The sequence below is a fragment of the Leuciscus leuciscus genome (assembly GCF_965113295.1).
Source record: "Leuciscus leuciscus genome assembly, chromosome: 11".
NCBI lineage: Eukaryota > Metazoa > Chordata > Actinopteri > Cypriniformes > Leuciscidae > Leuciscus > Leuciscus leuciscus.
Window position 1 is genome coordinate 17141510 of NC_138735.1, and position 72089 is coordinate 17213598.

The 72089-nt window shown below is 36.9% G+C and overlaps 1 protein-coding gene across 2 annotated transcripts; it reads left to right on the forward strand.

The window, feature by feature from the left end:
• The first annotated feature begins 31758 nt into the window (after positions 1 to 31758).
• crispld1a (cysteine-rich secretory protein LCCL domain containing 1a) lies at positions 31759 to 52645 on the forward strand. 2 transcript variants are annotated; one of them, XM_082183543.1, is made up of 15 exons: positions 31759 to 32212; positions 33528 to 33851; positions 41209 to 41327; positions 42004 to 42136; positions 44498 to 44613; positions 44730 to 44830; positions 45138 to 45284; positions 45820 to 45880; positions 46040 to 46106; positions 46188 to 46318; positions 46393 to 46436; positions 48928 to 49000; positions 49531 to 49606; positions 49979 to 50112; positions 51935 to 52645. In XM_082183543.1, the coding sequence occupies exons 2-15, from the start codon at positions 33588 to 33590 to the stop codon at positions 51957 to 51959; spliced, it is 1491 nt and encodes a 496-aa protein (XP_082039669.1). In that variant the 5' UTR covers positions 31759 to 32212; positions 33528 to 33587; the 3' UTR covers positions 51960 to 52645. The 2 variants fall into 2 exon arrangements, with proteins under 2 accessions (XP_082039669.1, XP_082039668.1); XM_082183542.1 differs by having other exon boundaries at positions 31761 to 32212; positions 50531 to 52645.
• Positions 52646 to 72089: the final 19444 nt, after the last annotated feature.

A 72089-nucleotide genomic window follows, 5' to 3' on the forward strand; every position in this document is an offset into this window, starting at 1 on the left:
GGCCTGTGTCCCACCCACCACCTTACAGTACACAGCCTAGTCCTAACTCCAAGTGTTTACTTGGGGTGAACTGCCAGCTTTAACGAAGTTTCCAAATTGCCACGGTATGCAATGGGCACATAACTGGTCAGTCCCACCCAGAGTGCTGCACCAGAGCTAGGAACCATTATGACAAAAAGGTCAATTAACCATAGATTTTGTATTTTAAAATAATTATATCTGGGAATAAGTTGTGCTTTGTCATTTGAAAATGTGTTTGACTTTGTTTCATTACAAACTTAACTATATTTCGGATTTTATTTGACCTTTTTTTTAATATAGTTGTTTGTCATTTTTTGGCAATCTAGGGTGTGGCCTGTGTCCCACCCACCACCTTACAGTACACACCCTAGTCCTAACTCCAAGTGTTTACCTGGGGTGAACTGCCAGCTTTAACGAAGTTTCCAAATTGCCAAGGTATGCAATGGGCACATAACTGGTCAGTCCCACCCAGAGTGCTGCACCAGAGCTAGGAACCATTATGACAAAAATGTCAATTAACCATAGATTTTGTATTTTAAAATAATTATATCTGGGAATAAGTTGTGCTTTGTCATTTGAAAATGTGTTTGACTTTGTTTCATTACAAACTTAACTATATTTCGGATTTTATTTGACCTTTTTTTTTATTTAGTAGTTTGTCGTTTTTTGGCAATCTAGGGTGTGGCCTGTGTCCCACCCACCACCTTACAGTACACACCCTAGTCCTAACTCCAAGTGTTTACTTGGGGTGAACTGCCAGCTTTAACGAAGTTTCCAAATTGCCACGGTATGCAATGGGCACATAACTGGTCAGTCCCACCCAGAGTACTGCACCAGAGCTAGGAACCAAAAAAGGCCAATTAACCATAGATTTTGTATTTTAAAATAATTATATCTGGGAATAAGTTGTGCTTTGTCATTTGAAAATGTGTTTGACTTTGTTTCATTACAAACTTAACTATATTTCGGATTTTATTTGACTTTTTTTTTTTTAATATAGTTGTTTGTCATTTTTTGGCAATCTAGGGTGTGGCCTGTGTCCCACCCACCACCTTACAGTACACACCCTAGTCCTAACTCCAAGTGTTTACCTGGGGTGAACTGCCAGCTTTAACGAAGTTTCCAAATTGCCAAGGTATGCAATGGGCACATAACTGGTCAGTCCCACCCAGAGTGCTGCACCAGAGCTAGGAACCATTATGACAAAAATGGCAATTGACCATAGATTTTGTATTTTAAAATAATTATATCTGGGAATAAGTTGTGCTTTGTCATTTGAAAATGTGTTTGACTTTGTTTCATTACAAACTTAACTATATTTCGGATTTTATTTGACCTTTTTTTTTTATATAGTTGTTTGTCATTTTTTGGCAATCTAGGGTGTGGCCTGTGTCCCACCCACCACCTTACAGTACACACCCTAGTCCTAACTCCAAGTGTTTAGGGGTGAACTGCCAGCTTTAACGAAGTTTCCAAATTGCCAAGGTATGCACTGGGCACATAACTGGTCAGTCCCACCCAGAGTGCTGCACCAGAGCTAGGAACCAAAAAAGGCCAATTAACCATAAATTTTGTATTTTAAAATAATTATATCTGGGTATAAGTTGTGCTTTGTCATTTGAAAATGTGTTAGACTTTGTTTCATTACAAACTTAACTATACTTCGGTTTTTTTTTTTATATAGTTGTTTGTCATTTTTTGGCAATCTAGGGTGTGGCCTGTGTCCCACCCACCACCTTACAGTACACACCCTAGTCCTAACTCCAAGTGTTTACTTGGGGTGAACTGCCAGCTTTAACGAAGTTTCCAAATTGCCACGGTATGCAATGGGCACATAACTGGTCAGTCCCACCCAGAGTTCTGCACCAGAGCTAGGAACCAAAAAAGGCCAATTAACCATAGATGTTGTATTTTAAAATAATTATATCTGGGAATAAGTTGTGCTTTGTCATTTGAAAATGTGTTTGACTTTGTTTCATTACAAACTTAACTATATTTCGGATTTTATTTGACCTTTTTTTTTATTTAGTAGTTTGTCGTTTTTTGGCAATCTAGGGTGTGGCCTGTGTCCCACCCACCACCTTACAGTACACACCCTAGTCCTAACTCCAAGTGTTTACCTGGGGTGAACTGCCAGCTTTAACGAAGTTTCCAAATTGCCAAGGTATGCAATGGGCACATAACTGGTCAGTCCCACCCAGAGTGCTGCACCAGAGCTAGGAACCATTATGACAAAAATGTCAATTAACCATAGATTTTGTATTTTAAAATAATTATATCTGGGAATAAGTTGTGCTTTGTCATTTGAAAATGTGTTTGACTTTGTTTCATTACAAACTTAACTATATTTCGGATTTTATTTGACCTTTTTTTTTATATAGTTGTTTGTCATTTTTTGGCAATCTAGGGTGTGGCCTGTGTCCCACCCACCACCTTACAGTACACACCCTAGTCCTAACTCCAAGTGTTTACTTGGGGTGAACTGCCAGCTTTAACGAAGTTTCCAAATTGCCACGGTATGCAATGGGCACATAACTGGTCAGTCCCACCCAGAGTTCTGCACCAGAGCTAGGAACCAAAAAAGGCCAATTAACCATAGATTTTGTATTTAAAAAAAATTATATCTGGGAATAAGTTGTGCTTTGTCATTTGAAAATGTGTTTGACTTTGTTTCATTACAAACTTAACTATATTTCAGATTTTATTTGACCTTTTTTTTTATTTAGTAGTTTGTCGTTTTTTGGCAATCTAGGGTGTGGCCTGTGTCCCACCCACCACCTTACAGTACACACCCTAGTCCTAACTCCAAGTGTTTACCTGGGGTGAACTGCCAGCTTTAACGAAGTTTCCAAATTGCCAAGGTATGCAATGGGCACATAACTGGTCAGTCCCACCCAGAGTGCTGCACCAGAGCTAGGAACCATTATGAAAAAAATGTCAATTAACCATAGATTTTGTATTTTAAAATAATTATATCTGGGAATAAGTTGTGCTTTGTCATTTGAAAATGTGTTTGACTTTGTTTCATTACAAACTTAACTATATTTCGGATTTTATTTGACCTTTTTTTTTTATATAGTTGTTTGTCATTTTTTGGCAATCTAGGGTGTGGCCTGTGTCCCACCCACCACCTTACAGTACACACCCTAGTCCTAACTCCAAGTGTTTACTTGGGGTGAACTGCCAGCTTTAACGAAGTTTCCAAATTGCCACGGTATGCAATGGGCACATAACTGGTCAGTCCCACCCAGAGTGCTGCACCAGAGCTAGGAACCAAAAAAGGCCAATTAACCATAGATTTTGTATTTTAAAATGATTATATCTGGGAATAAGTTGTGCTTTGTCATTTGAAAATGTGTTTGACTTTGTTTCATTACAAACTTAACTATATTTCGGATTTTATTTGACCTTTTTTTTTTATATAGTTGTTTGTCATTTTTTGGCAATCTAGGGTGTGGCCTGTGTCCCACCCACCACCTTACAGTACACACCCTAGTCCTAACTCCAAGTGTTTACTTGGGGTGAACTGCCAGCTTTAACGAAGTTTCCAAATTGCCACGGTATGCAATGGGCACATAACTGGTCAGTCCCACCGAGAGTGCTGCACCAGAGCTAGGAACCAAAAAAGGCCAATTAACCATAGATTTTGTATTTTAAAATAATTATATCTGGGAATAAGTTGTGCTTTGTCATTTGAAAATGTGTTTGACTTTGTTTCATTACAAACTTAACTATATTTCGGATTTTATTTGACCTTTTTTTTTTATATAGTTGTTTGTCATTTTTTGGCAATCTAGGGTGTGGCCTGTGTCCCACCCACCACCTTACAGTACACACCCTAGTCCTAACTCCCAGTGTTTACTTGGGGTGAACTGCCAGCTTTAACGAAGTTTCAAAATTGCCACGGTATGCAATGGGCACATAACTGGTCAGTCCCACCCAGAGTACTGCACCAGAGCTAGGAACCAAAAAAGGCCAATTAACCATAGATTTTGTATTTTAAAATAATTATATCTGGGAATAAGTTGTGCTTTGTCATTTGAAAATGTGTTTGACTTTGTTTCATTACAAACTTAACTATATTTCGGATTTTATTTGACCTTTTTTTTTTATATAGTTGTTTGTCATTTTTGGCAATCTAGGGTGTGGCCTGTGTCCCACCCACCACCTTACAGTACACACCCTAGTCCGAACTCCAAGTGTTTACTTGGGGTGAACTGCCAGCTTTAACGAAGTTTCCAAATTGCCACGGTATGCAATGGGCACATAACTGGTCAGTCCCACCCAGAGTGCTGCACCAGAGCTAGGAACCAAAAAAGGCCAATTAACCATAGATTTTGTATTTTAAAATAATTATATCTGGGAATAAGTTGTGCTTTGTCATTTGAAAATGTGTTTGACTTTGTTTCATTACAAACTTAACTATATTTCGGATTTTATTTGACCTTTTTTTTTTATATAGTTGTTTGTCATTTTTGGCAATCTAGGGTGTGGCCTGTGTCCCACCCACCACCTTACAGTACACACCCTAGTCCTAACTCCAAGTGTTTACTTGGGGTGAACTGCCAGCTTTAACGAAGTTTCCAAATTGCCACGGTATGCAATGGGCACATAACTGGTCAGTCCCACCCAGAGTGCTGCACCAGAGCTAGGAACCAAAAAAGGCCAATTAACCATAGATTTTGTATTTTAAAATAATTATATCTGGGAATAAGTTGTGCTTTGTCATTTGAAAATGTGTTTGCCTTTGTTTCATTACAAACGTAACTATATTTCGGATTTTATTTGACCTTTTTTTTTATTTAGTAGTTTGTCGTTTTTTGGCAATCTAGGGTGTGGCCTGTGTCCCACCCACCACCTTACAGTACACACCCTAGTCCCAACTCCAAGTGTTTACCTGGGGTGAACTGCCAGCTTTAACGAAGTTTCCAAATTGCCAAGGTATGCAATGGGCACATAACTGGTCAGTCCATATGCGATATGCGAAGAGGCGTGATCATCTCATGAATATGTAAGCCTTCAACACCTGAGAAAGACAAAAACACTCCCCTAACTGCCCTATTAGGAGCGATCAGGCCCTGTCATTCAGAGCAACCTTGCACAAAGAATGAGGAGATTTAAAAAAGAATGGCTTTTAGATTGTTTGGATTTATTTACAACACAACACAATCCAAAAATACACAACAAATGACAACAGACAGAGACCTTTGTGCCATTCCTAAAAACATTGTACATACCTTTCATTTCCAAGGTGTTTGATTTTCACTTTATCATGTTCATATACAGAGACTCATGTAAATGTTGAAGTCAGCAGGACTCAGTTGCATCTGGTCCCTGAAAGAAAAAAGAAAAAGAAAAAACTGTGAACATACTGATATCAAGAGAAACTATAGGGCTGCACGATTTTGGGAATAGATTTTAGATTTTTCTGGTTAAAATGTCTTTTTAAAATTCACAGAATACACACACACACACGTTTCCAACAATATATAATGAACACCAGGTTTGTTGTGCCTTGTAGGCATAGGCTACGCAGTGCTGCATAAAATAATAATAACAATAAATTAAATCTTCCAAAAGATTTCAAGAACAACTACGCTAGAGAAAAATATATTGATTATCATATGTTACTTCAAATGTTTCCATTCGTTATGATGATATGAAATGAGATAATAGTAAAAACATAAAGCCTAATGTTTGGTGCATTTTTCCTTTCAAACGCAATCGCGCTCCAAAATATGATACATTCAAACGCACAGCGCGCTCCAAAATGTGATACATTCAAACGCACAGCGCGCTCCAAAATATGATACATTCAAACCCACAGCGCGCTCCAAAATATGATACATTCAAACGCCATCGCGCTCCAAAATATTAAACATTATGGTTATACATATCTATGTTTGAGCAGATATCCACAAACAGTATTTAACAGTAAACACGGGTCTAAATAGTATAATATTCACCATATATCTAGCAACAGTTCAACTGCAATGTGAAGTTTATGCAACAATACCATAAACTAATAAGTAAGAATTTCTTACCTTACATCTTTCTTGTCTTCAAATCGCGTTCTTCTTCTTCTTAGGTAAATCCAATGTAAGCTCAGACGTGTCTTCCAAACTCGACGAAAAGCAGAGACTTGTGAAGTTTTTTGGTGTTTTGTGTTTGAGGTAACGAGGGCGTTCGCGTCCCATGTGGAGATTTGCATGTGAATCTCTTTTGCGCGAGTGGGCATGTCGAATTAAAAAGTAATTAGCAAGCGTTTGAGATACTGGACATCCTGTTGGTTTTATACAAATTACTTAAACAGAGAATATTTGTTTTCAGTTTGAATCCGATCATTTAAAAGTACAGACTTAAATGTGTATAAAGATATATGGCTCATAAATGTGTGAGAAGTATTCGCTGAGTTTTGTTTCAGTTTATAGACGTGCTCAAGAAAAAAAAAGTTCACCGCGACGGAGAGGCAGAACGCACACCGTGATTATTTTCTTTATTTTACAAAAGCACAATGTTTTGATTTGATTGTAAGTGGACACATACAAAAGTAGAAATATCACAGATTATTTTTTTATATTTATTTTTTCTGTATAACCATAAATGACGGACTAATTTAAGTTTATGTTGCTGCTATGTGAAAAAATCCAGCAAAACGCGTCGGCGCGTTTCTCGACCTCAGAGGGTTAACCATAGATTTTGTATTTTAAAATAATTATATCTGGGAATAAGTTGTGCTTTGTCATTTGAAAATGTGTTTGACTTTGTTTCATTACAAACTTAACTATATTTCGGATTTTATTTGACCTTTTTTTTTATTTAGTAGTTTGTCGTTTTTAGGCAATCTAGGGTGTGGCCTGTGTCCCACCCACCACCTTACAGTACACACCCTAGTCCTAACTCCAAGTGTTTACCTGGGGTGAACTGCCAGCTTTAACGAAGTTTCCAAATTGCCAAGGTATGCAATGGGCACATAACTGGTCAGTCCCACCCAGAGTGCTGCACCAGAGCTAGGAACCATTATGACAAAAAGGCCAATTAACCATAGATTTTGTATTTTAAAATAATTATATCTGGGAATAAGTTGTGCTTTGTCATTTGAAAATGTGTTTGACTTTGTTTCATTACAAACTTAACTATATTTAGGATTTTATTTGACCTTTTTTTTTTTTATATAGTTGTTTGTCATTTTTTGGCAATCTAGGGTGTGGCCTGTGTCCCACCCACCACCTTACAGTACACACCCTAGTCCTAACTCCAAGTGTTTACTTGGGGTGAACTGCCAGCTTTAACGAAGTTTCCAAATTGCCACGGTATGCAATGGGCACATAACTGGTCAGTCCCACCCAGAGTGCTGCACCAGAGCTAGGAACCAAAAAAGGCCAATTAACCATAGATTTTGTATTTTAAAATAATTATATCTGGGAATAAGTTGTGCTTTGTCATTTGAAAATGTGTTTGACTTTGTTTCATTACAAACTTAACTATATTTCGGATTTTATTTGACCTTTTTTTTTTATATAGTTGTTTGTCATTTTTTGGCAATCTAGGGTGTGGCCTGTGTCCCACCCACCACCTTACAGTACACACCCTAGTCCTAACTCCAAGTGTTTACTTGGGGTGAACTGCCAGCTTTAACGAAGTTTCCAAATTGCCACGGTATGCAATGGGCACATAACTGGTCAGTCCCACCCAGAGTACTGCACCAGAGCTAGGAACCAAAAAAGGCCAATTAACCATAGATTTTGTATTTTAAAATAATTATATCTGGGAATAAGTTGTGCTTTGTCATTTGAAAATGTGTTTGACTTTGTTTCATTACAAACTTAACTATATTTCGGATTTTATTTGACCTTTTTTTTTTATATAGTTGTTTGTCATTTTTTGGCAATCTAGGGTGTGGCCTGTGTCCCACCCACCACCTTACAGTACACACCCTAGTCCTAACTCCAAGTGTTTACTTGGGGTGAACTGCCAGCTTTAACGAAGTTTCCAAATTGCCACGGTATGCAATGGGCACATAACTGGTCAGTCCCACCCAGAGTACTGCACCAGAGCTAGGAACCAAAAAAGGCCAATTAACCATAGATTTTGTATTTTAAAATAATTATATCTGGGAATAAGTTGTGCTTTGTCATTTGAAAATGTGTTTGACTTTGTTTCATTACAAACTTAACTATATTTCGGATTTTATTTGACCTTTTTTTTTTTATATAGTTGTTTGTCATTTTTTGGCAATCTAGGGTGTGGCCTGTGTCCCACCCACCACCTTACAGTACACACCCTAGTCCTAACTCCAAGTGTTTACCTGGGGTGAACTGCCAGCTTTAACGAAGTTTCCAAATTGCCACGGTATGCAATGGGCACATAACTGGTCAGTCCCACCCAGAGTACTGCACCAGAGCTAGGAACCAAAAAAGGCCAATTAACCATAGATTTTGTATTTTAAAATAATTATATCTGGGAATAAGTTGTGCTTTGTCATTTGAAAATGTGTTTGACTTTGTTTCATTACAAACTTAACTATATTTCGGATTTTATTTGACCTTTTTTTTTTATATAGTTGTTTGTCATTTTTTGGCAATCTAGGGTGTGGCCTGTGTCCCACCCACCACCTTACAGTACACACCCTAGTCCTAACTCCAAGTGTTTACTTGGGATGAACTGCCAGCTTTAACGAAGTTTCCAAATTGCCACGGTATGCAATGGGCACATAACTGGTCAGTCCCACCCAGAGTACTGCACCAGAGCTAGGAACCAAAAAAGGCCAATTAACCATAGATTTTGTATTTTAAAATAATTATATCTGGGAATAAGTTGTGCTTTGTCATTTGAAAATGTGTTTGACTTTGTTTCATTACAAACGTAACTATATTTCGGATTTTATTTGACCTTTTTTTTTATTTAGTAGTTTGTCGTTTTTTGGCAATCTAGGGTGTGGCCTGTGTCCCACCCACCACCTTACAGTACACACCCTAGTCCTAACTCCAAGTGTTTACCTGGGGTGAACTGCCAGCTTTAACGAAGTTTCCAAATTGCCAAGGTATGCAATGGGCACATAACTGGTCAGTCCCACCCAGAGTGCTGCACCAGAGCTAGGAACCATTATAACAAAAAGGTCAATTAACCATAGATTTTGTATTTAAAAATAATTATATCTGGGAATAAGTTGTGCTTTGTCATTTGAAAATGTGTTTGACTTTGTTTCATTACAAACTTAACTATATTTCGGATTTTATTTGACCTTTTTTTTTTATATAGTTGTTTGTCATTTTTTGGCAATCTAGGGTGTGGCCTGTGTCCCACCCACCACCTTACAGTACACACCCTAGTCCTAACTCCAAGTGTTTACTTGGGGTGAACTGCCAGCTTTAACGAAGTTTCCAAATTGCCATGGTATGCAATGGGCACATAACTGGTCAGTCCCACCCAGAGTACTGCACCAGAGCTAGGAACCAAAAAAGGCCAATTAACCATAGATTTTGTATTTTAAAATAATTATATCTGGGAATAAGTTGTGCTTTGTCATTTGAAAATGTGTTTGAATTTGTTTCATTACAAACTTAACTATATTTCGGATTTTATTTGACCTTTTTTTTTTATATAGTTGTTTGTCATTTTTTGGCAATCTAGGGTGTGGCCTGTGTCCCACCCACCACCTTACAGTACACACCCTAGTCCTAACTCCAAGTGTTTACTTGGGGTGAACTGCCAGCTTTAACGAAGTTTCCAAATTGCCACGGTATGCAATGGGCACATAACTGGTCAGTCCCACCCAGAGTGCTGCACCAGAGCTAGGAACCAAAAAAGGCCAATTAACCATAGATTTTGTATTTTAAAATAATTATATCTGGGAATAAGTTGTGCTTTGTCATTTGAAAATGTGTTAGACTTTGTTTCATTACAAACTTAACTATATTTCGGATTTTATTTGTCCTTTTTTTTTATATAGTTGTTTGTCATTTTTTGGCAATCTAGGGTGTGGCCTGTGTCCCACCCACCACCTTACAGTACACACCCTAGTCCTAACTCCAAGTGTTTACTTGGGGTGAACTGCCAGCTTTAACGAAGTTTCCAAATTGCCACGGTATGCAATGGGCACATAACTGGTCAGTCCCACCCAGAGTGCTGCACCAGAGCTAGGAACCAAAAAAGGCCAATTAACCATAGATTTTGTATTTTAAAATAATTATATCTGGGAATAAGTTGTGCTTTGTCATTTGAAAATGTGTTTGACTTTGTTTCATTACAAACGTAACTATATTTCGGATTTTATTTGACCTTTTTTTTTATTTAGTAGTTTGTCGTTTTTTGGCAATCTAGGGTGTGGCCTGTGTCCCACCCACCACCTTACAGTACACACCCTAGTCCTAACTCCAAGTGTTTACCTGGGGTGAACTGCCAGCTTTAACGAAGTTTCCAAATTGCCAAGGTATGCAATGGGCACATAACTGGTCAGTCCCACCCAGAGTGCTGCACCAGAGCTAGGAACCATTATGACAAAAAGGTCAATTAACCATAGATTTTGTATTTTAAAATAATTATATCTGGGTATAAGTTGTGCTTTGTCATTTGAAAATGTGTTAGACTTTGTTTCATTACAAACTTAACTATATTTCGGATTTGATTTGACCTTTTTTTTTTATATAGTTGTTTGTCATCTTTTGGCAATCTAGGGTGTGGCCTGTGTCCCACCCACCACCTTACAGTACACACCCTAGTCCTAACTCCAAGTGTTTACTTGGGGTGAACTGCCAGCTTTAACGAAGTTTCCAAATTGCAGAGGTGGACGAAGTACACAACTTCCTTACTTGAGTGAAAGTACAGATACTACTGGTCAAATATTACTCCGTTACAAGTAAAAGTTGTAAAGACCTATTTTTACTTAAGTAAAAGTACAGAAGTACTCGTTTTTAAAAGTACTTAAGTATCAAAAGTAAAAAGTAAATGTCAATGCATTGTTTTATTATTATTGTTGCATTGTTGTATGTAATACTTAAAGTACCGTATGCCTGCATACCTACCCTCATATCAATATCACATTTATTTCTAGAACACAGTTCCAGTAGTGGGATTGAATGTGAGATTGAATAAGTCACTCAATAACGTCCACAATGGTTTCGGACACCCAAATGGCTGTTCCCTCAAATATTGCCCTATTTAAAGTTTTTTGGCTTTTAGTATGAATATGTTAGCCTTACTGTTATCTATAAGCTAGTGTGCAAAAAAGTGACAAAATTCGCATTTAGAAAACCAAACCCAACGTTGAAAATGAAAATCAGGTTTATGTCAGAATCCAACGTCAGATTGACATTGATCTCCAACGTTGGACAGACGTTGTATTGTGGTTGAAAATGAAAATCGGGTTGACGTCAGAAACCAACATCAGTCGGATTCTGACGTCAACCCAACTTTTATTATCAATATCCAACGTCAATCTGACGTCGGGTTCTGATGTCAATTAGATGCAGGGTTCTGACGTAAACCCGACTTTCATTTCCAACCAAAATGCAACCCCTGCAACCAAAATCATCCACTGACTGATGTTACTTTCTACTCAAGGACCTTGACAGAATTGTAGTGGAGTAAAAAGTACGATATTTGTCTTTCAAATGTAGTGAAGTTAAAGTAAAAAGTTTCCAGAAAAAATAATACTCAAGTAAAGTACAGATACTCAAAAAGTGTACTTAAGTACAGTACTCAAGTAAATGTACTTTGTTACTGTCCACCTCTGCCAAATTGCCACGGTATGCAATGGGCACATAACTGCTCAGTCCCACCCAGAGTACCGCACCAGAGCTAGCAACCAAAAAAGGCCAATTAACCATAGATTTTGTATTTTAAAATAATTATATCTGGGAATAAGTTGTGCTTTGTCATTTGAAAATGTGTTTGACTTTGTTTCATTACAAACTTAACTATATTTCGGATTTTATTTGACCTTTTTTTTTTATATAGTTGTTTGTCATTTTTTGGCAATCTAGGGTGTGGCCTGTGTCCCACCCACCACCTTACAGTACACACCCTAGTCCTAACTCCAAGTGTTTACTTGGGGTGAACTGCCAGCTTTAACGAAGTTTCCAAATTGCCACGGTATGCAATGGGCACATAACTGGTCAGTCCCACCCAGAGTGCTGCACCAGAGCTAGGAACCATTATGACAAAAAGGTCAATTAACCATAGATTTTGTATTTTAAAATAATTATATCTGGGAATAAGTTGTGCTTTGTCATTTGAAAATGTGTTTGACTTTGTTTCATTACAAACTTAACTATATTTCGGATTTTATTTGACCTTTTTTTTTATTTAGTAGTTTGTCGTTTTTTGGCAATCTAGGGTGTGGCCTGTGTCCCACCCACCACCTTACAGTACACACCCTAGTCCTAACTCCAAGTGTTTACCTGGGGTGAACTGCCAGCTTTAAAAAAACATGTATGTCCTTTAATGTTTGATTATAATTTTACTGTCTTCACATACGGATGGGAATTGATAAGATTTTATCAATAATAATGCCACTGACGATTCTGATGATCGATCCGATTCTTTAACGATTCTCTTATCGATTCTTGATAGCACTGTGTGGAAAAATGTAGTCATATGCTTTTCAAAAAAACAAGTGGTTTTATTTTTTTATTATTATTTTTTTTTTTTACTTTTTATGTAATTTATGTAATAAATAGAACCTTATTGTAAAGTGTTACTGATTAGTTATACACCGATTCAGACGTCTCCTGAGTTCACTGTTGGAAAGATCAGTTGTTTTAACCATTCATTAAAATTAATCGGTTCAAAGGAGTCATTAGTTCGCGAATTGGACGTGTCATGCGCGTTATGATTATCCGAGCAGTTAGGACATGGACATGTGTCAACACAGAAAACATTTTATCACTGGATAGTTTTTTTCGTTTAATTAAAGTGTTGTTTTATGTCAGCTGAATGTCCGGAGCGCTTTTCAGAGAAGATAAGGCAACTTATTTAGCACAATTCACACCCAGCGGTAATTCAGGAAAAAAAAAAAATCTCTGAATGCTCCACATGAAACTTTGGTCTTCCGACCTTTTACCACTGTGTCGATTTATTTTGATTAATATGTGCGAGGGAGAGAGAGCAAGACAGCGCTTAGTTTGGAGACGGTGAGGTCTTGTTTACACTTTCGCCTGGCTCCGAAGAGAGAGAGTGCCCCTCTCTCTCTCTCTCTCTCTGTTAAAGTCCGTGTGAACCGGAAGTTGCAAATTACTTTTCTCCAGTGTTGTGACGTATTTCCAAGTGAAACGGAATATTGAACAGAGGGCAGAGTTTTACTTTAGTGCTCCTCCTCTCCATCTCTGCTCATAGCAGACTAACGGTTTGAGGGGAGTGGTTAAGCGTTTTTCAAGTCAAGCCGTCAAGCCTACGTCATCAGAAAAGGAACGCCATTTCAGACCGGAAGTAACTTTTCAGACTTTGATTAAAGATTACCACGGCAAACAAATTTTTTCTGTGTATTAACTTGCACGGATTAATTGTTCACCACAAGACTAGTAATATGCGCTAACAAAGTAAATAGGGTCAATTTTGATTTCATGTCGATTTTAAACATGCGCCCTGTCACGCGCAGCAGTTTATCTACATTACTCACCGATCAAATAAGACTTTGGCGGGACAAAAATTCACTTTGGCGGGCGCTAAAACAAGTTCAATGCAGGAAAATTCATGCGTGAATTTAACGACCATGCACTCGCACAAATGCGACCACATAAAATTTTAACTCGCACATTCTCAAAAAATGGTCGCAGTCTGGAACCCTGCACACACGAAATTGCTGATCGTGTGGATTCTTATTGAAATGACTGGAATTCACCAGTGAACATTCACAGAACAACAGCTAATTTTACTGCACCTTAACTCTGTTAAAATGGAAAATGTTTTCTGCTTGTTGTGACATAAGGAATACTGTTTCCGGGTCGAAGGCTCTACTTCTGCTTCCTCTATCTTGTTTCTAGTGAGAATACTCAACATCCATTTAATAGCACTGTTGATTCAAGTCACACATTTATGCTTTTCAAAAGCCATAGTGTACATTACAGTCTCCAGTCTCACGGCATCCCAGACATTAACATTTTATGATTCAAAATAGCTGAATAACTAACCATCTGAGATTTCAGAATAGAGATAAAGGTTAGGATCATAATTTTCAGGAATATTACAGCACAATGAGTGTATATTAGCACTGTTTGTTGTTTGTTTTTGGCATCTGATAGAGCTTTTGGACATGAAAACAGGGACGTCAGACTTAACAAGCGGACTGAAACACAAATGTTTTAAAGTTAAGGCGAGACACTACAGGTGAATAGGGTAAAATTGTTAACTTACAGATATCACCATCAAACTTTACCAGTTGATTACTCACATGAATAGGAGAAAAAAATGCATTGCAAGTTTTCTGTAATTTTATTTTTAAATATGCTAATGAGGCTATATCTAATTAAATATGCATTAATTTGCATATATTTTGAAGTGACAAATCTGACTATTAAAAAAAACAAGGTACAAAATTATTTTTGCATTTTGTTGATATATTCAATGAAAAGACATTATCAGAGGGGATAATGAATATCTCCTTTTGTTACCCTGTAAATCAGAAAATACTGCCAAAAGCCTTAAAAAAAGATTTCCGCCCTATTTTTAGGCATAAAATGTCATATAAATCAGGCCAACAATGATATCAACAAATCCCTCTGGACAAACCTTCACAATATAGTTTGGAATACGACTGTAAAGTTTGGTGTAAGTAGGTGCTACAGAAGTGGAAAATCATCACTAGGAGTGTGAGAAAAAACTCATTTTGAGAAAACGGCCTTTAAAGATTTTTATGGCAAAATTCCACTAATTCCTATTGAAAGCCATGAATTACAGACAAAATATGCTTTAGGTCCAAGTAAAATCCATGTATCACACTGTTTAACATCCAAAACTCATTATTGCTTCATCCATCACTGATCATAACATCCAAAAGAACACATCAACAGTCCATCACACAGGTGGAATGGAAAAACTAAATACCGGTATATCACAGTCCCTCAGGCAGATTCAACTTTGGGAAGTGTTATTCTTTTGGCTATTTGTCCAAAGTGTAAATCACTTAGTGTAGATATTTTTTCCCAGTGGAGGAGGAAGTGCATCTCTGTCTGACCCAGTTGGTGGTCACTGAGCCTGTATTTAGTCAGGATCCGTCTCTTGTTCTCTGACAGTGTGCAGATATTCTGTCAAATAACAATTTAGTCTACTTTGTTTGCTTTCTCCAATGTTCTAAATATTGATATTTTGAATGATTCATAATTAGTTTTGTTCTGTTGAGTTGTTTTGAACCAGTGCTGAAGGGAGCCTGGTTGGTTAGCTTAACCATCAGCTGACTGAGGGGACTGTTTTCAGGATTTGGCTTGTGGGTTTCAAGTGCTTTGAAATGTGATGTGTCTTTTTGACTTACATTTAGATGTGTTCAAAATGTTACAGCTTGTTCGTAACGCATCGACGCACTATGTCGGGGTTACTCATTGCGCGGCTCGCAAGCCTCATGCGGCCCACCAAGCTTTAATTTACTACAGATATTTTATAACATAACCCATTACAAACTCAAAGTGTCAGCTCTATTACAAATAATTTCGATCGGATTGAAAGTGGTGGTTTATCGAGAGAACATGTAAACACTTGGTCGATTGAGAACCGGAAATGTCAGAGCGCGTCACGTGACGATTCTGAACGAATCACGTTGTCAGAAATTGGCATCAGCCAATGAGATTGCGCATTTCGAGTTAAATCACCTGTTTTACTTTCATGATTTGTTGCTGATAGACAGGAAATTACCATATTTGGATCCGACAGCTTTGAAAAGGAGAGAGAGAGCTTTCTAACGGTGTGTGATGACGGTGCACCAGACACAGCGATCGCAGAGCAGCGGGATGATTTAGAACGCCAACTTTTGATGAATTTAGGTGAAATCTGAACACTCAAACAGACAAAGTGTAGTAAAATAAAGACCTAAATGTGTATTTTGGTTTCAGCACAAGTCTGAAAGAACACGTTATTGAAGACAAATAACCCAAAATCTCAAAATTGACCTGTGAAAAAAACACAGGTCTTTGCCTGCCGTGTCTCGCCTTAAGTGAAGATGGACATTTTTTATTTAAAAATTTACATGGATTTATTACATGGAACATGTGTTTCCATGCATTTTGTTGAGATGTCTTTTCTTGTGTAGCCTATTTATACTAGTGTTGCACGATGTACCGGTACTAGGAAGGTATCGCGATACCCTGCTATTAAAAACGATTCGATATTAACTTTATTAGTACCGGTACTTTAAGGGTGACAGTACATAATAAGAGCAGTATTTCTTAATTTGCGTAGCTGTGTGACAGCAGGAGTCAGGACGTGTACATTCACTACCAAACAACGGAAGCAGAACAGTAAAATATATACGCGCAGCACTTGACAAAGAAACGTGCATGCATGAGAAAATAAAGCGCGGGACGTGTTCGCGCTGCCGGGCTCACTCCTGAAGCGCGCGCACACGCCGTTCAGACAGCATACGATCGCGACTTCAGTTCTCTTTCGCGGACTATTAGGTTTGAATAGTCAAAATGATAAGTAAAAATGCACGTCCTGGCGAGTATTCACGTAAACACAGTCGGGTATGTCTTTAGTGAACGTAAACCGTCTGTAAAAAGAAATCGTATATGTTCCAATGTATTGGATACGTGCAGGTCTTAAAGGGCCGGACCGGCAGCGTAATATTCTGTGTGATTAATGTTAATCCAACAACAAAAGAAAATAGACAGTCAGTCACCCAATGCTTGACTGAATAAATTTAATCTATTTATAAAGAATCAGTCTATAGTTAATTTATAGAGTGAAGACCTTATTGTTTCAGCTACAGAAGGTCTATAGCTTTCAAAAAAGAAATTAAGCACTGTTTATTTTATTTGTCTCTTATAGTATTTGTCATATTGTTTGTAATTTGCTTTTTTGCTTATTTTTAATTACAAAGATACAATTAAATTAAATATCTGTATTATAATTATAAAATTACATTTAAAAAATATTAAATGACTCGTATCATGAAATAAGATTTTGGTCATCCCAACCTGTTCAGAGTTGTGAAAGGTTTGCAAATGTTAGCATGATTGATAATAATGTGATTGTTGCAAACATCTCGGTAAGGACGTTCACACTGACATAATTATTATTATTATTATTTTTAATAAAGGGGAGGGAATGGTCATAAAGCAGGGCAGGAACATGCTGGTCATGTGAGTTTTTAGCTTTTTTTAATTAATTTATAAAACAATGATTAAGTTCTGTCATATTTTTCAATTACTTTTACCGTTTTAGGTTTTTTGCTGTGGTATCGATTCAGTATCGGTATCGAGGTATTTTGGTCTGGTATCGTATCGAAGTCAAAATTTTGGTATCGTGACAACACTAATTTATACATGGTTGATTATTCATGTTTCTTATGTATTATAAAAAAAAATTGTGTATTCATTGATAATAATCTATTACTACCTTTTTTCCCAAGTGCATGGAAGTGTATATATTAAAATGGATCTAAAATATGTAATAAACAATTCTTATTTTGTATTTGGTTCAGTTTGTTTATTATAATAGAAGTCAATGGTAACCATAGTAACAACATGAAATTAAAGTAAAAAAAAAAATGGTTTGGTTCCTGGAGGCACCCAAAGTGGTTCCGTTCCACACAGTGCCTAATATAAGAGTTCCTCAGGAAACCTGTGTGGTTCCTCAGAGAACCGTCCCTTTTTAAAGGGTGCCTAGAGGATCTACAGACGGGGTTCCGCCGGTGTGGCAAAGTGAAGAACCCCAAAAGGTTCCTCCAGGCACCTTTTATTTTTACAGTGTATAAACTTTTATTCATGTACACTCACAATAGGCTAATGACAAAAGTTTATCTGTCGTCTCTGTCTCCGGGAACTGCGCGTCACAAAAATGAACTGAAAGCCACTTGCCTCAGCTCATTCACAATAAGAAATAGGCTATGTCTATAAAGCTTTAAAGCTTCAAATGTCAAAATATTTAAAGAATGTTATCTGATTATGTAATCCATATGAAACCGAGAGGCACAGAGGATCTGCTCAAACATGTTTATCATGTGTAGCCTATGAGCGCGTCCCAATGAGTAAAAGGACAAGGCAAGAGTGAAAATCTCAAGAGTGAAAAAATTTAAAGTAAATCGCCCTGAATTAATGTAAAAATAGATCAAATAATTTCTTTGTCGAAATGTTGCGATATTGTTTAATTTAAGTTCATAATTATTCTATAGGCCTAAATGTTATTTAGTTTAACAGCAGCACGAAATACCCACTGTGTTTTGAGATTTATTTGAAAAAATAAAAATAACCGCCCTCTGCTTAATTCACAAATCGCATCCTGGTTTTAAGGATCCAAAGATCCAGTCCAACTGAAAGATCCCTGTGGAATTTAATATTGAGTAGAATTTTTTTTTCATGACAACAAATGAACATGAGTTTGATGTTTGTGTTTCGTTTTGCTTGGAAAAAGCTGGCCTAAACCGAAGTAGTGTTTTAATTCTTCAATTAGCCTATTGAAATAATGAAATATTTAGTTAATAAACTTTTTTATGACAGAAATATTACTACATGTAGTTTAAATGATTTAATTCCTTCATTATCAACATTTAAATAATGCTAATGTCTGCGACTTCTCTTTGTCTCAGACTCCTCTCAGAGCCTGTGGAGGGTTTGGTCAGTTCAGTTATCGTGGGGGTGCAGGACAATAGCAAGGTGTTAATGTTCCGTCTTTCATATGGAGAGTGTCAGATAGCCAGCCTTATGATACAGAACAGGCAAAGGCAAAATTCCTTTCAGGATAAATCTCTCGATGTGTCCAAATAGGTTTTCCATAAATAAATTGAAGGGTTCAATCCAGTTGTTTCAACTGGTTTTGTAGAGTTTTAGAATGTTTGAGCAGTGTGAATGACTGTCAACAATCTGGCCTTGTCTAAACACGACCTGTTGACGAAACTAGTTCATGCCAACTAAACGAATGCAAGTGAGCAGCAGACACAGAGCTCTTTAATTCGCGATCAACCTCGTTTTATTGTAGGGTGAATTCAAAAAAGCATTATTTTTCTTTGAAGCAACAAAGGCTAAATAATTTTTTACAGTTATTGTTTGTAATTGGTGTGGATGACACACAGCGAAATACAGTATTATCAGCTGTATGATGTGTTTCTACCCTGAAACATTTAATATCGAGAGACACCCGGCACGCGCAGTGAGGGAGACAAAAGAAACTTGCTAAAAAGAGATCCAGCGAGAGAGGCAGAGAAAAACGCCCATTCTTAAATGTTGCTTTGTAGGCTACTATTTTCATTTTGTACTGTTTTAATTGTACACAACAAAGCTGCAATTTCTTTGTCAATAGACCCTTTTACAGGCCACGTGATCAAATAGTTGCGCGCGCATTTTGGCAACGGAAGTGGTGTTTTTCCCCACTGGCTCTAACGTGTTAGCAACTCCGAAAGTTTCGTTTACGGTTGCACTAATCGATATTCCACCAAGGGGCTTAAGTTTTATATTATTCCGACAGGATCACGGCCGTTTCAGAAGAGTGGCTGCAGGCGATTAAACGTGTTGATTGGAGCGAGGACATAATAAAAAATGCTTGCGTCTGTTGTTTAATCCGCTCGCGTAGCTTGACACGCTGGTGATTCTCGCCATACTTCCGTTGCCAATATGCGTGCGCATACGTCATCATTGTGTACAAACAGTAAAAGGGTCTATACAAATTTAAAATGTCACAAATCTGTTTTGAAAATTTTCTTCCGTTGCTATGGCCTGGTATCACTGTCAATCGTCTCAATTTCGTGAATGATTCACAAAACTATAATTTAGCAGATTAAAGACGAGCCTCGTCATCTTCATCTTCTAGTGCGATCGGCTGATAGCCTAATCTCCTTCAACAGCACCTTCAGGTTTTGTCCTCTGTAGGCTACAGCGCAACAGAGGCTCAACTGAATGTAGCAAATTTATGTTGTAATGTGCCATTATTAATTAAACAAAATGCTTGACTTCTGTTCTGTTCTATTTCTACTGAATCTGTTCTATTTAAGCATCAAGAACGGTAAAACATAAATGCTGTCGGCTAACATCAGTTAGGCCTATAGTATGTAGGCTACAATGTCTAAACGCCTATAAATAAAAAGGACAGACAATGAATAGGCTAACAATGCTCCGAAAAGTGTTTTGAATCAATAAATTAACATTTCAGAAGTTTTTTATTTTTGACAAATAGCACATTAAACAAAAAACTAAATTATGAATATGATAGAGCTGAGATTCAAACTCAGAACGCTTGAAGCACCGCAAGGCATTTGTTGAAGCGTTGACCACACAGCTATCGTCTGAACGCTGTCTCGTGAGCATGAGCTTAACGTCTTATCCTTACGCAAAGCCTCATTGATGTGACATTTTTCTATTGCAATGTTTATGTTGAAATGTTTTCATTATTTATTAAAGAAAATTATGCAAATAATAACAACCTACTGTAAGCCTATTTAATTCTTAATTAATCCAAAAACACAAATGCTGCCGACTAACATCGGTTAGAAAGTCCTGACAATGTTTTAATTTTACGATCATTTATTTTAATTTATTTCACTGTTATGTTTCAGTTATTAAATCTACTAACAAATTAAAATAACACGAAGTAAAAGACAAGTAACCTATTGACATGCATAGCCTTTCTAAATGACAGAAAAACTGGACACACAATGTTAACGTGTGCCTAGGCCTGCTTTGCTTAAATTTGATGCAATAATAGAAGCCTATTTTTTTTTTCAGTTCTAAATTTGTACTTCTTTTCAGTACTGTGATTATGAATTAGTTTAACTACAATGTTTAACTTGAATTTATCTGCGACCTCAGCTCTCAATGAGCCGCAGCAGATTACGTCATAGAGAGAATAAACTGACTCAAAAATAAACTTGTTCAAAGAAGGTTCAAATGTCCGTCTCAATGCAGCTTCAAAGTCTCTACACGATCCTAGTCGAGAAATAAGGGTCTTATCTAGCGTAACGATCAGTCATTTTCTAAAAAAAATTATAAAATTAAATAAATAAATATATATATACTTTTTAACCACAAATGCCCGTCTTGTACCATCTCTGAGATGCACCACGTATTACGTCATCACGTTGGAAAGGTCAAGAAAAATAAAGAAAAATAATAATAATAATAAATCCTGGAATGTTTTCCTCAAAAACCTTAATTTCTTTTCGACTGAAGAAAGAAAGACTTGGATATCTTGGATGACATGGGTAATTTTGAGTAAATTATCAGCAATTTTTTTTACTAATCCTTTAATGTTCAATAAACAACATATTTTTGTTCAACAAGCATACACTATGGGAGTGATAAAAAGCACACTTAGCCCCGTTTTACCCAATTATGTACAGAAAAGTATAATTTTATATTTTCTACACTTAAAATGTTACATTTAAAACACTAATTTCATAACATTATTCCAGCTGCAACTGTAATCTAAATAAGAGAAGTACAATAATAGTAATAATAAATAGCCATTTATTTCTGTCAGTAATGCGCAACATTGCTTGTGCTCATTTACCAATTTCAAGGACATACTTATTCCTTTATTTATTTATATAAATAAATATGAAAGTAATTTAAACGTACAGTATGGAATTTTTTCGCCACTAGGGGTCGCTAACCTATTTACAATAACAAAGGCGTAGTTTGATGACGCAACATTTGCTAAGAATTATGGATCTTGTCGTCAACGTCAAGCCGACCGATCTAATCTATGGATCTAATAATGTTTATGGATGACTGAATACATCGATGCTTTTATCATGACTGTGATATGAAGCAGTTCGGGATTGCTAAGAGACAGCTATCAGCTATCATATAAGGAATATGGACATTTCATTCTACTGAACTAACGTTACACGCGAGTGCAGAATTACTACTCACAGTCACAGGTCAGTTTATTAGACAAATTAAACTTGTGAGGTAACACAGCGTTGTTTCACTTGGTCTAACATTACACTATCACACTAAACTGCATTTGAATGTGTTGAAATGTATGTGTTAGTTTGTCTGTATGAGACTAGCAGTAAGCTAGATCAACATTAGAATAACATACAGATCATATTCTAACATTTCATCATGTTGAGCTATATAACATTGATTATTTTTATGTAAATATGCTCACCTGTTTAATAAAGTACATGTAGAAGAGGTCGAAGTCTCGGACGTGGAGCTCTCGTTTATATACTGTCTATGGGAGCTCTAGGCATCTCGAAAACACCGCGCTGATATTGATTCTCGTTTTAGTTCTCCTTTTGTATCCAAAGTCTGCTTGCCATGGTCCATAATGTTTGAACGAAACAACAACAGCGTGCAAATAGACATTGCGAACTACCGTCAGTCGCTTTGGTTACAATCAGAGGGCTCTAGTTCATAGCTCTGGTTGCTATGGCAGTACGAGCGGAAACCAGGGACAACGCGGATATGACGCCATTGTCGGCGACAAAACGGAAATAAAGAAACGGGACGTTTCTCGAATTAAATTACAAATTTCTCCTGGTTTGAAAGTTGTTGGAAACAGTCAGGATAATGTAAGTACACAACTAAAAAATATATATATAACATAGATATAGTGATTTTTGCTATTTTTAAAGCAAAAAAGGTACATATTGTGGCTTTAAAGGTGTTCTACAATATGTAAAAACTTAATTTTCATGTATTTTATACATTACGTTACCGGTAATTAAGTAATTATAAGAGGGGTGGCATTTTTTTCCACCTGAGCATGTACCTGTGTCCAACAAAATGTCTGTGCACGGCCTTACTTATTATAGGTGTATCACAGTAATTCAGGATAAGACAAAAACATGATTTGGAAGATGGATTCATGATGTACTTGCTCATTATCATCATTTTGCAAATTCCGGAGAAAAAAAACTTTACATAGTGTACCTTTAACAAACCTTTAACTAGCCTATAACTTAATAAATAGTTTGTCACATCTTAACGTTACTTGTTGGTGACTTCTTGGCATCTGTTGTAGACTCATGCCTGCTTGTCTTGTTGCTGTGACTCTTCTGGCATCTGTCTCATGGCTCATCATTTCGCATTTTCCTGTTGCCTGCCCTGAAGTCCTCATTGTGCCAATCTGTGTGGCCAAGAAATCAAAATTTGTACAAAAATGTGCATAAAACGCAAGTTTTGAACACTTGTGAATGTGATTCATTTACGCTGTATCAAGAGACCATCTCGACAGTGAAGAGAGAGACATTGTTATGTTTAATTTTGCATCCGATGACCCCTTTATAGTATTTTGAGAGTTTTTGACTGCATCAAAAATAATTTAGCACAAATTTGGCTATATTCCTCAACATCAGCTCTCACTGCTGATCACAGGCAAGATATTTCGTCCAGGAATCGTAAAATCAAAAATTAAGAGGTTCTTACCGCAAACCGCAGTTCTTGCGCTTCCAACTTCCACTCCGTTTGTGTGTTTGTGTGTGTGCGCGTGCGCGCGTGTTGCCTAGTAACGAACGTGCTTGCAGCGGGAACACGTAATTTACCCAGAAACAACTCATTCTAATTTCTGATTGGCAGATAGGTGGCATTTAATTCTGTATAACTCGAGACCATAGACATACTGTGGAACGTTGCTGCGATAGGTCAACGCGTCCGCCATTGTGCGGAGAGCAAGACTGCGCTGCGCCTTTAATCAAATGCAAGTAAACAGGTGAGCTGCGGTTTTTCTGGATAAAAACTTAAAAAAAACAATGGCGCCACCAGGGGGTGACCGACTCCTGGCCACCCCGCTGGCCAGTATAAATTTTAGTAGCATCAGTTATGCATTTCATCCCTAATGCACAGCCAGGCAGGCAAGCCGCCGCTCTAGACCTTCGATCGCACACAGTAGCCAGTAACGTTACTCCCCGCCCTTCCGTCCATGCCGCTGTTGCGCGCTCAGACAGCAACAGCTCAGCGCGTGCCCGTCGGTCAACAATTTCAAAAGAAGCTAAGAAAGAAGACGAAGAAGACTACCGCGTCAGTTTGGGTGACAAACTGACAAAGTCATCTGAAGTGATTCCATAGCTTAATGTGAGGGACAGAAGTCTATTTACATAATTAAAGTTTACGGAAACTCGTTTTCCCTCCTCTGTGGCTGTCAATCATTCTCCATTTAGTATTCAAACAGCGCGCGCGCCTCTTCCGGTTGGATGCACGGTAAAACTCTCTCCAATATGATATATTCACAGACATTATAATGCATGATCTGTAGATATAAGGCTGTGGCTTTGCATAAAATGACTTTATTTTGTTGGGAGTTTGTTGCTGTTTTTAAACGACTCATACCGTGTGCTTGTTAGATCACACATCACAAGGACTATGAATTGGCATCAAACGCAGAATAACTGGAATTTAAAACTGTGAAACAAATGATCAATAAACTGTTGGACAGATATACACTAGGATTTGTGCGCTCGACATTTCTTCGCCTTGTGCCGTTAACTTTTAAATGCGCACTTGTGCAGCGATGCTGTGACTCCATGTTGCTTTGAGCACATCATTCTGCACCCGCGATGCGCATACGCGCTTTGTGTGCTCTTTTTTGAAGCGTTTCATATTATCATGGTTTTGCGCACTGAAAGATTATTAAAAGCCTATATTTTTTATACCTAGCCTGCTCAATACATTTAAAATAAGCATAATTTAATTGTATATTATTTCTTTGTAGTGTAGGCTATATAAATATATACACTTCTGAATTCTTCACATTAATAAATATAATATATTTGTATCTGCCAGTATCTGCTTTTCCCCAGTAACTGTTTTGTTTGCAATAAATGTACACCTTATGCCAAATATAATTGCAAAATACAACAGAATTGTTGAGCAACTCAAAATGTTAACTATACTGTTATTAGTCTATGCACATTATATAATTACTAGTAACATTAAATATAACACAATAAAACATCATTTAGTATATCAGTAGGAGTTTCCATAAGTCTTTCTAAAAGTTTACTACAGGCCGGTTTACTACAACAGTAGAAAAAAATTCTGAAATTATGGTTTATAGTTTTAAGTGGCCCCATCTGGCCACCCCTATGAAAAATTTCTGGAGGCGCCACTGCATTACATTTATCAACCGATTTCAGTGGTTTGTATGTGGTGTACAAAAAAGTTCCATCTAGTTATTTAAAATCTCGATAGTTAGACTTATAAAATATTTTTTTTTAATAAGGAATAGCCAAAGCTCAGGCTTGTCATGTATTTGGCTTTTTATTCTTGGATAAGAATTGTGAACACCCCCATACTGAGATATAATTACATTTTCACATTAAATTAAATAAAGTTTTCTTATTGTGGAAAAAGCATACTCTGTCATTGACCCGATTTTAGCAATAACAAAGATAACTGATGGATCCTTTATGGTAATACATATGATATGGTACAACTACAGTGCAATGCAAATAGTAAATATAAGATATAAGATATATAATATATATATATATCTAAAATATAAGATAAAATACCGAACTTGTCCTTTACCAGAGTCAGAGATACTGCCTTGCTTAGTAGGAAATACCTCTTGGCAAACTTTTAGTCATAATGGTGTCGACTTCCTGGGTGCAAGAATTCAAAGAGTAAATGTTTAGCAGGAGTGAGTTACTTTCGGTTTCCAGCGAAGGATCCAGCGCGTTGTAAGTTGTAGGCATTGGCTAAAGGCGGCAAAACAATCATAAATATGTAGAGAACACTTGCAACGGAAAATCTGAAAAACCTCCATGTTTGTAATCAACATTTCAAACTGGACGAACACAAGTGTTTTAGGCCAAACGGAGGGGGAAAAAACTTAAAGAAACTGCCATTCTGTCAGTTCTGCTCAGCCACCCGAAGCAAAATGCTGTTGCTTCCAGGCAAAGTCCCTTTCAGGAAAAGTCTGTTCTTTTATTCAGAAGGCCATTAAGGTATTCCGCCATATTGCGCATTGTTTCTCCCATTCATAAGTAAAAGGAGTGCAGTGTCTTTGTATCTATAGTACAGGTAAGAAATCTGTTGCAATGCATAGTGTTTAATTTTTTTTTACCTTAATGCTGTTTAAATAGTAGACATACAATTTTCAGTGATATACAAAATACAATCACTGTTCTGTTAATAACTCTGTCGATCCGACTGCCCGTGGTGGGGATACAGAATGGGGAAAGTATAATCCCTGGAGTTGTCAAAAGTCGTTCAGATGACACCTTTTGCGTTAACCGGCGGACTTTTGCTGACAAATAATCGTGAATTAGGCTACTCAGTCCAGGTATACACGGAAAATGAATTAACGTTGTTCATTTACATACTGTAACAGTACTAAGCGGGTTGAAAATGGGCAAAGTTACACTTTAAGAGTATTATCAAGAAACTTAAACCAGCACAAGCGATAATCAAAGCAGCACTTTTGACTAATGCTGTGGCTGTTTATTGGGGGAACAGTGTAGGACGTGCTCTATAAAAATATAAATAAAGGCGTTCCTTGTTCCACGTGCCCTCCCAACTATTCAGAGAGATTTCCAGTGCTTTCCTGCTGTGAAATCATTACCTGTGCTGGTTGGAAATTGATATAGATTTTATACTTGTGGTTACATTTATCATACATCTCATTAGATTCTCTGTATACAGAGATCACTGTTTGGGAATTGTACATTGCATTGTCTTATTTACTGTTTGAACATTATTGTACAGGCATTGGCAGAACCTTCCTGGCACCACTCATCAGGGATGTGAACATAAGGGCCATTCCACTCTTTTCCCTCTGCAGATTCAGCATAAGATATCAGAGTCACCAAATTAGGTATTTTACTTCTTTTTTTACTTTTTTGCATAGTGCTATCTTTTTTTGCTGCATAGTGCAGACCCGACTAATTAATCATTTAATGCATTGAGTGTTTTCAATATATTTTAGTATTTGCTCGTTGTATCCCTGGTGCATATTAAAATCTGCTGCATTAAAATGTGTTGCACGAGGTTTTTACGTCAAAAAGCTTTGCAGGATTATTAGCAGAGTGGAGCTGCGTTAGGACAAAAATTTGATAAGATTGCCATCTTCTGGTGATTCATCTCACAGCCAATACAAAGCTAATTTGAAAAAGCTTTACACTCTCCAACCATGCAAGAACAGGTTAAGTTAGTAGTTGAATCCCTGTGCAGCACTTCTTTGATATACTTAGGACTGTAGTGGATATTATGGTACTTAGTGTAACAATGGTAATTAAATATGTACATTAAATTTTGACAAATTATAGTCGTGGCCAAAAGTATTGGCAGGGACATAAATTTAGTGTTTCACAATGTTTGATCGGATCCCTAAACGACAGCCTCTGAATGTCTATTATACCTTTGATAAGTACTTTGATCACAGTGGAATATTCAGATCTACGTTGGTGCCGCCGCTGACCCAGAGAGAGCAGTTGTCATGTGGTGAACGTGATTTCACCAAGTACCACATGTTCCTGGATCAACATCTTTGTTGATCCTGGAACAACTTTCCAATCAACCAATCAGATTTGAGGGACAAGTTTACAGTTTATGTCAAGTTTAGGCTTAGAACCAGGGTGAGGTGCTTCAACATCAGTGTTATCCACCTATCATTTCGCTCTGATTTTAGGGAAAAGTTATGGGTAGGGTTAGGTTTAGGGGTAGGGATAGGGTAAGGACACCACACAGTATCATTATTTCTGTCTTATAATCATTCAAATTATAACAGAAGTACTGGGATAAAAGTTTATAGTTCGGATATAAACACTGATGTCTATGGTAGCGATCAAATAATGATTCTTTCTTATATGATTCGTTCAGGTGCAATATTTTCCTGGCCATTTCGATGCGAAGCCATGGCTGCGTGTCTTTTCTGAGGTAACCTTTGCTAACACTGGAGCAATGATTGGAAGCACTTCTTTGCTCTTTTATAGCAATCAGTCTGCTCTTATAATCCAATCAGAATAATGGAGTGATTTCCTCTGACTAGTACTAGTTCACACTTTTCCATGTGTTGATATGATTAGTGAAATGATGTTAGCAGGTCATTTTGGATCAGGGCCACAAACAGTGAAATTTGTGTTTTTGTAAAAAGATCTTTTTTTTGTCAACTTAAGCTTTATGCAATTATTGAAATATGTAATAATGGTACTATCAAATCAGTAAAAACATTATTGTGATACACTTGAGCCTGATAAAAGTAAGAAGTTTGCTCAAGACCTGATGATCGTGTTTTGCAGCATAATTTGAAAAAGGATCCTAACGTAAGCAAGAAAATTGGACTTTTTGTACAAAGGAATTCACATGATCAGTCACAAATATGCTTATTTAATTAGTGACCTTGTGCATAATATTAAATACTTAAGTGTTGTGTCATATTTAAATAATTAAAACATAGTATTTTTTTGTTGTTGTTCAAATTACAACGTTACACCCAGTAAGTAGACTATAGAGTTGAAACCTTGTACAGTCTTGAGTGTAGATTAGGGTACTTGCTGTAACAATGATAAAGTATGTATCATATCATTTTGAAATAGTAAGTACATTTTGTGAACAATATTATGTAAATGGTTATAAATGTATCAAAGCCAGAACAAAATAACATTATTATGGTGATACACTGATAGAAATAACAACACCATTTGAACGACTGTAGATTAGAACTCCACAAAGAAAACGGTAGAGGGAGACATTGAGCTGTTTTTTGGTCTTGTATTTATGGGTTCATCCAGTTTATTGAGAAGTAAAAATAGACAGGACACTAACTTGTATGTGTCTCATCAGCCTTAAAGTACATGTACTCTCAGGAAGTAAGGGGGGTTTGGCTACGGTAATTTGGCTGTTTAACAGGGAGCCAAGTGCAAAAAAAGTGCAAACAGACTTCAGCTTGGAAGAACCAATAATCACCATTCTGTCATGTTCATTTTCAATTAATAACATATCTGAATATAATGTTAAAAACATAATTTTGAAGCTTATGATGAATATGCAATGAAAAGTTCAGTTATTAATAAATTACAAAATGCTATAAGTGTATATAACGTATTTAAATATCTTCCCCCACTTCAAACTGTATGTCTACATGAGTCGTTTCATGTACCATGTCCAATAAACATATTTAGAATTTTATATCTGATTGAATTTTTATGTCTTGGCAGCCCATGTATAATACAGTTAAACTCAGAGCTGTCACTCTATATGGCTTATGAATTAATGTAGTGTTTTGTGGCGGGCTCCTGCTGGCACTCAAAGCACGTTGGCATTTCTATTTCAGTTGTGGACAGTCCTGGTCTCTTCACACAGCTATCTATCCTGATGGCTGCGGTCACAGCCCCACGCCACTGACCTACACAACCAGCTGCAAACTCTGGCTCATTGCTGTTTCAGATGTGGTAGGTCATGCTGTAGAGGCTCATTATAACATGTAAGTGCAAAGTAAAGCTGAACTCCAAAAATCACAGCTTCTGCTTTGGACAGGACAGTGAGGCTAAATATACATTTTGAGAGTCAGCAATAAAACTGGATTGAGTTCAAATGTATACACATGAGGGATACCATAGAACAGTGATTTGCATTAAGATAAATACAAGGAGAGCTGCAAATATAGCAAATAGGGAAAATTCATATTCTGGCAAGTTCATTTACCAAATATCTAAATATAAATGGCAGTGTTGGTTAGGTCAAAAATAATGAAGGTCATTTAATGATTTTGTGTGGAAACTTTGTATGTAGCAGTTAATTATATTTCTTGTTTATTTTTAAGATGCAGTGGGGTCCAGCAGTCTAAATTAAATGCAAGTAAAATGCAAGGGAAAGGCTAAATTAAAGTTTGTTCAAGACCTGATGATCGTGCTATTCAGCATCATTTCATAATCCCACTGGAAGCAAGAAAATGTAACTTTTTGTGCAAAAGAGTTAGCATGCTCAGTGTCACAAATTTGCTTGTTTGATTAGTGACATTTAATAATAAAAAACACGGTAACTTTACAACAAGGTTCATTAGTTAACATTAATTTATTCACTAACATGAACTAACAATGAGCATTACATTTGTTAAGAGTATTTATTAATCTTTGTTAATGTTAGTTAATAAAAATCCAGCTGTTAGTTCACAGTGCATTAACTAATGTTAACAAATAAAACCTTTTGATTTTAATAATGTATCAGTAAATGTTTAAATTAATATTAACTAGATTAATTAATGCTGTAGAAGTATTGTTCATGCTTAGTTCATGTTAACTAAGGTAGTTAACTAATGTTAACTAATTAACCTTATTGTAAAGTGTTACCCACTCAATTGTGTTCAATTGTCTTAACCACAAATTAGGTCAGGAAATTAGCTAAATTAAGCAAATGCACAACATAAAAAGTCATTGCTATCTCAGAAAAACATCAAAGACAGAATTACGTTTTTGGCAGGACATGGCAAGTTGTGTGTGAAATGATGAATCATAATGAAACACGAGTTGCATGGTGATGCTCCAGAGCGCTGTCTTTCGAAAATCTGTCGAGAAATATAACAAGTGCATCTCTACCACAGTGGAGCATTGAAGAAGAGGAGTCATCGTGTCTCAGGAGCCTTTTTAGCTGCTCGTATTGGTGAGCTACTTTACTGTGAAAAGTCATTTAATGCTTTGGTGTACAGGAGAATATTGCAGAATGGCTAGCTTCCCACAGATGAAACTTTTTTATCTAAAGAGAAATGATCAGATGCCCAAATTGCAAAGACAACCAAGAAGTGGCTTGAAGTCCATCAGGCTCATGTTTTGGCCTAGTCAGAGTCCAGTTTTGAACCCTATAGTGAATATTTGGTCTCACATTAAACTTAAACTAACTGGGAAACCTTTTTTAACTACTCATGAAGAGTTTGAAGTGAAACACAGACTCTTCTTCCTGTAAAACGCTGTCTGTAAGTGTATATCCACATGGCAAACTTTTAAAGAAAACAAAAGGGAAGGCTATTCCAGGCTAAGTTATTTTATCTACAGTATTTGTGCAATTCTTGCTAATTTCCTGAGCGATTTGTGATTTAGTTGGTTAAGACCATGAAAAGACCGCTAAATATTTACTTCTGTACACTTTTAAAGCATGCTGATAATGTTGGATGCTCTGTTGTTCAAATCAAAATGGGGAAGAAATGTGATCTGTGACTGATACTGAATGATTTATAGTGCCACACATAGTTTGAGTATAAACTGCTGATCTTCTGGGATTTTCATGCACATCAGACTCTATAGATAGAGGATAGTGCAGACACAAAATAACAAGTGGTATTTTTGTTGGGGGATGTTGTAATGAGAGAGATGAGAGCAGAATGACCAGGCTGGTGCAATCCGACAGAAAGGCAGCAGTGTGTGAAATAGCCACATGTTACAACAGTGCTGTGCTGAAGAACATCTCTGAACACACAATGAACATTGAAGTAAAGTACATTAGACGGCAGCAGAAAACCATTTCTTTCCAGGTTCCTAAACCCAGGTACCATTCCAGGCTATGGTGGGCACCTGCTGAAAACATACTAGATGATCCTTGGTATGATCTTCCACAAACAATGAGTTTGAACCCAAATGGCATCTAGACTTCAATACAACAAGTCATTTTGGGATGTTTCGTAACAGATCTGATACAAATGATGGAATTTGTCTAGCCCTTGTTAACTTCATGCCACTGAAAGTTGATGCATGCTCAGTCAGTGGATAGCATTAGGTGCATATTGATGATTCATTTTGCATTAGCCTCTCCCACACAAACACGCACAATAATGTGTTTACACAGTTTGAAAATATATTCATTTGAATCCATGTTTAACGGGTGGGTCGACTGAAACGGGAGGCGTGGTTTGCACAGAAATACGATTCTGTCAAATAAGTTGAGTTTGGATTTAAAGAGATGTTACAGTCTGTGCCACACTGGGTAACCGAGTTTCCTCGGCACATTTATATTAAATTGCATTTATGAGCATGCTTACAGATGCTTTGGGATCTATGGATGAACATTCGCAAAGCACTACTGTCACAAGACAAGCAGTTCTCAGTAGCCTGCTGAAACTTACAGCAAGTCTGCAGAAAAGCTGAGTGATCGTTAATTCGCTGGATACAGTAGCTCAGGTAATCAGCATTAAAATGTTGTTTTCTCGAAAACACTTGGTTCAAAGTCTAATTAATGATTGCTTTATTATTGTTCTCTGACAGTGTCAAATCCTTTTAAAAGACTACATAAATACATAGGCTAATACTTAATTTATTTTATCCAGCAGCAAGATATTTTATTCTTTTTATATTTTGCAAAGCCTTAATAATGTTTTGTGTTTGTCATCGTATGTAGTCTACATCTTATAACGCGCGTTTTTGCATTATCTTGCTATTTTAATTGTTAGTGTAGGCGTATGTGTCAGACGTACACATAGAAATCTATGGCGTTGCGTTTTATGATAAAAAAATAGTTTTAAACCTTTTTTTAAATTCCGTTGCTTTCCGTTGGACACTTTTTCATAGAGGTAACGTTAGGTAGGCTATACAATTCGTGAACAGTTCTTTTGTAGTCGAATCTTTTTAATGACTCAGATGAACCGGTTCAAAGATCCGATCTGAATCATTCGTTCGTTCACGATCGATCGAATCAACAACTCGCCGAAAAGTAAGTTGCTTTTAATCCGAATTTTAGAAATGTTATAAATAAAACGTTGTGGGAATATGTTTATAACTTTTACTGAACATACAAAACATCCCAAAACTTTTGCAACCAAGAGATGTAAATACATTTTTGTATTGTTTAACATGCAAGTAAAATATTTAGGTTTGAGTTCAACTTTTATAAGCTGAATCGTGGCTGCAACACACTGAACATGGATACATACAAATACAACAGCCTTCAAATAAAACATAACTGAAAGAAACTTAAAAACAGCAATATGCCTTTTTACTGGAACAGTAATGTCAGGGACAATGTGACAGCGTAATTACATAGTTATTTTGGTATTGACACAAATTTCACAATTCGATTCAATTTCGATTACAAGCTTGAAATTCGATTCGATTTTGATTCGATTCAATATTGATTATTTTGGATATCCGGTACAATAGTGATTCTTGGGATTTAAGAATCGATATCGGTTCGTAAAAATGAGAATCGATTAAAATCGAGATATCGATATTTTTTTACCCAGCCCTAATAGTTATGTAAAATAAGTTCTGAATTGATTCAGTTCTTGGAAATTAAGTTTGTTTATTAGACGTTTAATAGTTTTTAAACTTAAGAAAGTGTTCTCTTTGTACACTCCGTAAAACATTATTCGGCAGAATGATGTTGAATATGTAAACAAGAGCTCGGTTGAATTTCCAGAAGCCCTTGCCCATCTCTTTCTCTATATTGTACCTGTTTTATTTCTCAGCTTTATTGCCTGAAAGATCTTCCTCTTAACAGTTAGGCCTACCTGAAGACCCTCAGACGTCATCATCACGTCATCATCAGAACTCATCCACCATGGGTCACTTAACCTCTGCATTACTGAGAGGGATTTCTCTCCTGCTGGTGACCCAGAGTGTGTTTGCTATGGTGTTGTTTAATGCCACAGATCTTGGCATTCTCTTGGATAAGTACCTGGAAGATGATGATGATGGAGACAGGATGGTGGAGAGACAGCGAGGCAAGAGGGCCATCACTGCCAGTGACATGCAGGCTATCCTGGACCTTCACAATAAACTTCGAGGGCAGGTCTACCCACCAGCTTCAAATATGGAATACATGGTAAAACGTCTCTTCTCTGCTACAAATGACTAAATATGGTGAATAACATGTATTAGGAAGAATTATCCACTCAAATTTTTCTTTAGTTTAGTGGTAAGTGTACACATAGAACTTTGCAATCTATTTTGCATTAATTTGTTTTGCAGTCAGCTGTTACCTTTGTGGTTTTGGTATACAGAAAACTATAATTTCAAATTCACAGGTTCTTCATGACCTAGTCAATTTGCAAAAATGATTTTCTGTAGCCTATTCAACATATCACAAAAGTGTTTGAGAATTGATTATCTTGTGATATAGAGCAACATAAAATTCCCTTTTTATTATATGTGACGAGCAAGCAGTAGATTTTAATAAGCAGTCATAATGACTTGCATTTAAGATTAAGATGCACAGTGTAGCCTGTATAATATTGTAATTGGAAAATAGTCTCCATATGCCTGCTTTTTTTAGAAATGCCTTGAAAAAGCTGCTTAACCCTGTTAAGCCTGACATATGAAATAATTTTTAATGAAACAGTTTTGTGAACCTTTAGACAAAATATAAAAGAAAAGCTTTTAAAAAGTTTGCATATGTGTTTAATGTTTTGTATCGTAATTGATATATCATGCTTTTATCTCCTACTGTATAATATACAGTGTATATGATATAGTGAGAATATGGAGGTCACACTCAAGGAGGGAAAAAAAATTCAGAGGCCCAAACTGAGTAAAAACATGCCATTTTTAATTATATATGGCCAAGAAGCAGAGGTGTAAAGAGTTACCTGTAAACCATATTTGAGTAAAAGTTCAGATACCTTACTGCGAAAATGTAATGACTCCATTACATGTTAAGTCACCAATTCCAATACCACTTGTGTAGTCTTACCCCCGGTTTCACAGACATCGCTTAAGCCTAGTCCATGTCTAAAATGCACGTTTGAGCTGTTTTAACTGAAAGCAACTTGCACTGACATATTTTAAAATACATCAGTGCCATTGTTTTGTCAATAAAGATTCACACCAGTAATGGTTTTTTTCTAAGGCACATTTATAAAAGCTACTTAAATATCTTAAATGAACTAAGGTCTAATCCTGGCTTAATCTAAGCCCTGTCTGTGAAACCAGGCCTTAGAGTATCTGATTTTAACAGTACTTGAGTATTTTACTTGTAGTGAATGTAGGCTCTAATGGCGCTTTTCCATTACCAGTACCAGCTCAACTCGACTCGACTCGACTCAGCTCGGCTCGGCTCGGCTCGCTTTTCGCTCCGTTTTCCATTGCAGATAGTACCTCCACAATAGTACCTGGTCGTCATAGCGACGCCGCAGGAAACTGCCGTGACTTAATCTTTTACGCGAGACGCGCGAGACACACCCGCTACCCAAACACACAGGACAATGGAGGAAATCGAGTGTATGCTGTTTTTGGATGTTTTTGTTTTTGTTTTTGCTGTTTTTATTCAGGATACTCCGTCTGGCGCGTGCAATGATGACGCAGGGAATAGTGACGATTCTCTCTGACCAATCAGCAGTCTGCTGTGTTTTCACGTCACATTTTAGTATCGCCTCAGCTCGCCTCAGCTCGCTCAGAACCGCGCCGGAGGTGGTACGAAAAAAAGTACCTGGAAGCAGGTACAGGTACAACTTTTACACAGTGGAAAACCAAACAGAGCCGAGTCGAGTCGAGCCGAGCCGAGCCGAGGCGAGCTGGTACTGTGTAGTGGAAAAGCGCCATAATATCCACTAGTGCTCAACACCTAAGAGACACACCAGTGAAAATAAGAAACATGATTTGTAAAGAGAGAAATCATAAACCTGAACACCTCAAAATTGCAATAAATCAAGGTCAACACAACAGCCTCTTAAACATCTACAACACTTAACACTGAATTAATCTCATGTGCTCAACAAGGCCATAAGTAAACCAATATCCTTCAAAAAGGTCTCTTCAGTATAACAGATAAATAATATAATGTTAAGTAAAATTTGTCAAAGTGTACTTGCATTGGACCAGCTGGTTTTGTCCTCATCACCGACTGCAGTCATAACCTCGTCTCATAAATCAAACACCTACGATTCACAACTACCTGCTAATGCATTGAAATTCATGTAAAGTAGCCTTGTTGACAAGTTTGGGTGAGTAAGGGCAAAACACACAAGACATAGTACCTTCAATGCCCTATAGATAGCGATATTGCTTCTTTATAGCAGAAATAAACTGCTGCAGAGAAAGTTAGGTGTCATGGAAAATGTAACAAGTAATTTCATTACTCAATACTTATCACAAATGTATTGGAGTAAAGAGTACATATACTTATTCAAAAATGTAGTCAAGTAGAGAGTAAAAGTTGCTAATATCTTTGATACTCAGTAAAACTACAAAGTAGCCAAAACGATACTTAAGTACAGTAACTAATTACATTTACTCAAATACTTTACATCACTGCCAAAAAGTAATATGAAATTCTGATAGCTTGTAATGTAAATCACTGAGCTTTTGGAAACAGCAAATTACTTAAAACTACAGTACATAAAATGCATATAAATATATCAGTTGTCACTCTATATCTTCCAATAATATATTTCAGTAATATGATATTCAAATTCAAATTTTTATGATCAAAGCACTAAAGTTTTAATTGTAGGGTGCAAAACATAATGCAAATCAATACAATGATGATTGAGAGATGTACCTGTTAAATCATAATTGATTCTTTGTGTTTAGGTTCTGTCTTCCCTATGCCTGTCATTTTAACCAGTTTTTTTTTTAAACAAAAAACAGTTTACAGACAATTGGTGTCATTGAAGAATAGAAATAAGGTAACAAAATAAGAACATTGAAACATTAGTATAGCTTCACTGAGCTTATTGCTTTGTCTAAACTAGTAACTTATACGTTTTTGATGTCTTTGCTCAAGCACTTCTGTTTTCAGTGAGCTGTATTCGACTAGAGGACCACATACTTGCAGACACTCACTAACAAATTTACTTTAGTCTGCATGTAAAGCACTCTGTCTGAAGGATCATTGTTGAGATCGAAGATAAATTATTATTCCCATTGTTCTTCCAGTCTGTCTGTGAAACTGACAAATAACCCTTCATCAGAATGTTGACTCCTATAAACCAGCAGCATGACTGGATACAAACCAGCAGAATGTCAGTATAAGTGTGTTGTAAAACAAATGCAGTTAAATATTGTTTCAGAAGCAGTGTTTCCTCATGCTTCTTCAGGCTGGCTTAGCACAAAACATTACAACTCCCTTGATGTATTAAAGAAAGAGTCGTAGTTCATTCAAAAACTAACATTTTGGCATCATTTACACCCTCATGTTGTTGGCATGTTCTTCAAAATATCTCCTTTTGTGTTCCCCACTAGAAAGAAAACATGTTTGGAACAACATTACAGGATTTTTTGTTTGGAGAAACTATCCATTTAAGGTGTGTCTAAATTTGCTCTGTTTTACACAACTGGTCAGAAGATTAGATTTTTTTAAAATATATTTATGAAAGTCATCTCTGATACTCACCAAGGCTGCATTGATTTGATAAAAAAAATACAGTAATAATGTGAAATATTACAGTTTAAATTAACTCTGGTTTCCATTGTAATATGTTTAAAAATGTAATTTATTCCTGTGATGGCAAAGCTGAATTTTCAGCATCATTAGTCTTCAGTGTCACCTGATCCTTCAGAAATCATTCTAATATGATGAGTTGGTGCCCAAGAAATATTTATTATTATTATCAATGTTGAAAACCCTCGTGCTGCTTAATATTTGTCCTCTCCAGGATTCTTTGATGAATACAAAGTTAAAAAGAACAGCAGCTATTTTAAACAGTTATTTTGCAACATTTATTAATTTCATAAATGTGTTTACTGTATAAAAAAAAAAAAAAATCAATTTAATGTGCTTTTGCTGGATAAAAGTTAAAAAAAAAAAAAAGTAAAAAAACAATCTTACTAACCCCAACCTTTTGAATGGCAGTGTATCATGATTTCCACAAAAATAAAATAAAATATTGAGAAACAAAAACTGTTTATTCAACGTTGATAATAATAAGAAATGATCTTAGAATGATTCCTGAAGGATCATATGACACTAAAGACTGGAGTAATGATGCTGAAAATGCAGCTTTGCTATTACAGGAATAAAGTAAATTTTAAATTATTGCCAGTTATAAAACAGTTATTTTAAATTGTAATAATATTTGACACTATTGCTGTTTTACAATTTGATTATATTAAATAAATTTAATAAATGCCGCCTTAGTGAGATCAAGGGACTACTTTCAAAAAGATTTAAAAAAAATTATGATTTCAAACTTTTGACCAGTAGTGTAGAAGAACCAAACCAAAATTAGGATAGAATTTGAAGCTGGATTTCCTTGCATGCTAAAGAAAACAGGACCATGAGACTAACCCAGCATAGACCCTTTTACTTCAGAAAATGAATAAATAAATAAATAGGTGCATGCAGCATGAGCAGTCTTGAGCAGTAAGAGCGCATTTATATTGCAGCTTTTCAGAAAGACGGGCAGCGGTTTGAGAGATTGTTAGCTGGGTGTCGGGAGTGGAGTTTGGGCAGCTCAGCAGAGTGAGAGTAATAGGAAAGGTGTGATGGATGTGGAGACATGGAATGTGATGATGCGCGGCTCCAGCCCTCCACAGCCTCTTACAATAACCGATTCTGAATTCTAGGCAAAACAGCAGAATTCTAGACTGCAGCAGGGAAATCCAGCAATCAACAGACCCTCATTTCGAACCCACTCTTATTCCCACACGCTGTACAGCGGCTACATTTACTCTACGTTTCTCATTTAATACTTTCACTGAGGCTCTTTTCCCTCTCAACAGAAAAAAACTGAGCTCCTGAGGGACATTGGAAATTTTTCATTTTCTTGGAATGTGACCAGATGATAAAAAACTTGTAGCTGATGAGGTGTCAAATGATGTAAACAATGGTGTGTGAAAGAGTGTGAGTGTCTGCACTGACGGGATGTGTTTTCTTTTATTGGTCCTGTCTAAGTGCGGTCGGATTCTTTGGGGCCTCCCATACCGAGAACGCTGTGTAAACAGAATCAGAGTAATATCAATTAACTACATGTACTTACTATAGGGTTAAGGATTTGGTTTAGGGTTAGTTACTTGTAATAATGCATAATTTACTGTTATTACTATAGTAACTACATGTAACGTAACTATGTCACCTTAAAATCAAAGTGTTTCTGGTAGGTCTACTTACAATGAAAGTGAATGAAGCCAATTGGTAAATGTTAAGATATGCATTGTTTCAATAGTACAGACACAAGAAATATACAAAATGTGTGTTAATTTTATTTTAATGTGAAAACATTGCTTAAATGCCAAAAATGTATCTTATTACTTAAAGATGCAGTCCATAGTTTTTCCTCTTTGTCGCCATCTCTGTTCGAAATCTGCAATTGCAGTTATTCACGGAATTATCAACTTTATGTGGGTTGTGCCTCGACACGGCACAGCACGGATGAATCCAATGTTTTGAGGAGAATGTGCGGCTGTCAGTCACCGCGCCGGTGTGGATACTGTCATTCGCAATGACAGATTATACTTTTTGGAAGTATGACTAACATAATAATTTTCACCGGACAATGTCATCTGAACATGTAACATTCCCTTTTGTTCTGACCAACTAAGGGGAAAAAAGCATTGCAGTAAATCGCGCTGATTAAATCTAACGATCGCTTATGTCTTACCTGTCCAGCAGAAAAAAAGTTGTCTCTGCGTCCATTTTGAACCGCTTGAAAACACGGAGTTCACGCCACCTTTCAAAAGTCTTTTGCATTTTACAACGGGGGACTTGTCGTTTGAACCTTTCTGGATCCGCCATCAAATTGATAAGTTTAATTATATCAAGTGCTGTGAGAAAATTCTATAAATCTCCACCTCCATCATCCTCACATGCAATATAGCCTAGCTGGGACACATTCTTTATGTGTAGAGACGTGACGTAATGACGCAAAGACATGCTCGAATTTCCCACGGAAATCCACCAGTACCACTGGAACTAAAAACATTATTACAAGCTTACCGTTTTGAATCGAGCTAAGGCAAGCAGATAGTTTTGAACACTGGCTGGTTATGTACTTGCTCATAAATTTATTTTGGTTAATTTTTAACCCAAAAAAGCTACGGACTGCAGCTTTAAGGTTTTTAAGGTAACGCTTTATTTTGATACTTCACTTTAGACATTCTTCTAACTATAAGTAACTGTGCAACTACATGTCAACTACCAGTCATTAGAGTATTAGTAGACTGTCTGCTTAATATCTGCCAACACTTTATTTAGATTTTTCCCCAACAGACATTCTACTGACTATAAGTAACTTTACAAGTACTGCATTTTTTGTATAAAAGGTGCTAGATTTATTTACAACTTTGTTATCATGACAATTTAATGCCTAAAACTTAAATGAAAAGAACAACTTTACAGCTTCTTGTATTAAATGCCGAATATACCTTTAACTCTACAGTATAAAGGCCCACTTTGATGGGTGGCTTAGCAAACCAAGCCGACATCCTGTTGGCAGGTGCTCACTTCAAGGATTAATGTCTCAGGCAATTGTTTCAGCTATTTTGGGGACCTTTTTGGGCCAGATTTACCACTGGACTGTGCTTTGGGACTTCCTAGGGAAAAAGTGTAACATGAATGGGCAGTGACGGGGCAGATAACTCCCCGGTCACCCCCGCCTCAATACTGGCTCAGATTTCTCTCCAACCTTGAGTTTTGTATGCTTTCCATTCAAGGTGAAAGTGCCGTTTTGCTTTTCCATGTGGGTCAGATAGACATAAAAATGCTTAGATTGGTGAGTGGTCTTGAACGGTGTAGCGTGTAACCAAATCTAGGAACAGAGCAGGAAATACAGAAGACAAAGGCATATGGAGAACATTACTGTAGTCCAGTGGTTCTCAAACTTTTTTTGGTCATGCCCCCCGTTTAAATCCCCTGCAATACCTGTGTGCCTTAACCCCCAGTCAGGCGCGCCCCACACTTTGAGAGCCACGTCTGTATCCAAAAAATGATTGTGCCTTTTGAATCAGTGCACAAGAAAAATAAACCAAGAGGTGGACCAGAGAGAAACCTGGTTCTTTGTACAGCCTGCAAGCACTCACAAGGCCAGCTAAAGTCAACTGAATCTATAAAAACTATCATACTGAATGTCATACTGACTAAAACAGCCATTGACTTTTGTAGTATTATACAATTTTTTTATGTTAACAACCTTATAACCAGGTCATAATTACAACTACGCATACAAAATAATAGGGATTTGTTTCTGTAATGCTCTGCTTGCCACCAATTTGGCTGAATCTCAGCCCTGTTTCTGCATTTCTTTTAGGTGTGGGACACTCAACTGGAGCGGAGCGCTGAGGAATGGGCCGAGACCTGCCTGTGGGAACATGGCCCATCTGGTCTGCTGCCTCAGATTGGTCAGAACCTGGGAGTGCACTGGGGAAGGTCTGATTGTGCTTTGTTGCTTTATAGCCATGTGAGCTTAATAGTCAACACATTGTGATATCTAAACTACTCTATTAAAAACCCTTTAAAAACGTAATAAAAAAAAAAACAAATAAAAATTGTGGGGGGAAATATTTCCCAAACTCTTGAATGTAATGTCCAAACACTATACGTACACGTCAGTCTGACAATCTTCCTGTCTACGTGGACAGTTGTTTGCTAGAGTACATTGTGGACAACCAACCCATATGATGTTTTGTCTAAGACCTGGCTATTATTTATTTATTTATTTAAAAGGGACAGTACATATTAATAAACATCTTGTTGTGAATATGCTAAAGTTAGCCCCAAGGCTATTTTACATCTGCAGTCCCCCGTCAGGTCATCACAGTACCGAGTAACACAACTAAACATTGAAATTAAATATACAACACAATTTAAAAGATACCACAATTTTCAACAACATATTATAAGAAATACCACAGTTAGCAGACAGGGCATCTAAAACGGCGGGCATACACATATACGCATACACAGTAAAGTGCTATTCTATGTACATTAAGTACATTTTAATTGTGTTATGCATGACTATGTTTTGGTGGTTTTATTCTGCATTAGACAAAGCATGAAGTTATTAAAGTTATTATTAATTATGCTTTTTTAATGTTCACCCCAGGTATCGTCCACCTACTTCTCATGTACAAGCCTGGTATGATGAGGTCAAAGACTACTCGTTCCCATACCCCCAGGAATGTAACCCTCACTGTCCTTTTAGGTGCAGTGGTCCAGTCTGTACCCACTACACTCAGGTAGATATAATGACTAGAACATACCTCATAAGCATAACATGTGGGCAATTAGGTGCAGACCCATTGATGGATTTGACAGATCTGAAAACAATTCTGAAATTTTTGAGAAGGCAGTGAAGGAATTTTAATACCAATGTAATATGTGCTCTCCTTCTGGTTGTCAACACTTCAGCTGCAGCCTTTTTAAATAGTTTGGAGTATAACCAGAGCTTTTGGAGAACACCAGACAGGAGGGCATTAAAGCGTTTCTTTCTGCAACCAGTGAACATTAGTGCCAATATCTGTGTGCCTATTTGACTGTGATTCTTAGATGTTATAAGGCAGTTGTAGTAACTGTGAATTTTGAAGTGATATTACAACTAAAGAGATTTTAAGATAGAACCTTGAAGAACATCACAAGTTTAGCTGAGCCGCTGTTACAGTTATCTGGACTCATTCCATCTTTAGTTTCACTTTCATGGACTTTCAGTTTGTTTTCATCAGTCACATGTGTTCCTTTGAGTTTTCTCATCAGTTCTCATGGACACTCATCAGATCATCACACCTGTTCGTCATCTCCAGTTGTCTAGATGGTTGTTGTTTGTTTGTGCGTGTTACACACACTGTTACGCTGCCTTCCTCTTCATGGATTACCTTCATTAAAAAATACCCTTTTGTTCATTGAAACCTTTTTGAACTCTCCTTCGTCCTCATCATCTTCATCGAGTGACAGAACATACAACCCAAATGGAATATACTGCAAGATCTGGCTCGTGAGAGCCAGTTTTTTTTAACCTTCTCTGGACAATTCTGCCTTCTTACCGTCTCCAGCCCCTTTGATGACGAGACCCTGAAATCACTGTTCTGGATCAGGGCAAATTACCATCACCCCGTAGACCTCCCAGACACCTCTGGGCTGAACTGGAGGGACGCTATCATTTACTTCAGTGCGGAGGTATCGTCTCCCACCCTATCCCACCCCATTTCAGATTTTTTATTGCTGTTCCTAGACAGCACTATGGACTGTATGAACTTTCTTCCTGTTTCTTCTGAACCTTCATCGCTGTTTCTAGACAGCAGAGACACCTGCATGGAAAATGTATTGTTACCTTCAACCGGCTAGCCATCAGCTGCCTCCGTCACCGCCCTGCTCAGCCAGTCCTCCAGCCTCCTCCTCCTCTCTGCTGGAGGTTGTCATCCCTTCGACATCTCCTGCAATGCCAAGATTGTCTCGCTCCGTCGACCTGTCGGCTCAACCTTGGCCCCTCCCGAGGATCCACCAGACGATCCACCAGACCCCCTCGGCCTTACAGCTCCACCGTGTTCCTTCGTCCCACTAGCTCCTCCTTGGTCAGTCGTCACTCCTCCTCCACCACGGACTTGCGGGCCTTCGTTCCTCCACCCCTACGGCTGCTCTTTTTAAGGCCCTCTTTCCCTTCGTGTACGCCTCGGCCCTCCATCACACCGGCATCTCCTCAGTCCTCAGTCCGGCTCCTCGTCAGATGATCGTCACCGTGGCATCACCTAGGCCTTCTGTGCCAGCGATGTCACTCTTCTCCATTGGCTCACCGTCTGTGCCCTGGGATCCATCAGCTCGGTCTCCATCGGTCGTCCCCGAGTTGACGTCAGCCTCCACGCCACATTGGCACCTCCCTCCCTCATCTCCACCATGGGCTTTCGTTGCTGGGCTCTGGGTCTGTGCCATCGGATGCCCTTTATTATCACCTCCGGGAGTCTCGTCGTCCGAATAGTACCATGCCCTCATCATCACCTGTCTCCTTCACTGTGTCATCGCCTCGGCCACCTCCTAAGTCCCCTCCTTGTTTTCATTTAAATACCCTTTTGTTCATTGAAACCTTTTTGAACTCTCCTTCATCCTCATCATCTTCATCGTGTGACAGCCGCGGCCAAATGGCAACAAAACAAAAAAAAACAGTTAAAGCCTACCAAAACTACCAAACGATTAAAGTGTAATTTAAAGTAATAATTCACCCAAAATTAAAAATCTGTAATTAACACTTTTTCAAGAATCTTCACTCAACTCTTTTCCATACAATAACAATTAATAGCAACCATGATCGTAGTCTGTTAAACTCCAAATAGAAGAATGGACAGTAATACAGTAGACAACCTAAATTCAATAATTTTCTCACACAAAGCTATCTTATGGTTTCAAAAGACTTATAGCGGGAAAAATAGCAAATCATATGGATATAAAAGCTACAGATTGCTTGAGGTTATTGTATAGACAAGAGTAACCCATGCAAATAGATTCAAATTCACTGTGCTGAAGATAATGCCTAAGGTCATTAAATTATACCAACCAGATTACTTATAGTCAGATATAATTGATTGACTGTTTTGCTTCCTTACTTATTCCAGCTTGTTTGGGCAACTAGTAGTCGAATTGGCTGTGCGATCAATGTGTGCTACAACATGAATGTGTGGGGCCAGATTTGGGCAAAAGCAGTTTATCTTGTGTGCAACTACTCACCAAAGTGAGTTACTTATTTGTTATACTTCATATATTATTAAATACTGTACTCATTCTCTCATTTGTATTTTGATAGCTTGTCAATGTTGTCTCTCCTTCTCTGTGTTTTGTTCTGTGTAGAGGTAACTGGTGGGGATATACCCCATATAAACATGGCACCCCTTGCTCTGCCTGCCCATCTAGCTATGGAGGAGTTTGCAGAGAAAACCTCTGTTATAAAGGTTTGGAGCTTATATTACTGTAGCTTCCAACTTTGCCCATACATACACTACTGTTCAAAAGTTTAGGATCAGTAAAATGTGTTGACATTTAAATTGTTACAAAAAAGTTTTTTTTTTCAAATAAAGGCTGTACTTTGGAAATTTCTATTAATCACTGGCCCTACATTTTGAATGGTAGTGTATATACATAATCAATTCAGTTTAATCAATCATTTATTGATTGCTTGATGATTAGGATCAGTTTTTCAAATGTACCATAACTTGATCCAGTCAAAATGGAAGACTCATTTCTTTGTTTCATTTTCAGGTGATGGAACAAATAGACAAAGCCCGCGTGAGGAAACAGACGAAAGAAATTCTATAGAACCTGAGGCCCCTCATAGCCCTGGACCCCATTTACGGGCCCCAAGTCCTACCAGACGCCCAAATGCAGTTGTGAGCAAAGAGCAGATGTGTAAGCTGTAGTTCACTGATTATACTTTTTAGAGTCATGGGGGAACCACTTTCAGAAATAAAAGTTGTGCTTGAAAAACTATTTCTGTTTCATCTATAAAAAAAAAAATCTGAAAGTGTCTGCACCCAAAAATTGCTGGCTCTTAAACGTATTTCTGTTTAACTCAGATATTTTTGATGTTCACCAGGCATGGATCTGTCAATGAATTTTTTTTTATTTTTTTTTACGTATATTTAATATTGCAAGTGCAGCAGGGAGTTTTTTTTGTTCTCATAATGGTGATCACCCTGCTGAGTATGTTTGCTTTGGGGACGATGAATACTTGTGGGTTTTAAATTGCTTCCTTTGCTGAAAGGGGGTTTGGACTGAAAGCTGAGATCTCCTGCTGTTGGCCACCATGAACTCCTGCTGGAATTCCACAGCTTGCTTTTACAGAACTGCAGGAACAGAGCTGTGCATTTCTGCAGTGCTGCTAAACTATACAGCATGTCTAAACACAAATGAACCACCTGTGTTTCTTTTCTCCTTTGTGCAGCACAGATTGTGACATGTGACACAAAGCTAAGAGACCAGTGTAAAGGCACCACATGTAATAGGTGAGATAAAATATTTCATTTAAATATATATATATATATAACCTTAAAACGTAATTTAAGCCATTTTATTGGCACTAATAATAATAGTTCCTGACTGCACGATCTATGTGCCATAATTCTAAAGATCTGTATGCAATTGTATCTTTAATTTCTGCAAAGGTACGAGTGTCCTGGTGGTTGTTTAGACAGCATGGCAAAAGTGATTGGAACAGTGTATTATGACATGGTAAGTGTGGCATAAAGAAAATGTTTTTTCTCAGTTTATCATGTCTCGTGTAGTTCATGCTGACAACATCTTCGCCCTCAGCAATCCAGTATTTGCCGGACAGGCATTCATTACGGTGTCATTGACAATGATGGAGGCTGGATGGATGTCACAAGACAGGGCAGGAAAGACTTCTTCATCAAATCATACAAAAATGGACTTCAGTCCTTTGGGTAAACAATCTCTTCAAGATTGAATTTCATGCACATTAGAAACAACTCCATCTAACATAATGAAAATGTTACAGGAAGTACCAGAGTGCCAATGCCTTCACAGTATCCAAAGTGACAAGTAAGTTTTAAATTAGTTTTTCAGTAAAAAAATAAATACAAATAAAAAATATATATATAATATATATATATATATATATATAATTACACTCTGCAATATTTAATTTTAATTGGTCAGCTGCAGTAATAATAATTATTAATAATTATATATAATAATTATTTCATATCATGGCCTAGGCCTTAAAATGTTTTTTTTAATGTTTTTTCAGCATTATTACTTCATTATCACATCAATTTAATATGCTGATTTGGTGCTCAAGAATGGTGCAAAAAATATTATTATTGTCAATGTTTTAAACAGTTGTGCTGCTTAACCCTCTGGAGTCTGAGCGTTTTTTTGGGCCCTGGGGGTGTTCTGACATGCTCTGACATTTGTGCTTTTTTCAGTTGCTTATAAACATATTAATGGCAAAGGTGTAAATTCACTCTATATAGCACAAACAGGACTACAATAATATGTGAGCCACATGTATGTACATGTTTTCATTTTTGAGAGAATAATGTTTATGCGTGGTTATTGAAAAAACTAAAAATTAAAGTTTTTGAAATAAGGCCACAAAACACATACTAAATATGTGGCAATAAGACTTTTGACTAATGGATGTCGTCGCCTATAGTTTTTTCTTCAAAATTATGTGAAAATAGTCTTGCTTTATCGTTCACATAAAACCATACATTGATTTAAATTGATGTAAAACAGGTTTTGCTTGGAAAGCCAATATGCGAGGGGGCGTGAACGAGGAGTGGTTTACACCTTAGAATACAATGTCCCACCCACTCTGCATAATTAGCCATTCACTCAGGTGTGACACTGACTGAGCCACAATGCAAGGACAAAAGATATATTTAGAAGAAGACTTATATTGACCATTTAAGATTTTGCTTACATCTATCTTGTAAATATGTTTAGCTATTTTATTAAAACGGTTACAATTACAACAATAATTACAATTTCAACAATATTTCAAGTGTACTCTTTCTTTGTAAAAAAAATTATTATAGGCCTACATTTTATCTATGTATTCATTAGTTTGAATATAACCAACATTGGAACAGCTAACATCTTAGTTGGTGACTTTATTTTTGACAAAAATAGTATTTTATATATAGAAATTGCTAAACAAAAGCTTATTTGATGTGGCAGTATATTCTACAGTAAAAACTGTACCCAAATCTAGTCAACAAAATGTTGTCTTTCATATTTCGTCTGACTGTAACGTTGTTTTCATGAAATATTAGGGCATATTGTTAATTTGCAGTTTAATACGTTGCTTATACAAATAGCCTACATTTTATTTCAACATTCAGTCGATGTTTACTTATCTCAGTATAGCAATGCAGTTTGCTAAAACATCATCATTCATTCACACACGCGATTTAAATTTAAACTGTCTTTGCCAGCTGTGGTAAACAGCGCGCATCTCTGCCGTTTATTCATTCATAAACAGAAACCCATGTGAAGAAATTCACGTGAGAAGGAAAAAACGTACTAGTATTCCTCAGCTCGCTCCTCGATATACCCGCATTAGTATTATTCCTCACAGCGCTGCGAGACGGTGTAAACAAGAAATGATCTAAATAAACTTGTGTGTTTTCTCGAGCTGATGGGGGCGTTCACAGGATTGCCTCAGCCATTTGCGTTTGAATAGCGCGCGCTCTCCGTGGGCGGGGCCGATTATAACGTAATGAGCTGAGATAAGCTCGACTGGAATCGCTCTCTTTTAATACAGATTTCACAAGATGAGAATATTTGTTTTTTATATAAATTACTTCATTTAAAAGAAGAGAATTCAAGCTTCATGCCTGTGTGTCTGTATGTCTGTTTGACTGAGTATTCGCTGAGTTATTGTTAATTTTCGGACGCGTTTCAGAATGGACTACACTGGCAGAGAGAAGGCAGAACTCGCTTCGTGTTTATTTTTCTTTATTTGGCAAAAAGCACAACACTTTGTTTTTATTGTGAGTATACACAAAAATAATACACATTTAACAGAATCGATTGATGTATGAAACTCCTATGGAAAATCAAAGTCAACAGAGTATTTATGAGTTTCTTTTACACTAATAAAAAAAAAGCGAGCTGGTATCGCCGGCGATACCGTAGACCTCAGGGGGTTAATATATTTGTGAATATATACTTTTTTTCTCAGGATTCTTTGATGAACAAAGTTCAAAAGAACAGCATTTATTTGAAATAGAAATCTTTGGTTATTTTATAAATGTCTTTACCGTCACTTTCGATCAATGCATCCATTTCTAAATAAAAGTATTAACTTCTTTAAAAAAAGCCCAAACTTTTAAACAGTAGTGTAAATATTTGATAAGTAGCTGAGTAAGAAGCACAACAATGACCAGCCAGTCAGTTATTATCGCAAAATAAACCATGACATAAGTGATCAGGACCGCAATGTGAAACGGGGGTCTTGTATCACCCTGGCTGGGTTACATAAAGTACCTTTACTAATAATTTCACAATCTTTCCTTTGTTGCAGTAAAAGTTATCACATGTGAGACTACAGTTTCTGTGCTGTGCCCTTACCACAAGCCTGCAAGACACTGTCCTAGGTAAAAATCTGTAATGAACCAAACCTCAGGCTGAAATGTTATTTTATCTTAAAGGAACATGCCGACTTTTTGGGACTTTAGCTTATTCACTGTATCCCCCAGAATTAGATAAGTCCATGTACCCTTTTCATCTCCATGCATGCCGTAACTCTGTCTGACGCACCCACCGCTAGCCTAGCTTAGCACAAAGACTGGAGGTAAATGGCTCCAGCTAGCATACTGCTCCCAATAAGTGACACGCTGTGACTAAACAAATCACAACATGTAAATAGGAAAATGTTGGCGTTATTTTGTCACTTATTGGGAGCAGTATGCTAGCTGGAGCCATTTACCTCCAGTCTTTGTGCTAAGCTAGGCTAGCCCACGGTGGGTGCGTCAGACAGAGTCTAACTCTGGGGGATATGGTGAATAAGCTAAAGTCCCAAAAATCGGCATGTTCCTTTAACAGTTTTGAAATAAAACTTGCCAATAGCATTTGAAACTTCATTTGAAAAATTAAAACTTTCCAACCTGTGTTGTCTTCCCACAAGGATTTACTGTCCTCGCAACTGCCAGCAAGAAAATCCCCACCTTTCTCGAGTCATTGGCACCGGAATTTATTCAGATGTAAGCTTTTTTTTTATTTTATTTTATCAAATTTAAAGAGATAGTTTACCCAAATTTTTAAATTCTGTAATGATTTACTCACCCTCAAGTTGTTCCAAATCTGTATGAATTTATTTCTTCTGCTAAACACAAAAGAAGATATTTTGAAGAATATGGGTAACCAAACAGGCCTAGGGCCCCATTGACTTCCATAGTATGGAGAAAAAAAATTTATTATAGAAGTCAATGCTTCAGAATCAACTGCTTGGTTACCGACATTCTTCAAAATATCTTTTATGACAGAAGTTTATGACAGAATTTTAGTTTTTGGGTGAATTATCCATTTAAAGCACAAAGATTGCTGTCCCACTTAAGACAGCATTTGTTTTTCAGAAATCTAGTATATGCAGGTCTGCAATTCATGCCGGCGTATTAAGCAACGGGTCAGGTGGTTACATTGACGTGATGCCCACAGACAACAGGAAGCTGTACATTTCCTCATACCAGAATGGCATAGTCTCAGAAAGGTAAGTTTTATCCCCAAACTGGCCCATGTGCACTTGGTGTAAGGCAGAGTATGGGGCAGCCTGTCTCTCCTTAAGCTTTTAAAATCACAGGCCTTTTTTGAGAAAGCTGATTAGGGTAGAGCTGTACCAGTGGTTCCACTCCAAGCGTGATAGAGTAAACTTTGTAAGTCACTTTGAAGGTATGCTTGCTAATGGTAGACACAATCCTGGATGAATGGGCATGTTACAATTATTTTACTTCACAATGGCGTGTAATGACAAAATGAACATATCCATCCCATCAAATCAACGCAAAGGATTTTTATCATAAACATCTTCTTACACTAAATAAGCTTTTCACCAAAAGTGGTCATTATGAACACAATAATATTTAAGGGTTGGGAAGCATTGCTTATTTAACCTCTGTGTTCTCTCACAGCCTGCAAAACCCCGCGGGAGGCAAAGCATTCAGAGTATTCGCAGTTGTTTGAGCGTGTTCTGAAATCGCGGCCACTCATCAACTCGTTCTGTTGATTAGGCTGTAATAGTGGCCATTGTGAGACCTTTTCTGCTCTAACCAGCCTATACTGTATTTCCTTTCACACAAATGAACTAAGAATTTGCTGTATAGGCTGAGACCCTCTCCAATGCATCAAGCCGATTAGCCATTGTATTGCCTAAAAAGCATGTAATTAGAGGATCGTCAGGGAATATGGTGTCTGTATTGCAGAGAAAAAGCACTTAAGTTGAGTTTTAATCTTCCATTGTTTTTATAAAGAACATTTCAGAGACTATTATAGCATATCTACAATATATTTTAGATAGAAACACGTTAAGTTGTCTCTCATGTATAAATTTATGTTAATTTTTCCACTGTATTTATATATGGACTGAAAGGACTGCTGATAATGTTTAAGGGTTTTTGCTGATTATTTTGATGATAATAAAGAATGTGGATATAATCCTGCAGGGCAGGAGTTTACATCTAAGAACATCCAACAAAACGTTATATGAAACGTCCAGATTATTAAACACTGTAAATAGCTTGTTTTGAATAGCTTGTCTTAATAGTATTCATTGTAATGAGGTTCTGTATTCATATGTGCTGTGTACTGTATCATAAAACAACTTTATTATCATTTAATGTTTTTTATAGGTTACTAAAATGTAGCATTTATATGATGTCCTAATTAATTTGAGGTGCTTTTTTGTTTGTAATTTTTTTGGGAACATTTACATTTTCTCAAAGTCGACATGAAACGTAAGTTGCGATAGTCAATTCTTCCCTATTGTGATGTACTGTATATCTGAGTGAAACTGCTTCTCGAACAAGAAAAACAATTTAGGGCAGGACTTGAGTTTGTCAATCGGGAATTAATTGGATCATTGTGGTTTGTTATTGCTGTAATGTGAGTGACAGGTTGTGCCATCCTCACGCCAGTAAATTGGATTTTCATGGTGACTTTAATGCAGTAGTTCTCAACTGGTGGGTCAGACCCCAAAAATTTGTTGCAGATCTGTTCCAATAGGAAAAAATCTAACCGTATAATTGGGTGAACGTGATTTAACCAAGTGGAACAACATTCCAATCAACCAATCAAATTTGAGGAACAAGTTTACAGTTTGTGTATAGTTTAGGCTTACAACCAGGGTTAGATACTTCTACATCAGTGAACCTATCATTTCCCTCTGATATTAGGGACAACTTATGGGTAGGGTTAGGTTTAGGGGTAGGGATAGGGTTAGGACTATGTTCTACCAGAAAGACTCGGGAGGCAAAATAAAGTATACATTTATTAACAGCCCAGCAAGCATTATCATGATATAAAGTTATTTGGCGTAGGCCCTGTCCGTTGCTCGCAATCTGAGGGTACAGAATCTGCACTTCCTGCCTGAAGATGCAGGTAGGGGCGCAGCCGACCCTCTGGGAGGTATGGGAAGGGACCATCCTGGTGGTGGTAGGGAGGATGAAGGTGAAGGTAGGTGTCAGCATCTGCAAACTCAAATCTTTTATACTGCAAGTATTAGAACACGATTGGATCGATGAGAAGCTAAAAAGTGACGTAACAATTGAGTCTTCCCGGCAGAACTTATGCTAAAGCTTTCATTTCTAGGATCAACACTTTTTTTTAAATCCAGGAACATACCTTACTAGGCAAAATCACGTGCATACAGTAGTTAGGGTAATTGTGCAAAAATGAATAAGCGTATCAACTTTTAAAACAGAGGAAAACATGTATATTGTTCTTAACGTCAAAAACCAGTTGTTAATTACTGTCTTAAAGTGGGGATACATTTGTGAAATTGAATGGTCAAAATGTCCTTTGTCTTTTGTGTAGCAATTTATGAAGCACCGCTCAAAGTCACTTTCCATATGGAAAGAGAGACATTTCCAAAACTGTCCAGTGGCGATTGGCACTTTACATTGTCCTCCCCTTACAATGTCTGTTATAATGGCCTTGTATAATGTATGCATATGGTTGTAAAAATTATTTGTTTTCTACCTCACATTGTTTAAGAAACATTTTACAATAAACTTAATCAGTCTCTTTTATGCCTTTTTAACTGAAAACATAGTGTTTTCAGCTCACAGTGTGATTTTTTTGTTGTTGTTGTTGAAACACTGGACTAGCACAATGCATGGAATAGAGAAGTGATTGAGGCCATCTGTCTGTAATGAAAACCAGATGGAATAATTTTCAGTGTTTACTGCTCTCTCACCCTCAAAGTAACAGCTGAAACAAATCCCTTATGGATTATAGAATCATTTTATTGAGGAACACACTTCCACATTACTTTCATTCATTCAGGTTGATAGATGCTGTAGATCTAATTTGGTAGAAGAATTAAATGTCTTCTCAGTAAGAAGGATGGTAAATTTGGGTAAATAACTACTAAACCGGGTGCTGCTTTTGAATATTAAACACCTGCAGACACCTCAAGTTTTCTTTTATATAACTTGTTCAAGTCCACTTTGTCATTGCACCCTGACTATTTTCAGACGTGCCACAGTCGCAGCCTGCTGAGCCGTAGAAAGCCAGTATTTATGGCTAATGTCCAAAACATCATTCTCCATCCAGGTCATGTTCCACCTGAATGCCTGCAGTCCAGAAACACAACTCAAGTGTAATTACCAGCCACCACACTGACATCATAACAAAACAGAGTAATGCAGGGTGACTGCCACACTAACATATGTTTATAATATAAAGTGCCACTAACATATAATGACATGATTTCAACACCTTGATAAATAACTTTGCCTGTTTATTGGAGTTAGGTGCCTTTGGATGGAAATCACTCAAAAAAGCAATAACATAGGACATGGAAATATTAGTGTTACCACTGCTTTCTTACAGCATAATCGACAAAATGTTTTTTAAAAAACAATAAAAAAACAAAACAGATTCCCACTTTATTAAAGGAAAATGAAATACAGAAATACGTAACGTTTATGCTCAATTGCTCTTTTTCAGCAAAGTGAGAACAGACAAAGAACAACCTTGTGAGCATGTCCGAATTATTATGGCCATTGGACCAAATGGAGCTATAGTTGAATTACAATGTTTTATTCTAATGTATTAGGCTAATGAATATTCATTTAAATGTCTACTGTATAATTTTGCTTGTAAAGTTAAATGTGTGAACAATACCATATTTATTTACAATCAAATGTTGCTTAGAAGGATTGTGAACAAACAAATGACTACTCTTTTGGTGCTAGGCTATTTCTTTAAATAGGTTGTAATGCATTTGTATTTGTGGGTTTTGTCTATAGCTTTAAAGACTCTATATATAATCAGAGCCCGTCTACGGAGAGCCTTGGCACTTCCTATTAGCCCCATTGTATCGATCTTGGTTGCAGTTCCATTAGAATTCCACTGGAGGTGATCGCGGGCGAGTGCAGACTGAATGAGAGTCTATGGGGCTAGACGGCTAAATGTGTCTCTTTCACCCGATTGCCGTTGAGAAATCTCAGATTTTATTGTAGGTTTTGTAAGTTCAACATGGGTTATAGGTCGAAAGTTGAATGAACGAGTACTTATTTCTTTTCGATTTCTTACAGGTTGAGTTGTTGTTGCCCATAACACGCTAGCATTCTGACGTCATTGACATTTTAAAAGACTTTTTAAACCAAATAAGTGACTCTAAAAAATCTAACACCCAGCAATGTGTAATTTCTTTGCATCTCCTTTCGAATACAACATTCAAATTACTAGACAAAAAATTATATCCTGAGAAAAGTGGATTTTGAGGGTTTTTCGCCATAGACCTCCATTCATTCTGCACTCGCCTGCGAGCGCCCCCGCATGGACAGAGACGTGTTACTGTAGCCAGTCCAGAAACCGGAAGTAAGCAGAGAGTGCCAATTCTCTTCCTATTAGACATTCTCTGATATAATGTAGGAAAATGGCCCAAAAATATTGATGACTCATCCTGTACTTTTTGTCCAATCAAAATGTCTCTAGAATAAGAATGCCCCGCCCCCACATACCATTTACGACAGTAACATTAAATACAAGTACTCCACAGCGACTCTAGGGGTCGCTGTTTGAGAAAAACGGAAACTGCATTGTGTGCCTTTTAATATTTTGTATATTTATGCATATTTTGCAATAAACATAAAATGATCGTTCTATACACAATCAATATCTTTGAATTAACAGTTTAAAGGGTTAGTTCACCCAAAAATGAAAATTCTGTCAGTAATTACTCACCCTCATGTTGTTCCAACCCCGTAAGACCTTCGTTCATCTTCGGAACACAAATTAAGATATTTTTGATGAAATCTGAGTGCTGGATCACTCCTCCACAGGCTTATGGACACTATAACTTGCTGGCCCAGAAAATGTATTAAAGATATCGTTAATATAGTCCAAGTGACTCCAGTGGCTCAATCTTACACTCTAAAAACTGCTGGGTTGTGTTAACCCAATTTTGGGTCAAATATGGTCTCACCCAACGTTGGGTTAAAAATTAAATTTAAAAATGGACAAACCCAGCCGTTGGTTTACATTTTTAATGTAACCAATGCAATTTGTCCATTTTTAAATTGCATTTTTGTCCATTTTTGATTTTGTCCAAAATGCAATTTGTCAATTTTTAAATTGCATTTTTTAACCCAACGTTGGGTGAGACCATATTTGACCCAAAATTGGGTTAACACAACCCAGCAGTTTTTAGAGTGTAAGTTTATAAAGCGACGAGAATACTTTTTGTGCGCAAAAACAAACAAAAATAACAACTTTATTCCACTTTTCATTTCCTTCTCTCTGGGCCTCGAGTCTTTTCACGTAGTGTTTAAGCGTAGCGCGTCTGTGTTGCACGTCACCACGTATCACACACATGACCAGCGTCGGCCAATAGTAAGCCTCAGAGCCATGGAGAGAGAGAGTTGCGACACTCTTTGATGTCGCCGCTATGGCTGTCACGTGGTTCATGTAAGCCCCAATAGTTCCAAAACGTACGCTGGCTGTCATGTTCTTCTATGGGACAGACAGCAGCGATTGCATTATTGAACGGTAAATATAAAATAAAACACACACCCAAGTACTTTTTCAGCTGTTATTGCATTATTGCATTTTGTTAATGTCAGTTTTGCATTTGGAGATAAGTTTTAAGCTATATTTTTGGAGGGAAAAGCTTAGTGTTCATGTTCGCATGGGTAGTAGCACTGGCTTTAGCGGCTCTAACTTAACTTTTCCATATCATTCATCTGATGATGGACGTCTCATGATATTTATTTTAGCACAACTGGGCTGTATTAGGCTATTGATTCCCGTGATTTTGCTTATAAATTTAGATTTAGCCATTAGCCTACCTTTGTGATCACGCAAAGAGGTCTGCCGTGGCGGTCCGTTCAGAATTCGCTTAGAAGCTAGCTCACTTCTTCTGATGAAAGTGGCCACCCCCAGGACCACAACGTGAAACATAATCATGTTAAGACTAAGAATATTATTTTAAGATTAAGCCATACACATTATCAAAACTATAACAGATTAAAAACGAATTTAAGCATGGCTGATACAAATGAAGGTTTTCAAATAAAATATTTTTTATTAAACAATAACAGACAACAAAAATGTGTGCTTGTGTGTGTGAACAAGAAAAACAAAAACCAGGGGCAGGTGATCCATGAAATACTAAAGGTCCAGCATTGTTCTCACAAGCCGCTTCACTCAAGACAATAATAACATAATGAAAAGTTAGTATATCCCAAAAAATTAAATTAAATAAAAGTTGCTATAAAGGTGGTAGCGATTCATTACCGAACTCTTAGCTGACGAAGTCGCGCTAGCTAACTAACGTTAGCTAGCAGGCAGTGCTTGAAAATTGGTTGAAACAACCAACATAAAATATAAATAATTACGCTGTGCATGTACAAATGAAGACCAGTATAAGCATCGCAAAGGGCCTCTGATACAATATAGACAGTTGACAATTCAAAAGAGGTCGACATTTCGGCAACTTAACTCTGGAACAACTCGACGCGCAGCAATGTAAGTGAATGGTGTCCAACGCCCAAATGACAGTGTTTGGAACTATTCCGATCTTCATATCCCGGAAGTAGGCGGTTAAAAGCGCCGCCATTATTTACAACGGAGGTCTATGGGAGTGTCGCAACTCTCTCTCTCTATGACTCTGGTAAGCCTACGTGTGACGTGCAACACAGACGCGCTACGCTTAAACACTACGTGAAAAGACTCGAGGCCCAGAGAGAAGGAAATGAAAAGTGGAATAAAGTTGTTATTTTTGTTTGTTTTTGCGCACAAAAAGTATTCTCTTCGCTTTATAAACTTAAGATTGAGCCACTGGAGTCACTTGGACTATATTAACGATGTCTTTAATACATTTTCTGGGCCAGCAAGTTATAGGGCCCTATTTTAACGATCTGAAACGCAAGTGTCAAGCGCAAAGCGCAAGTAACTTTGTGGGCGGGTCTCGGCGCTGTTGCTATTTTCCCGGCGGGATAAATGACTCTTGCGCCCGGCGCAAATCTAAAAGGGGTTGGTCTGAAGTAGCTTCATTATTCATAGGTGTGGTTTGGGCGTAACGTGAAATAAACCAATCAGAGCGACATCTCACATTCCCTTTAAGAGCAGGCGCTTGTTCTAAAGCGGATTCCTATTATAACGGCGGATTTGCCAGGCGCGCGCCAGGACATTGGGGATGGAGAAAACTCACCCAAATTAACTTCGGTTAAACAGGCGTATTGTAATTTGGGTAAATGTGTAAGCTAGATGTATGCTTTTATAATAAATTGTCTGTCTGTCTGTCTGTCTATCTATCTATCTATCTATCTATCTATCTATCGTAATAATGTATGATTTGCAAAAATGAAAACTGCTGCTTCTGTGTAGATGAGAGAATCAAAGTGCGCGTTGTGCACACGCTACATTGATTATGGCCAAGCATGCGCCCTTAAAATAGCATATGAATAACATGCGCAACGCGCCAATGACTTTAAACAATTTTTTCCTGGTTAGTGGCGCAATTGTTTTCTAAACCTGCAAAATAGCATGAAGGAACGTTTGCGCCGGAACACGCCTCCTCTTTGCGCTGAACTGCCCCTGGGAGCGCAAGTGTATTTCCTAACTTACCGACGTGCGTCTGAGGAAGGAAAAGTCCGCTTTGCGCGGGTGCAAAATAGGAATGATACATGCGTCGGTGTACAAAGTCAATTGCGCTGGGTGCAAGATAGGGCCCATAGTGTCTTAGAAGCCTATGGAGCAGTGATCCAGCACTCAGATTTAATCAAAAATATCTTAATTTGTGTTCCGAAGATGAACGAAGGTCTTACGGGGTTGGAACAACATGAGGGTGAGTAATTACTGACAGAATTTTCATTTTTGGGTGAACTAACCCTTTAATATGTATCTGCCGTTTTTAATTTGATTTTGTCATTCAGTGTTTCGTGTGATAGTTCTTTCCCTCATTGAAGCTTCTTTGTCTTTTTGTCTGATTTTTAAATACTTTTTTGCTTCAAATCAAAGTTTGTAATGTTTTCATTCACCTCGTAACTGGTTGGTTTGGTTCATGGATTATAAAGCCAATCTCTGCTTTTGAAATCTTTCTAGTATTTTTAAACTACACTGTAAAAACATACACTGTATTTTCATGATTTGTTACCACAACTTTTTATCTTTGGTCAAATCAACTTATCAGATAACATAATATTTTGAGTTTCTATTTATTAAACAAACCTCCACTGTATTAACTAAAATGTTTCATTTCAATGAACTCTAAGTTAAACCAACAAAATATATATTTACAGTAAAAAGGTGTTCTTTACTTATTTACACCAAAGAAAAGGTCTTCTTTAGCTGGTAGATAGTATTTTTTTGTCTCACACCGAACTCAAACTTCTCCTATAAGCCCAAACAGAAGGTTGTGCAGTTAATTTGACTAAATAGAGCATAAAGGACTGCCTTTGGACAGCAAGGCATGCAGAGGTTCATGCAGGACAAATGAGGCTGGGAGTTGCCGCAACTTTCCATCGACACGTGCAGCGGTTGGCAGCAGCAGATTGAAGACTGAAGATGTTTGTGCGTATGATGAAAGACAAACCTTAAGACTTATGTTTTCTGAGAGTCATTTGAAATAACAGTCACCATTAATAACTTTCTAAGCTGCAGTTTGATGAACTGAACTGAAAGCAGCATATATTCACTGCCTGGCAAGGGAATGTTAGCCTTTTCTCTTTCAGTCTTTTGGAACATCTTCAACAATCTTACTCATTCGTTTTTCTATTTACATGTGGCATTTTCCAAAACCTTTGAAAACGATTCAGTCTGGCAACCACAAGGTTGTTGATGATGAATTGAAATATTATGGTGACCAGAGGTAATGTCTGCCTTTCTACGCCCACCTTTTCCTTGGCATCAGAATTGAATTTACAGATGAAGGAAAGCACTAAAAATATGACACACAAATTGAATACATTTTGAGTGGAAGGAGCTTTTTAGACTTCTCTTGACCTGCCAAGTGAGTCTTAAAATGAGCTATTTCAGTTCTTTAGACAAAACCCCTATATAAATATGAGAAGTGATTTTAAATATTATTTAATTACTACCTGGGCTACAGAAACACAAGCTTCTGCTTGTTTCTGCATGCTTTGGATTAATATGAATGTGAAATGCACTTGAATTAGTGATAATATGATTTATTACTTCAGTCACATTAACAGGTCTCACTCAGTCTGCAGTCAGCATCCCATTTGTTCATATGAAAACGACAAGTCTGTTCCCTATATGCAATTTACACAAAATTTCACATTTCGATATTTGTGGTTCTTAAAGTAACCAGTCAGAAAAACAGAAAATACTTCAAATTGCACAAAAGAGAGCAATCTGAACATTAGACAGCACTGAACATTCATTACAGCAGATGAGATGTCAGATGGATCTGGAACATGTGCTCCAGTACAGGCAGTATTGAATAAATAAAGCTGTCTTGTTTCCACACTAATGCAGTCATTTTGTGCTGAGTGAACTTTTCCTTTAAACATGCATTCTGTGCCATGGTTAGTTTTTGGACGACATTTTACTCAAATATACTATCACTGGTTGAAATAACAAGATTGCTATTGTTATCTTCATGCACACAAGAATTTTTGCTTGAAATTTGCACAAAAAAACATAATTGCATGCCATTCGTTGTATTACTACATGCCAAAAGCCCAAGAAAAACATTTGCTCATTAGACCAATGTAACATTCTCTTTTGAGATGTCAGGAAAACCATAACAAAGTTTTTCTTCAGGTGTTTACCATATGTAGAAGGTTTTTAAAGCAAGCTCACAAGTATCAAGAACATTCAATATGCAAGATATTCCCCAGGGACTACTGGAAAACTGCTGGTACTCGTGCATTAAAAATCAAATTCAAGGAAAGATTTATGATGAAAGTCTTGGAATAAGCATGGTGTAGTTTTCTAATACAGATTATTATTATGATTATTATGAACAGATTTTTATTATGGTGGAATATGCATGGTGTACTTTTATATATGTATGGATTATTATTATGATCCTGTAAGTCCCACTGTTTTAGTTTACTGAAACAACACCACATTCGTGAAATGAGGAAATACCTTTAAATACAGGAACTACCACAGACGTTATAGCGCTGTCTGTTTTGGCATTCCTGTGAGAAGGAATCTAGATCAAATAGGATGATGAAGAATACTGTTGTTTTTTTTTTAATCAAATTTAGAAAGAATTAAGCTGAGAATGAGTGAATCCAAAATATTAATTTATGAAGGAAATATGGGATCTTGTCAGGCAAGACAAGATACACTATATACAATATATGTATGGTAAATATCCATGATGAAAATCTCCCATTCCCCCACATCCCAAAGGTGATCTATTGGATTGAGATTTGGTGTCTGTGGAGTCCATTTGAGTGTGAACTCATAGCCATGTTCAAGAAACCAGTTTGAAATGATTTGAGCTTTGTGACATGGAATGTTGTTCTGCTGAAGTAGCCATCAGAAGATGTGTACACTGTGGTTATAAAGTGATGGACATGATCAGCAACATTACTCAGGAAGGCTGTGGTGTGTAAACGATGCTCACATGGTACTAAAGGGCTCAAAGTGTGCCAAGAAAATATCCTCTACCATTACACTGCCAGCACCAACCTGAACGGTTGATACAAGGCAGGATGGATCCATGCTTTCATGCTGTTTACGCCAAATTCTGACCCCGAATGTCGCAGAATTCGAGACTCATCAGACTAGGCAACGTTTTTCCAATATTCTGTTGTTCAATTTTGTTGAGCCTGTGTGAATTGTAGCCTCAGTTTCCTGATCTTAGCTGACAGGAGCGGCACCCGGTGTGTCTTCTGCTGCTGTAGCTCATCTCTGCTTCAAGATTCAATGTGTTGTGAGTTCAGAGATGTTCTTCGGCATACCTCGGTTGTAAAGAGTGGTTATTTGTGTTACTGTTGCCTTTCTATCAGCTCGAACCAGTCTGGCCATTCTCCTCTGACCTCTGGAATCAACAAGGCATTTTTTTGCCAACAGAACTGCAGCTCACTGGATGTTTTCTCTTTTCTCTGTAAACCTTATAGATTCATTATAGATGCATTGAAATCCCAGTAGATCAGCAGTTTCTGAAATACTCAGTCCAGCCGTCTGGCACCAACAACTATGCCATTTTCAAAATAACTTAAAACACCTTTCTTACCCGTTCTAATGCTTAGTTTGAACTTCAGCATATCGTCTTGACCATGTCTATACATACAATAAGTGCCATCTGAAATTTTCTTCTAGAATGATCATTTTTATAAAGCTTGTATATTTAAGTAATTTCACTTAAATGACAATTAATAGGTCATTTTCATTGCCATTTAAGTGAAATTAATGAACTTAAATATACGAGCTTAATAAAAATGATAATTCTAGAAGAAAATTTCAGATGGCACTTAGAGGCTTTTGCATCTGAACTCTTCATATACATATATATATATATATATATATATATATATATATATATATATATATATATATATATATATATACAGACATGGTCAAGACGATCTGATCTATATATATAGGCTACAGTTGTAATCGAAATTATTCAACCTCCATTTGCAAATCAGGTTTATTGGCAAAATTACAGACTTTCAGCTGTTTGCAATGAACAAATCACCCAAAATAATTAAAATAGCTCAACACAACAAATGTTTCAAGTGGTTTCCCCAAATTCAACTGAAAATGCCACTTTTAATGACTTCTGCAGTCTCAAAATTATTCAACCCCTTCATGGCAAGCATCTTTAGTAGTACTTTGTATAGCCTTTTGCTATTCTGACAACCAGAGATGTACAACCAGAGAATTTTAGCCCATTCCTCATGAGCAATGGGGGTTGAATAACTTCGATTACAACTATATATATATATATTGCTCAGTTTATATGGTTCACATCCGTTACAGCAACATACAGGACGCAGTTAAGGTTACAAACTGTGGTGAGCACTGGGTCATCCACGTCACCACTGACCCCTTCTCTGTTTATAAAATGGATTTCATTTCGCTTCTTTTTCCATGTTCACACATGAGCCGTTGTCAGTACCCACAGTGAGGTAAAAGAGTCGCTTTGTCTTAATGAAATGGCAGTGGCGGCCACACATGTTTCTGCCAAAACCAGCCAAGATTCAGAGCTCCACAAACTTCACATGCTTTATATTAAACCTGTCAGATTAAATGAGTGAGCCGATAAACTTCTGTGAATACAGTGTGAGCCAAAATACACGCCTCTACCCCCTCACTGGCCCTAGTGACAGCTCGTGTAATGAAATCTGGTCTGAAGTTATCAACAGTTGCTTCTTAATCAATTAATTTCCTGTCCAGTTTAATAACTTATACAGCAATAAGCAATACCGGATAATCAGAATTTAACCGAGTCTTACAATCACTTGTTGCATGCTGTAATAATAAATAGTAAATATAATTTGACGTGTTCAAAAATGTTCAAAACATTAAAGGAAGAATTCTTGTTCATAAATTAAAATCGTGCCATCATCTTACCATCATGTCCTTTTAAATCCATAATTCCACAATTTTTCAATTGCTCTTTTTCATGAGATTACAGTGAATAAGGACTGAAACTGAAAATCTTGCAATTGTGACTAAAATCAGCATGTATTACAAGAACGAGTTTTACAGTAGTGGCCAAAATAAATTTGGAAAATTGACATTCAATGATCAAAATCTTCACCCTTTACTGAAATATTATAAAAACTGGTTAATGTTTTTTTTTAAGCATAATTGTTGTGCTTGAAGTCAATTGTTTTATCTGTGATAACACAATAAAACATGTCAAATTGTGCAGACATAATTTCTGTCTTACAAAAAATTATGAACATGAAAAAAAAAATGAAAAAAAAGACAGAACCAACGTGTGTTGTCAATGTACTATGCTTTTTCCTGTGAGATTTTTAGTTTTTCTGTGCAGTTTGTTTTGCACAGTAAAATAAAACCTGTAGCTGTTTTTGCCAAATAATTTAGTCAGATAACCAAGTCTTCCCTCATATTTAAAATATTAGAAATATATAATGTATTTGACGTAAATACGTTTAGTCGAACTTGTAGGGTCATTAATAGCAAATATCCCCTCCTGACATAATTTTTAGCCCACTACTGTACATGTTATTATAATAGTTCTAATTTAGTCACTTTCAACACATCATTATAAACTCTGAGTCTTGTTTAAAGAGGTGGTATAATGCCCTTTTCACAAGATGTAAAATAAGTCTTTGATGTCCCCAGAGTGTGTATGTGAAGTTTTAGCTCAAAATACCCCACATATATTTTTATATAGCATGTTAAAATTGTCACTTTTTGAGGGTTAGCAAAAACGCACCGTTTTTGTGTCTGTCCCTTTAAATGCAAATGAGCTGATGCTCGCGGCACATGCGCTGAAAATGTCAAAACGTTTAGCCTTTTATGCTCAAACAGCAACATTACACACTAACTAAAGTTAGAAATGTGAAATCATAATCAACCACCCCTTTAAAAAAAAAAATTACAAGTACAAAAAAGTACAAACTGAAGTCCAGACATATGCTGGTATAAACAAAATTAACAAAATAATCAACCAAGCCAAGTTCATCCACTTTGTTCATCCACAGTTGTTAATGCACCATCCAGCCTATAAGATAATAATTGATCAACTACATAAAAGAATTGACGTCATAAGTTCCCTGTCCTTGGCCGAAACCCAGTGCGCCCTGATTGTTTGTTGAATACACGGTGAGTAGAGGATGCAGACAATTGATGAATTCTTGATTCTTGTCTGAGGCCCATGAGGACCAAACTCTCCACAGGCTCAGCAGAACAAAACAGCCCAACATCATCCTTAACAAAGGACAGCAGAGAAACAAGATCTAGCAGTTATCCACATCACACCACCTGCAAAACGTTTGCCTGTGATGACGTCAGACACCCAAACTGAGAACAGCAGAACTTGTGTGTGATAGAGAATGATGCCGGTAAGCGGTTTTCTATAATTAGCACAGGCATTGCAGCATTAATACCCTGATGGTTTATTCTTGCATGACTTATTTTGATGACCAATTTTGAAGCCTTACTGTTTTAATTCATAATTGATTCCAGTCTTCAAACAATTCATTAGCCAGAGCATTGTTAATTGCATATAAATATTTATGACTCCAAAAAAAGCAAACAAATTGTGTCTCTGGAGAGGGTTGTTTTATTGAAATGACATTGCACTCTCTGAATACACTCTGTACTCAGTTACACTGCTCCAGTGTTGCCTTTATAGAGTTTGGATTTTTATTTCAAGGTCAAACATTAATGTGCAAGCCAAAGGAAACTGATGTAATCATTGTTATGCTGGATTTCATCTACTAACTGTGCATGCATACATACTGTAATTCTGGATAAAATCTGCATACACACATACTGTAATTCTGCATAAAATCTGCATATACACACATACTATAATTCTGGATAAAATCTGCATATACTGTAAATCTGGATAAAATCTGCATACACACATACTGTAATTCTGCATAAAATCTGCAAACGATTTCACGCAGAAATCCTGATTCATCAAAAGGTTGACATGTTGTTTTATTTTAGTGTGCATATACGCACTTGTGGAAAATGTTTGCGTGCAAAATGTCCTGTGCACATAATAAATATGCAAACTGCACGAATTATTAGTGGATGAGGCTCATTGTCACATGAACAAAACTTCATTAGTTTTATTTATTTCCTCTCAGATTGATATTAACTCTTATATCGATATTATTTCACACAAACCTATATCATCTGAAATACTATACTATTATTGTTTAAATATTTTGAATTATTCAAAGTTTGTGTTTGTGTCATTTTATTAGTTATTATTTTTTGTAAAAAAAATCTATATAGACATTTCAATAAGTCGTTTTCAATTTTAGTTTTAGCTATCAGTCATTTTAATGTAATTTAAGTTTAAATTACTTTTAAGGAATTTTATAGGCAGCCACTTTTTTAAAAAGTGTAACTAAAATAAGTTATATTCTATATAATGTATATTCTATATTCTAAATATGTATATTCTATTTCAGTTAAGGTTTATTTCATTTAAATAAAAAAATTTAATAAAATAAATAAATAAAATAATAATAATAAATTAAAGCTGCAAGCAGCATTTAGCGGGGTTCAAGCATTTAGGGTCTTTAAGCACATAAGGCAGTTTAGTGAGTTGTCTGAGTTTTTGTTTAGGATTTACAGGCTTTTGAGTGTTTTTTGCCATACCCATTTTCTAAATGATCCTGTTATGGCTACCCAATGGGTAAAGTTAAAGTTTTTTATATAATTAATAATCTAGAGCTTCCAGAGAATTGTACTGCACTGGTATATTTCCGATCGGGCGAAAAACCTAGGACTAGTTCGCAAAAGTAGGTTTTTAACATAATCGCAAGTATTTAATGAACAAATTGATTGACAGCAGTAGTTCTTGAGGCAAAGTTGTTCTGTATGAGGAGATCTATCAAATGATATGCATCACGTGATTACATAGCCGTAAAACCTGTTAGCGTCAACTAGTGGCTGATTTTTCAAAATTCTTACAGACCTCTAGGGCCACGAGTCGAACATGCCCACCGAGTTTCGTTCTGATCGGCCTCCGTTAAGAGCAAACTAACAGCTTTGAATTAAAATGGTGAGGTATCCTGTTGTAAACATCAACCATGCCTGTTGACAGTTCTCTTTTGTGGGAAAGGAATGAAAAGTTCTCAAATCCGCAGCACAGCCTCAGACATAACATTTATATCCATGATCTGCCATTTTCACTATTGTCCTTGCTTGCTTCTTCACAATACCTGCAGATCTTCTGCTGATTCGGCTGTGCAGGTCCACATTAACACTGCCTGGCCTAGAACATGGACTGGAAAATGCAAATTTGGGGGGTATAAATACTAGCAATTATGTGAAGTGTCAGTGCAAATGAAGTGATAAACACTGACAAAATATGATTGTGTTATAATAGTTATTGTAATATAAGTGTGTTCCATGTTAACTCAATAATGCATGCTTACACACACACACACACACACACACACACACACACACACATATACAAATATGTTTTCAATGTCTTTAGGATGTGTTATTGTGAAAAAAATATTTTAATGGTCTAACCATTTCATATATTTCATTGTGATCTATATTATCAGTCAAAAAAAAAAAATAGCTTTAACCATTTGTTTGTTGACCAAAGCTGAAAGCTGATAAAAAGATTAATACTATGTCTAATACTGCTGCTCCCTCTAGTTGACAACAGTGGAATTACAGCCTACATCTTACAGTTGAAGTGTTTGAATGAATGAATGGGAATTTGGTTTTTCACTTATATCTCGGGAACCAGAAGGCGAAAAATTCTGAAATTCAGAGCATAGATAGTTCTTGAGGAGCCCTGTTGAATGAGACCATCGCGGTGTTTTTGGGCGATTGGAGCCCGGAAATATGACCGTTCAAAGGCATATCTATTGGGGCTTTTATCTCTGGAATGCCCAGGGCAAATTACACCACATTTGAATCGAAGCTAGCCAAGAACTGGCCCTTTCCAACGAGCTCTCACACAAGGTTCGGGGTGGTCTGGGTCGGGAGTTTCGGCCGTTCAAAATCGGGGGTCCCACGAATTTGCGATTCGTGGGGGGCGCGCTCCCGAGGCCCGCGATGACACGTTTCGATCAAGAGCCCGGAGAGGACCTTACCATCAAAATTTGAGCGCGCAACGACTTTCCGTTTTCGAGTTATGAATGAATTTGTACTGGGGGGGCGTGGCCTAAATGCCGTTTTACTTTCGTTTTCAATTTCCATATCTCAGACAGACAGTGTGACACAATTGTCAATAATAATACTCCAATAGATGAGTTTTGACAAAATGTGATTGTAAATGTTAAAATAATGATTTTATAAAGTCTAAATATGAATGATATAACAATATTAGGAAGTAGTATGATGAAATGGCAGCAGGGGGCAGTAAAATACCACTTATTGGCTTAATATGCCAATGTTATTCATTTTCTTTTTTAACTGTTATTTTTTATACTTTTTCTGATAATTATTGATCTATAGAGTCCAGAGATTTGTACTGCACTGGTTTTTAACATTATTTTATAAACATTATATGATATATATATAGGTTATAGGAAATATATGGTTTTAAATCTTTTTGACAGTTATAGCGCCACCTATGGTCCGATCTCCATAAAAATTTCCATGCTTCTTTAGCTTGTTATGTCACATATGCTCATCAATTTTTGTGAAGTTCTGAGTTTTCATTTAGGATTTATAGGCTTTTTAGTGTATTCTGCCACGCCCATTTTCTAAATGACCCCATTACAGCCATCCAAATGCAAAATTTCAACTTTTTTTCGATAATTATTGATCTAGAGAGTCCAGGGAATTGTCCTAGACTGGTCTGGTTCTGATTGGGCGAAAAACCAGGGACTAGTTCGCAAAAGTAGGTTTTTAACATGTTTGCGAATATTTAATGAACGGTTTGATTGACAGTAGTGGTTCTTGAGGCAAAGTTGTTCAGCATGAGCAGATCTATCAAATGATAGGCATAATGTGACAATAAGTTTAACACCACGTGATTACAGAGCCATAAAACTCGTTAGCGCCAACTAGTGGCCGATTTCTTTCAAAATTCTTACAGACCTCTAGGGCCATGAGTTGAACATGCCCATCGAGTTTTGTTCCGATCGGCCTCCGTTAACCTTGTCTAATAGGTGCTCAACTTCATTGGCCGATGGCGGCCATGTTTTTTTAGATACGCCAATGTCCTCATAGATATACATGGCACCCTGGACCAAGAGACTGCATGCCAATTTTCAAGTCAATTGGACTAACGGTCAGGTGGTTATAGCCCTTTTCATGTATTTTTCATGTTATAACGCCACCTAGTGTCCAATCGTCGCAATTTTTTTACTGTGACCCCAGATTGAACTCATACACATGTGTTCCGAGTTTGGTGAAAATATCTAATTTCGTTCATGAATTATAACCATTTTAGTAAACTGGCTCCGCCTCCTGCGAACGTTTTGACGCCCCTTAGCAACCGTGGATCGAAATTTCAACTTTTTTTCGATAATTATTGATAATCAGACTCCAGAGAACATTTCTGCACTGGTTTGGTTCCGATTGGCCAAAAAAACCCTCTACTAGTTCGCAAAAGTAGGTTTTGGACAAAATTCAAAATGGCGGAAAAATTTGCATACCGGAAATGAAATTGAAGATATACATTTTGTCCGTCTTGAGACAAGGATTACAGTGATATAAGACACTTGAGTCTGTGACAAAGGGTTAAGGAGATTTAAGCAAAAACGTGATTTTTTTTTGTTTTTTGCACTATAGCGCCACCTATGGGCCAATCGGGATCATACTCTCTGAACCTCTCCTCGATTTTTGTACTACCTTCTGGCAAAGTTTCAAGTCTCTAGCACTTACGGTTTGGGCTGCACGATGCGTTTTACGGCAGAAGAATAATAATAATAATATTAAAGCTGCAAGCAGCATTTAGCGGGGTTCAAGCATTTAGGGTCTTTAAGCACATAAGGCAGTTTAGTGAGTTGTCTGAGTTTTTGTTTAGGATTTACAGGCTTTTGAGTGTTTTTTGCCATACACATTTTCTAAATTATCCTGTTATGGCTACCCAATGGGTAAAGTTAAAGTTTTTTATATAATTAATAATCTAGAGCTTCCAGAGAATTGTACTGCACTGGTATATTTCCGATCGGGCGAAAAACCTAGGACTAGTTCGCAAAAGTAGGTTTTTAACATAATCGCAAGTATTTAATTAACAAATTGATTGACAGCAGTAGTTCTTGAGGCAAAGTTGTTCAGTATGAGGAGATCTGTCAAATGATATGCATCACGTGATTACATAGCCGTAAAACCTGTTAGCGTCAACTAGTGGCTGATTTTTCAAAATTCTTACAGACCTCTAGGGCCACGAGTCGAACATGCCCACCTAGTTTCGTTCTGATCGGCCTCCGTTAAGAGCAAACTAACAGCTTTGAATTAAAATGGTGAGGTATCCTGTTGTAAACATCAACCATGCCTGTTGCCAGTTCTCTTTTGTGGGAAGGGAATGAAAAGTTCTCAAATCCGCAGCACAGCCTCAGACATAACATTTATATCCATAATCTGCCATTTTCACTATTGTCCTTGCTTGCTTCTTCACAATACCTGCAGATCTTCTGATGATTCGGCTGTGCAGGTCCACATTAACACTGCCTGGCCTAGAACATTGACTGGAAAATCCAAATTTGGGGGGTATAAATATTAATGATCCTGACTCCAACGTCACAGTCGGTGTTATGGTGGGATTCACTCATTTTTCAGCGGTCTTTTGCAAACAGGAGATTTACACATGAAGGAGGAAACAATGGTGTTTGAGGCTCACGGTATGTCAGTTCCATGTCCAGAACTCTTATCATTCAACTATGCCAAGATAAATACAGTTTTCAATTGTATGGCACCTTTAAAATAGATGATTAGTAATATAATGCTTACTTGGAGTCTGAAATGGCTTTAACAAAAGAAGAAAAATAGTCTTAGATTTCTGTTCATTCTAATCATGTACAAATAAAGTAGCACAGTAAGATTACATTTATTTGAATGCATTAGTGAGTGTGTGATTGTGCTGTGTGTGCAGTGTATCAATACTAAAAGTGAAGGTGTAGTTGATATCTTTGGTGATAATATCTGTAGTAATCATAAAAAAACAATTAAGAAATAAAGAATTAAAATTACAAATAATATTCTATTAAGATATGAGTTACAATAACATGATTTGCAATAGTAATAATATCAATAATATATGCACAATACACACAGATTAGACTATCAGGTCTGTGTTTTACAAAAACATTAGTATTGCAGCCAATGTGAGTCTGTGGGATTTATAAACAGACAAAATATGATTTGAAATGTTATTTTAATGATTTTATTAAGTTTAAACAATATTTCAAATGGAAAAAAAATGAAAAATAATATTTTAGTGAGCAGAATGAACCAATGAGTGTTCTTCTGGTGGTTAAAATGTAAATGAAAACAATAATACTTAAACAATAATACTTAATACACTAACCATGCTTGAACACACACATGCACACACATTTTGTTGTAGATGTAGATATTTAAAATAAAAGATAGGTAACAAAATGATAATTGCAAATCCCCTCTGTATAACACCATTTTCAGATTTCAAATTAATCACTGAGAGGCAGAATTGTTCAAACTGAGAGCTCAGTAAAAATGAAGTGATAAACTTTGACAAAACATGACTGTGTTATAATAGGTGATTTTCATGCAAGTAATTTTATATAGTCCAAAAACTAATGCAAAAGCACAGATGAAAATATTTTATTAAGTAGAATGTCCTGCAGAGGGCAGTAGAAGACCACTAATTGACTCACTTTCATTTGAAAGACTTTTTTATCCACCAGTAAAACAAAGCAGTTTCTCCATGTTCTTTCCATTAAGCATGCTTACACACACAGACACACACACAAACACAAACACATCCATCCACACACACACACACACACACAAAGACAAATATGTTTTCAATGTTTTTATGATGTGATATTGTGAAAATATCTTCATCTCCTCATCTTGAACAACTTTGCCTCAAGAATCACTAATGTCAATCAAACCGTTCATAATCATAATAAAAAAATAAAATATATACAAATATCATAATAAAACAAAAAACATCGTAATAAAAAAGATTGCTTCTTAAAGCATTTGTTTATTTCCCAATACTGAAAGCGAATTAAAAGATCATGCGTAATCCTGCTGCTCCCTCTAGTGGACAACAGTGGTATTATAGCTTTTTTTACAGTTGAAGTGTTTGAATGAATGAATGGGAATTAGTTTTTTTACTTATATCTCAGGAACCAAAAGGCGAAAAATTCTGAAACTCAGAGCATAGATAGTGCTTGAGGAGCCCTGTTGAATGAGACCATCAAGGTGTTTTTGGGCGATTGGGGCTGGGAGTTATGACTGTTATAAGGCATATCTGTTCGGGCTATTATCTCTGGAATGCCCAGGGCAAATAACACCACATTTGAATCGAAGCTAGCCAAGGACGCGCCCTTTCCAACGAGCTCTCACACAAGGTTCGGGGTGGTTTGGGTCGGGAGTTGCGGTCGTTCAAAGTCGGGGGTCCGCGGGCTTGCGATGCGCGGGGGGGCGCGCTCCCGAGGCCCGCGACGACACGTTTCGATCAAGAGCCCCAAGAGGTCCTCGCCATCAAAATTTGAGCGCGCAACGACTTTCCGTTTTCGAGTTATGAATGAATTTGTATTTGGGGGCGTGGCTTAAATGCCGTTATACTTTCGTTTCATTTCATTCATTTACTTTCGTCCATTTCCATATCTCAGTGTAACACAATTGTCAATAGTAATACTCAATAGATGAGTTTTGACAAAATGTGATTGTAAATGTTAAAATAATGATTTTATAAAGTCTAAATATGAATTTTATAACAATATTAGGGAGTAATATGATGAAATGACAGCAGGGGGCAGTAAAATACCACTTATTGGCTTAATATGTCATTATATTCATATAAAATCACCTTTTGAAGAAGTTAAACTTTTTTTCTGATAATTATTGATCTAGAGAGTTCAGAGAATTGTGCTGCACTGGTTTTGAACATTATGATATGAACATTATATGATAGAAGACACCATTTACAGCAAATACAGGCAATTTACCATAGGAAATATATGGTTTTAAAGCGTTTTAACAGTTATAGCGCCAACTATGGTCCGCTCTCCATAAAATTTTCCATGCTTCTTAAGCAGGTTATGACACATATGCTCATCAATTTTCGTGAAGTTCTGAGTTTTCGTTTAGGATTTATAGGCTTTTGAGTGCATTTTACCACGCCCATTTTCTAAATGACCCTGTTAGCCATGCGAAAAATGCAAAAGTTCAACTTTTTTTTGATAATTATTGACC

Excerpts from the sequence above, each read along its gene's own strand:
- crispld1a (XM_082183542.1), top strand. The coding sequence starts at position 33,588 with ATGGGTCACTTAACCTCTGCATTACTGAGAGGGATTTCTCTCCTGCTG. Across the intron at positions 41,328-42,003 it reads CTGGGAGTGCACTGGGGAAG|GTATCGTCCACCTACTTCTC; the intron begins GTCTGATTGTGC and ends TGTTCACCCCAG. Across the intron at positions 44,831-45,137 it reads AGAAAACCTCTGTTATAAAG|GTGATGGAACAAATAGACAA; the intron begins GTTTGGAGCTTA and ends TTTCATTTTCAG.